Source organism: Mustela erminea, chromosome 7 (genome assembly GCF_009829155.1).
Source record: "Mustela erminea isolate mMusErm1 chromosome 7, mMusErm1.Pri, whole genome shotgun sequence".
NCBI lineage: Eukaryota > Metazoa > Chordata > Mammalia > Carnivora > Mustelidae > Mustela > Mustela erminea.
In genome coordinates, this window is record NC_045620.1 from 111,337,075 (window position 1) to 111,409,163 (window position 72,089).

The 72,089-nt window shown below is 45.7% G+C and overlaps 1 protein-coding gene across 2 annotated transcripts; it reads left to right on the forward strand.

Annotated features, from left to right (window-relative positions):
• The first annotated feature begins 17,950 nt into the window (after nt 1-17,950).
• CDC42EP3 (CDC42 effector protein 3) lies at nt 17,951-43,651 on the forward strand. 2 transcript variants are annotated; one of them, XM_032352951.1, is made up of 2 exons: nt 17,951-18,228; nt 39,840-43,651. In XM_032352951.1, the coding sequence occupies exon 2, from the start codon at nt 40,081-40,083 to the stop codon at nt 40,843-40,845; it is 765 nt and encodes a 254-aa protein (XP_032208842.1). In that variant the 5' UTR covers nt 17,951-18,228; nt 39,840-40,080; the 3' UTR covers nt 40,846-43,651. The 2 variants fall into 2 exon arrangements, with proteins under 2 accessions (XP_032208842.1, XP_032208841.1); XM_032352950.1 differs by lacking the exon at nt 17,951-18,228 and adding an exon at nt 18,788-18,895.
• Nucleotides 43,652-72,089: the final 28,438 nt, after the last annotated feature.

Genomic DNA, 72,089 nt, shown 5'->3' on the forward strand with positions numbered 1-72,089 from the left:
GATCTCAGTTTCTCCATTCATCTTCAACCCTTCTAGAATACATGTATAGTATACCTGGGAAATCCTCAGCTGCATATGCACTCTCCTATCTGAGATCCTGAGGAATCTGCTCTACCAACATCTTAATGGAAGGGAAGATGGAAAAGCCTCCATTCTTTGATTTATGTAATCCCAGGGGACACTGTCCCCATTAAAGGTCACTGCAATTCTTACCTGCTCGTAAAATGGCCCAGCATCATGGCTGCCTCTGCCAGCCGTACCCTGAGCCTCTGGATACTCACTGGTAGTTCACCACTTAGATCTCTGGGGCAATGTCCCTCCCACCCCCCCAAAACTCTGATGCCATCACACTGACCCCAGCAGAAAGTTACATTTCCCTCTATAATCACATTCCTTAATTCATGCCGTTCCATTAACAACACAAGGCTGTTGGACTTGATCAAGGGTTTGGAGATGGAGATAATTATTTATTTATTTATTTATTTATTTTTTCATTTGACGGAGAGAGAGAGATCACAAGTAGGCAGAGAGGCAGGCAGAGACAGAGGGGGTAGCAGGCTCCCCACTGAGCGGAGAGCCCAACATGGGGCTCAATCCCAGGACCCTGAGATCATGACCTGAGCCAAAAGCAGAGGCTTAACCCACTGAGGCACCCAGGTGCCCCAATTATTTTTTATATTAAAAACGACCATAAACATTATTGTCCCCAGGGACTATGAAAAAAAAATTAAAAACCAAGTTAAATGCTTCACACCCTTCTTGGGTTTCCTAGCCTTGGTCCTCTTTCATTCCCCAGAAACAGAGAGAGAATATTCTTAAATCCACAATGTCACAAACCTCTACTTTCCTCTACAAAATTTATCCCTCTGCTTTAGAAGGTCGGTCTCCTCCTCTGCTCCAGTAAGGGCAATCCATGAGACATCGTAGTCTCAGCAGTATTTGGCCCCAAAGGTCGAGTTGCTCAATGTGAAACAACACTTTGAACCTCCAGCCAAACAATGTACACACTCATCTCTGGTAGGACAAATGTTGCCAAAACTCATTTTAAAAGAGAGAAATATTTCCCTGAAGGCAACGTGATCTGAACAGTTTGCGCTGGGTCACAAAGGAGATGGCATTTTTACAGTATTGACAAAGAGATATCAATCCCCTGTTCCTGTTCTCCTGCTTCCAGACCTTTCCCAGGCTTTTCCCTTTGTAAACCAACCAACCACCCACCCACCCACCCCCCAACCAACCAACCAACCATGCATCCCATTACAGCATCTTTGAGAATAGTAGAGCCATCACCTTCATAGCTACTCCATAACTGTTCTTTATCTTGGACAAAATCCTATTCTAGTCAAGATCCCCTCCATGCTAGTATTGGAAATAGGAGAAAGACTAACATAGAGACATATTCCACCAAAGCCATCTGCTTTCTGTCTGCAGGATTGCTTTTCCCTATTTTATTGGTATGGAGTAACATTTAGCTTCTCTGCAAGGCTCTTTCCCATCAGTCTTCTGATCTCATGTCCTTCATGGGCTGTACCCTGTCCCCATCACTGACAATCCATGGCTAATCTGGCAGTCCATTAGTGTCGCTTTGTTAGAGTCGAGTTACACAAGCTTGGTCACTAAACTGAACTGGTGTTATCCGAAGCCATTCAGAACCATTGTCTGCCCAAGCTTCTTTTGTTTCTCTCCTCCTAAGTCCACATTCGGAGTCCTTTTATTAGTTCCCATTTCTGTGTCAGATTTTACTTCCCATCCCCACATAACTCTGATTTCTTCCAACTACTTTGCTCCCATCTCTTTTTGTTCCTAGAATTCCTCTGTTCCTGCCCCTTTTCTCTTCCACAGCTGCACATTTTTTTTTCAGGCCCCCTGACCTCTCTAGAATACCTTCTCACATCTCACCTGACACACCAGCTCTCTCAGCTATTAAAACTCGGGAAATTTCCCAACCCCTCCAGAGCCAACAGTGACAGAATCACCACTGCTGTCAGTAGACAGTTCTACAGGGATCCAGATAAACATGACTGGGTTAATCAGGGCTTTGTCAGTCATGTTGCAATGGCATAATATAGGCATTACTTCAGCTACTTTATGGACTAGAAATGTACCCCAGCTGCATTACTAATGAAACAGCCTTTGTGGGATAACCCAAGAATCTAACCACCATTTATAATATTATCTGTTTGGGAAAATGATGCCTCTATTCTAGGAGGAATTCCAAATAAATTTTTGGAACATGACTGATTCACACCTGGCCTCTGAAAACATTGTTGCAATTTCCCTTCCACTTGCACTGGATTATCTTATCTGGGAAGCAGCATATTTTCTGTCTTAAAGACCTAGATAGACCCACCCCACCCTTAATATGCATTGCTGCAATTGGAGGAAGCCCACTTGCTGATGAGAATAACAATAAAATATTTATTTCTGTATATTTTCACCTTTTGATCACGTCTTAAGATTTTCAGAGCAAATAGCATAGATTTGGGCAAAGAGCAAATTATTTAGAGATAGGGACCTAGGTTAAGGTCTGGCTTTACTATGTATTAGACATCTAGTTGGTCAAGTCACTTAATCCGTGGGAGCCTCAGTTTCCCTAGCAGTAAAGCAAGAGTAGTAACAACAATATCCTGCTTCTCAAATTTCATGATTCCTCAGAAGGTATGGCAGCAGGACAAGGGGTACTGGGACAGGTGGGGGTGAGGGTGAGTACAGAACTTCAAACAAGCTGGTAGGACACGGCAACCAATGGGATTAAGCAATGTCCAGACAAGATGCAGGCAAAGATCAGGTTAAAAGGAGGAAGTAGTAGGATGTCCTCACTCGTGGTTGAAGCCTGGTCAGCAAAATTGAGTGTGTGGTATTCACCCATCCCAGTATTTCATGGAGGTCCTTACCAAGGCCAGGTTAAATCTCTAAGGCAGAGAACAAGCATTCCAAAATTATAGGAAGATAGACTAGAAACCCAGAATGGGAATCCAAGGAAAGTCCAGTTCTATGAAATGAGGGGGAGCAGAGGACCCTTGGAAACAGGTGGCAAAATATCATGACACTCTAGAGTAGCTTAACCATGATTCAAGACAACTGGAGAATTCTAGTGGTCATCTCTGAGACCCCATGCCCAGCAACTGAAGGACCTTGGCATGGAAGCTCACACATTATCAGGGCAAGGTGTGGGTTATATGAATGTACATTGCATTGGCAGAGGAGAAACATTGCCCAGTAGAATTAAGGTTAATGTAGCAGGTAGCTGAGTCAGTTGAGGTTCTGTGTGCTCAGCTGGGCACTCGGTCCCAGAATGGTGAATCCATCTCACCTCCTTGTGACCGTCGGCCTCTTCTTTGCTCCTGTCAGTTACCCTGTAAATGCTGAGTGCGAGGGCACCACAGGGAGAGGCAAATTGGCACCACAGCCCATGCGCGACGAGAGTCGGATGAGTACCTGGGCAGAGGATGAATTCTGAATACAAGTTCAAGTCCACGCTAGACAAGTGGGGAGTCAGAGGCAGTAGCTTTTTGTACAAAGAAGAGAATATACTTTTCCTCTCATGCAAAGGAATTTTAAGGATGGTGTCTCATCCTTTGTAATCAAGCCTGCAGACATCCTTAGTCCTCTGCTCTTGGAACCTTGGGAAGAGAGAAGGCAGCCCTCTGCCTGCATTTTAAGAGCCGTGTAGAAGAAGACAGACATGATCCAAAGAATTCAGTAAAAGATGAGAAGTCAATGGTCAGCAAATTCAGAGTTCCTATTTGAGGTCAGCGGAAAGTAATAAACCAAAATAAATTTGTTAGGCAGCGAGAGTTAATCCTTAGTTAATACCTTAATATCCACTTGAAGGTGACTCACTTATGAGTCCTGATATATGTCCTTTGCAACATTTGAGGAGGAGTTTAACAGAGGACTCTGTTAAATCCAAGGTGTCACCCTCTCAGCTTACTGGCTATTATGTGAGGAACGTGGATGTCTGGGTGAGGTCGGCCCTTGAACCCTGCAGGATCAGAACCTGTGTGTGAGCCCTGAGGAGCCCCGTCTCGGGGAGAGGCATGTGGACCTGTGCTTCCCCAGCACTCATCCCCAGCAGAGGGACCTGCACATTTCCTAATTAGGTTATATTCAGCGTTCCTAGGCTGGTGATGGATGAGATACTGAAGTGTAATCACAACTGATATTATTCATGTCCCAGGAATGTGCAGCCGAGGCGAGCTCCAGCAGAAAACAATGTGATCGTTGACAAGTAGCCTTTTTACATTTCGGATTCTGGTTTGGATTTATTCCTGTTCGGTCACGATTGCGGAACAGGTATCTAGAGAAGACACAAAAACAGGCTGTAAATTCCATCCCCATGTTGCTGGAGCCTTATTAAGTCCTCTAAAGACTGGCAGAGCCTGCCTTTCAGAATGGCCAGAAATGGGGCCAAGTAGGGCCGCCTCTGCATCAGCCCCGAGATGCTTGCTTGCCTAGAGGCCCTAGGAACCACAGACAGGGTAATTAACTTAATCCACAGGTGTTGTGCCAGGTATTGTGCTAAAATAAAAGATGAGATAAGCTGGCTAGACTGAAATGGTTACAGCAGTCAGGGGGAGAAGCCAGACCAAAACGAACATGCTGGTGACTACAGTAGTTCCCCTTCTAAACCATGCTTTAGAAGCCAATGAACTTCCTCCTGACGTGTGGTCAGAAGGTCAGCAGTAGCTTGTTGCTACACCATTCCCTCCCTTCATCTCATCATGTGGGCATTTGAATATCTCACATCATCACAAGAAGAAGGGTAAGTACAGTATAATAAGATATTCTGAGAGAGACCACATTCACACAACTTCCATTATAGTACATTGTTGTAACTGTTCTATTATTAATTATTGTTGTTCTTCTCTTACTGTGCCTAATTTGTAAATTAAACTTAGGTATCGTAGGTATGTGTGGGCAGGAAAAAACAGTATATGTAGGGTTTAGTCCTATGCATGGTTTCAGGCATCCACTGGGGGTCTTGGAACATTGATACCCCACTGATAAGGATATGCCCACTGTAATGCATGTCAGTTCTATAATAGAGGAATCAAACCTGAATGAGTTATTGGAGCAGGGGAGATTAATTATGACTAAAGGGAGGAGGGCTATCTCCCAAACAGGAGTTTTGGAGAATGAGTATGAGTATATGGGCAGGGGAGGAATATTTCAGGAGATAAGAAATGAGACAGAGCCTTGGGCAAGGAGCTAGAGTAACACAGAGGAAGGACAACAGTCCAGACAACAGGACTTGAGAGGAAGTGAGTCTTGCAGGCTATGGAGGTAGTAGTCAGATGGAGGGCAGAGGGAAGGGCATTCCAGAAAGAAGCAACAGCACTGCCCAGAGAGGGGAAGGAATACAGCAGTTTTGAATACAAGTCAGTCAGTATGTTTGGAACCTGGAGATGGTTTAGAAGGTGAGGTTGGAGAAGAAGGCAAGGACCAAGGCATGACAGAAGGTTGTTGCTTGCTTGCTTGTTTGCTTGCCCTCTAAGTGTTTTGTATTTTATCCTTATGTCTTTGTGGTCTTTATGTCAGGTGGTCCAATCTATTTGACCTGGTGACCTTGACTCCTGGTGACCTGGAGAGAGGGTACTGATGAAAGCTTTCAGCGAGACATGATGAGGGCTTCACCCAGAAGTATAACAGAAATAAATAGTCTTAGGTGATCCCACAGGTTTTCTTATGGAAGGAGGAAAAAATTGGAATAATTCTGTCTATTCAGTAGTAATATTTCCCAATGCTCACTGTCTACCTTGTTTCATTATTTATGCAAATATTATCTCCTCTATTGGGTTATCTGTTCCTTGAGGGAAGACCAGAGAGATTCATGTCTGATTCAACTTTGTGCTATTCACACTTTCTGGCACTGACCTCACACAGGTTAACTATTCCCTACATGTGTGCCGAATGCACAGAAAACCCAGAATTTGTGTCTGGGAAGGCAGGGGAGAGAGATGGTGCCAGGGTTAGTACTCAAACAGGAGAAAATCCTTCAACTACTTGCTGCGGAGAGAGGTTAATTTCCCTGCCATTCTGCCCTTCTTTCAGACAGTAAGGGCCACCAGAGACCTTCAAAGACTTCAGAGGGTCTCTGCTGCCCATCTTCTTAGATGTGATGGGCACTAGAGTCAGTATAATTTCTAGAAGATTCCAAAGACTGGCAGATATACATTTGGCAGTGCAAGGCCAAAAGTGAGCAGGAGTTTCTTGTCAAAGTTTCAAGTTATTCACTCACCTATTTATTGATACCGAAAGATTCATGTTCACCAGGATTCTCTCAAGATAACCATTTCTAAGCTGTGTTCCAAAGCCAGCAGTATCTTGTGTACTGAAGTATAGAGTATAGCTGAATGTAAAGTCTACTTTTATATTTTCATTTCAGTAATGCAGATCAATAGTGCAATGATCAACTTCTCAACAGTACAGAAAAAATACAGTTTTATACTTTTCTACACCCATAAATTCCTGTTTTTTGCTGGTTTACTTCTTTACTTCTAATTTTCTGGAAGATGTTCAGCTCCTTCTAAGGAGTTAACATTTATTCATTTTATTATCTCAAAAGTTAAATTTCTAAGCTTTAAAAAACATGGAGTTAAAGGTGGAAACCAACTTTGAGCAAAATGGTTAAGCCCAGATCCTCTTCCTAGAACTGTTTAAAAAAATAAACCTTTTAATTTTAAAGTAGTTCTAGACTTACAGAGAAATTTGCAAAGATACAGCACTCCCATATACCATTTCCCTGTCAATGTCTTACATGAATATGGGACATTAGTGACAGTTGATGAACCAGTATCAATACATTATTTTTAACTCAAGTCTGAATAAAATACCAAATATCCCTTTTGTGTTCTAAGATGCCACTCAGCACAACACATTGCATTTAGTTGTGACATCTCCTCAGGCTCTTTTTACAGTTTCTAGGTTTTTCTTGGTTTTGACCTTGGCATTTTTGGGAAATACTGGTCAGGTATTTTGTAGAATATCCTTCAGTTAGGAATTACCTGATATGTTTCTCATTATTTGACTCTGACTATGAGTTTGGGGGAGGAAGACCACAGAGGTGAAGTACCGTTCTCATCTCATCTCAAGGCTATGTACTATCAACATGATTCTATGACTGTAGACATTGACCTTGATCTCCTGGCTAAGGTAGTGTTCATCAGGTTTTCGCCATTGTAGAGTTACTTTTCCCCAACTCTCATATACTGTATTCTTGGAAAGGAAGTCACTATGTGCCATCCACAATTAAGGAGTGGGGAGTTATCCTCTACCTCATTGACAGAAAGATATTTATACAAGTTATTTGGAATTCTGCAGAGGAGATCTGTCCTTTGTACCCCATTTATTTATTTATTCAATCATTTATTTATACCAATATGGATTCGTGGATTTTTCCCCCCCTTTGGGTTAAAACCTAATACTACTTTGTTTTGTTGCTCAAAGTCTTCCAGCTTTGGCCATTGAGAGCTCTTTCAATTGGTTTTCTGTCTCTGTGATCTTTGACCTACTTCCTTACTTTCTGGAATGACTAGACACTGTAGGCTTATCTTGTATATTTCCTCTTCCTAGAATCAGGCATGTGTCCAAGGAGCCCTGATTCTTTTACTGGAGAATGGTGTTGGAGATCATGATCTGGGAGGGCTAGGTGCTACTGGGGTGTCATTGCTTCTAGGCCCTCCTGGCTGACAGAAAGAATATATGTGTATGTGTAACACACGTATATACACAATTATCTATGAATATTTCTCTGTATCTCTATTAACCTAAATATGGGTCATAGTGATGTCTCCAACTGTAACCCATTACTACATGGATCATTCTAGACTTCTTCCCTTGCTTATCTACAACCTCTTCCTTACAATGAGAATCCCAGCTCCTATTATCGGCTATCCATGACCTAATCGCTTGGTCCCAGTGTACTGTATTTATATCATTCTTAGCCCACAACCTCAGCAGAACATAATTTTATAAGTTAGAGTGCTTATGTACAATTCCTTTTGGCTTTTTTATACAAACTCCATTCATTTCCAAAGTGACTTAGGTCAGCACTTTCTACACCCCTTCTTTGGTGACAGCTCAGGCATTTATAACATAGTTACATTCTTTTGTCTTATTTTGCATTCCATCCTGGAATCCTAGAACCTCCTAAATGATTTTTAAATTTGCATAATTAAGGTGCACTCTGTGTGCTGAAAAGTGTTGACAAGAGTAAAAAGGCATGCTTAATACACCCCATCTTGCAGATTCTTTATTGTTGGATCTATTTTCACTGGCACTGCCTGAGACTCCCTCCCCCTTGACCTCCCTTGTTCCCAAGGGCTGAATAGTGTAAGCCTCTCCGGATGCTTGGGGCAACCTTTCCCGCTTCAGATCCTAGTAAGATGAGGTTGCTTCTGGCACTGATGACCCGTGCACACCTGTTTTCTACTTCATGCTCTGCAAGCCATGTCAAGTGCACCTGTTGTGGGGTTTCGTGGGACACGGGAGGTGGGGGGCGATTCCTTGCTCCCTTTCACTGCCATTTAACATTTCTCAAATCTTTCCACTTGCCTGAGAATCTAAATATTTACAGATCTCCCTTACCCATCTATTCTGTGTTCCTTCTTCTTTTCCCAGTTTCTTGTGCTATTGTATCTCCTAGGCCATTCCTGATGCTTCATTCACTCAACATACACTTGGTGCACACAGACTCTGTGACAAGAATTGTGCCAGGTCCTAGGGACACAGGAACAATCCTCCTACCCGGTAGGAAAAACAGAACTGAATATATTTTTTGAGATTTGAGAATGTGAGAATTTGAGAATTTGAGAATGTGCCAGTCACATTCATAAAAATTCTTCCACTTAATCTCATATGTACTCTTAAGATATGTTCTTGGCCCCGAGGTCCCACGGCTAGCCAAGGGACAGCTGGGGTCTGCACCCAGATGTCTGACTCCAGAGCACATGCTTTTCTCACTTCATGCCATGGCCCTCCCAAAGATAAAATTCAGAGCACTTTCCCATTCTAACCCATCAAGGATGTGTGTCTTTTTTTTTTTTTTTTTCAAAAGAAGCAAAATTATTTAGAGACAAGCCAGCAAGCAAACAAAGAAGCAAAATCCATTCTAGACTAGGAGGCTCTGCCACTAACTAATTAGATTGACCTTGAGAAAATCACCAACTTTTTCTCAGCTTCCATTTCCTCTGCTATAAAATGAAAGGGCAGGACGGGTGACTTTGTGGTTTTTTTTTTTTTTTTTAAAGATTTTTATTTATTTATTTGACAGACAGAGATCACAAGTAGGCAGAGAGGCAGGCAGAGAGAGAGGAAGGGAAGCAGGCTCCCCACCAAGCAGAGAGCCCGATGTGAGGCTCGATCCCAGGACCCTGGGATCATGACCTGAGCTGAAGGCAGAGGCTTTTTTTTTTTTTTTTAAGATTTTATTTATTTATTTGACAGACAGAGATCACAAGTAGGCAGAGAAGCAGGCAGAGAGAGAGGAGGAAGCAGGCTCCCTGCTGAGCAGAGAGCCCGGTGTGGGGCTCGATCCAAGGACCCTGGGATCATGACCTGAGCGGAAGGCAGAGGCTTTAACCCACTGAGCCACCCAGGTGCCCTAGGACAGGTGACTTTCTAAGGTCCCACTGAGCTCTGATGTTTCTTTAATCAACGAGACACATCTGTAGCACCCTTTGGGAGAACTGTTCGATAGGAGGTGGAGACAAATGGAAGATGGAAAGCCTTTCCTGCTTATCTGGTGACAGGAAACATCTCAAAATTTTCTTAGTTGGTGTTTCTGTCGAAATGTGTCTTCCAGGGTTGTAGACTCGGTGTGTTGAAATCACTGTGTGCTCACACGGGGGGTGAAGCAGAAGCAAGGCAATGCATTTGTCCACACCCAGAGAATGTGCCACGCCAGGATGAACCCTGCTATAAACTATGAGCTTTGGGCGATAATGTTAAGTCATGCAGGCTCCTTGATTGTAACAGATGTAGCGCTCTGATGCAGGCTGTGTGTGTGGAGGCAGAGTGGATGGAAACTCTGTACTTTCTGCTCAGTTCTGCTGTGCCACTAAGACTTCTCTAGAAAATAAAGGAAATCACTCAACAAATACATGTTTTAATTGAACTGAATTTTCTATGCAACCCTCACACATTTGTAAATCTGAGTTTGAATTCCATCTTTGGGTTTTCCATAAACTCTGCTTTCCTTTACAACAAACTAGGTCATTTGCCTAACAAGAAATAATAAAGCAATTAAGGAAGAGAATGGGACCTCTGACTCGGTCATTCCTCCATGTTAATCCTAATTTTTAGGTATTTTAGGACAGCATGAATCTCAGAGTAGGCAGCTCACCTCCCAAGCAAGGTTGACTATACTCCAGGGTGGTATAAAACTTGGATCAGCCAGAAGGCTGTGCAAAAGGATTAGGATTCTAGCTCATTGGTTCTATGGTTCCTGAGAGAATCCTCCCTCCCAAGCCTGTCCTCCTTGCAAGAAAGCACAGCAGTCTCTAAAGAGGGCAGGTCATTGTTACAGTGACCTGGGCATGTCCTTCTGGGGTCCATTGCTAAAGGAAAAAATGTTAGAATCCACAGTCAGTGTTCTGCTGGTGAAGAACAAATATCGAGGAGAACTGGGGCTCCAAGCTGACAAAGTGACCACAGGAAGTCCCTGATAGTGGGTTAGAAAGAAGAAGAATGATAAGGAATGAGGAAGAAAAGGTCAGAGAAGGCCAGAGATAAAACCTTAGATCCTTCCTCACAAATCAAGTGTTGGAGCCTCACTGACATCCTTGTGGAGGCCATTGCCAGGGTCATAAAGACCTCTGCAGTACCAGGCCACTCAGACCAGGTGTCCCAGCCCCAACAGAAGGGAAAGTCCAGTGACCACCCTCTCCTAACACCTATTTCAAACGCTACCTCCTCCATCAGGCCATCCTCATCGCCCTATCCAGAAGCAAGCTCTGCACTTACCAATCCCCCTGCCATGATTTCATCTGTGTTTCCTGGAGCCCAGGAGAGTCAGGAAGGAATTTTGAGAAACTCCTTAATGAGAGAGTAGAAGGCCCAGAGAAGAAGGGTTCCAGAACAGCTGCACTTTCACCTGTCAGGAACATCGGGGTCCTGCTTACAATTCCATTTAAAAAGGGGAAAAACCTCAAAACCAAAAATGGACAATGAAATATCAGTATTACTCGGCCCTCTGTCCCCGATAACCCAGATGGTCTCCGTTGAGATACACGCTGGGCTGTTGTCAGATAACATATCAGAGCGCATGTCCTCATTTGGCATTTGGAAAATAACATGGAGTTGATGACATTTCTCATATCTTGTCTGTATTATAGTTACGTGTGTCCTTCTTTCATCATCTCTATACATCTTAAACTGCCTATGTGTAGGAAGCGTATTCTTCTCTGCGCCCTTTAGAGTACCTGTCCCGGGGCCTTTCGCTCTGATGTTTAACAAATATAAGCCAAATGACTGTAAGAATATCAGATCAGATTCACTAGCAAGCAGATGTATGGAATGAAGGTGCTAAATTCTTATCTTTGCTTTTTAGACAGACACATGACAGTCAGAAGCACCTTGCCGTAGAATTTTACAAACCCAAAAGGAAGTCTTAGGCCCCTGTAGGAACAGAGATGTTAATATTGTGCCACGAAGGAGACCCCGGCCTTCGGGATGTCCGTTTGTATAAATCTCAGTGTTTCCGGGCTAAGGTGCAAAGCCTGGCGTCACCAAGTGCTAGGTCTTACGTGGGTGCCTAATTCGTTTAACATGGTTTTCTGCTCACACAAGTGACCTGACCACAGACAGGTCCACCTAGATGTCCCCAGAGGATGATGATGAATGACTTTGGAATACAGGTTCCACATTAGTCAAGCAGGTTTGGAAAGATGAGAGAAATATAGGTCAGCCCGAGAGGAACACCAGCAGGACAGGCCTGGTTCCTTGGCACGGAGTGCTGCCCTAATAAATATGAGTTGAAGTGGCTCCCCTCCCCTCCTGTTCCAACCTGTTCAGTCAGGAGTCAGGCAACGCAAAGCACTCCCAAGGCCAGCGCCTGCCTATCTCTTATCTTTCTTGAGGAAAATACCAAGTACCTCAACTATCGTGTCCAGAGAGTCGACGTCACAGACTAGGGAGAGCATCCCCTCAGGAGGAGGAAGAGCTATCCTTGAGAGTCCTGTGAACCCCTCAGAAGGGTGGGCTTCAGGACAAGGTCTTCACCGGGAACTCACGTGACCTTAGGGACCTCATTAGGACACTATTGTCAGATTTGGTATTCGAACAGCCCTGTGGAACAGTGTCTGGGAAGAAAATGAAAGGACAGTCCCAGGTGTTACCCCCCCCCCACCCACTGCACATTGCCTGGTTTGCTTTGTGAGAGTCCAAATTCGGGGACCTGTAGTAAACCCCTCAGAAGATGGTCTGTCCATTGTGTTCAGGGACCCCTAACACTGGGTAATGCAGGACAAGGAGACACAGTGAGGACATTGTCAGGCAGGAGTGTGTTTTGGTCATGAGTTGGGGAGAGGTACATGGGTCCTGTGGTCCCATGTATGTGTATGAATCCCTTGGGGGAGCAGCAGAAACTGGGGGGATATCGTTGTGGACCTCTCTCTTCCCCCCTATGCTTTCATCTTGTTTATCACTAACCCAGAACATTGACTGAAAGGACCGATTGCGTTTCCTGCTCATTTTATAATCACTGAAATAGCTCTGTAATGTTCATCTGGGCAGGGAGAAATTGGACGAACAAAGAAACTCTGCCAATATCAGTGGGATAAGCCTCTGCTTCCAGCTCAGGTCATGATCCCAGGGTCCTGGAATCGAGCCCCACATCGGGCTCTCTGCTCAGTGGGGAGCCTGCTTCCCCCTCTCTCTGCCTGCCTCTGCCTACTTGTGATCTCTGTCTGTCAAATAAATAAATAAGTAAAATCTTTATTTTTTTTAAAGATTTTATTTATTTACTTATTTGACAGACAGAGATCACAAGTAGGCAGAGGCAGGCAGAGAGAGAGGAAGGGAAGTAGGCTCCCCACTGAGCAGTGAGCCCAACAGGAGGCTCCATCCCAGGACCCTGAGATCATGACATGAGCCGAAGGGAGAGGCTTAATCCACTGAGCCACCCAGGCACCCCAATAAATAAAATGTTTAAAAAAAAAAAAAAAGAAATTCTGCCAATAGTTAGGACTTGCTAGCAGGTATACAAATGAAGATGCTGCAGAGAAAGAAATAATAGAAATTGAAATCTTGATACATCCAGTTATCATTATCTGCATGACCTTGAATGAATCACAGGCTTTCCTCTAACTCATTCATGAAAATATTGTTTTATTCAACAAATATTCATCTTGTGCCATGTAGCTACACAAAGCACTGAGGAACCATTCCTTCATTTAACAAATCTTGAGTAAGTCCACTCTGTGCCAGGCACCCATCAGGTTGTTGGGGTGCAGCAAGGAATAAAATAGGCCAACTTTCTGCCCTCATGGAGCGGACAGTGGAGTGGTGCAGGGAGAGGGAGATAATCAACAAATAAATATACGGTATGTTGGGTGTGGGGTAGAGGAGACAACCCACAAATAAATACCCAGTATATTGGGTGATAAGCGCCATGAAGAATAAAGGCAGTGAAGAGGACCATGGGTGACCATGGGTGACATATAGAATGTCCTGGAAGGCCTCTTGGGTGCTGCCATTTGAGCGGAGGCCTGAAAAAACCTAAGGGGGGAGGCTACAGGTGTCTGGAGAAAGAGGACATCCCAAAGAGTACAATAGGAATGGCTCATTATACACACAAGGTTTTTAAATTGCCTTTAGTCCCTTCTGGGACCAGACGAAGCATCAATTAACCACAGGGGCCTTACCTACCAAAGGGGGACAAGCGACCTAAGAGGAGGAAGAAACCCGGTGAATGTAAACGGTTTCGTAAAGCAAGGAAAGCTCTACAGATGGAAGGTAAGGCTATTTTTTAGCCGCTGACTGGCTTCCAGGCAACAAACATGCATCTATATTTGAAGGCCTTATCCACAAAGAAAATTGGTGCTGTCTGAGATCAAAAACTAATTCAAATGCTAAGAGAGTCCCAGGATTTGGCTGTGTCTGTGAATGACGGTCTGACCTGCCCAGAGCTCCACACTAGGCCTGCCTTCTGCATGCTGATGTAGTCTCCCCTAAGCCATTTCCTGCTGCATCTGATTAGGCAAAGTAGATGTGACCCAACTTTATTTACAAGGAAATCCCTGGCTCACAAATACCTTAGCTTTCGCCAATGGTTCAACCAGATTCATTAGCACTGGTTAGCTTTACTTCCGGGACTGGTGACTTTCTAACAGGGGAATCCTCCAGCTACAAGGACGTCCTCGTTCAAAGTGTTCTAAACTTTCAGCTTCTCTTACGTTTTGCCTTAAATCTAACTTAGGGGGATAATCGAGAACATATACACACAAATTCAGTCTGAATGTGGCATTTTGGAGGAAAACCCCAGCTGAGTACACAAGAGTATGTTTCAGCTTTGCTAGAAGAGACATAGCTATGCATTATACATGGACTATAAAGACATTTTTTGTAAGCCTGACTTTTCAACGTTTGAATTTTAGAGCTTAAAATGTTCCATGTGTTTAGTATTTCTTGTTCAGCTACACTAAAGAAAAGTGGTCAAAAATTCAGTCCCCGCATATGTGTGGCATATTTCAGGAATGTTTAATATATCATTATTTCTGGAGCTATGAGGTTTGTGAACACGGCTTTTACATCCATTACTGGTTGTAGCTAAGAGGTCGTTTATTCCATACATATTCATCGAGTGCCTACTATGTGCCAGGTCGCCTTTTAGAAAGATACAAGATCCAAGTCCACACACAGACCAGAGGAAACAGGCCATAAATGAACCTGTAAGTAAATATAATGTAATGTCAGGTAATGAAGAAAGTCTTCTTGCTTTAAGCCCAGCAGAGGGGGGGTGTATGTGGGTGGGGCTGGTATTTTAGAGAGAAAGCCTCTCCCCTGAAGTCTCATTTGAATAAAGACCTTAATGGATCATTTGGTTATCTGGGGAAGAAGTGTCCAGCAGATGAGCGCCCCAGGCACGCTGGACTTCCTGGAAAAGCCTAGAGGCCATGTGGAGTGAGAGACAGGGATTACTCGTAATCGGAAATGAGGTCTTACAAGAAACCATATGTCCTAGGGCTCCTGGTGTCCCCAGAGAGAAAGGGCCACCGAACCCAGTTCCATTTTCTGGAGCTTCTAAACGATGATGATCAATAACAAGGCGAACCTGCTACCAAAAATGCAGTCTCCTCGTTAAGTTTCCCCTATTGCCTGTGAAAATGGATGTTTGGTGTCTCATCTCCTGGGCCCCCTTATCTCTGCATTTCTCCCTCCTGAAAAGCCCTCCCTGACTCCTCTCCCTATTTAATTTCTCCCCTATTCCAAAGATCATTTAAGCTCTGCCTCCTGAAGGATGCTCCCCTCCCTGGGGGTGTTGGGGCTGACCATGAGTGGCTCTTTTGGCTTGGCAACTGGAGGCTTTTACTGGGGACTACCTCACCGTTCATACATAGACTGGTGTTCAGGGCACCTCGGAAGCTGAAGGCGGAAACGTTGGTGGGTAGTTCCCTGTGTGAGTTCCTCAGTCCCATGAGATTTTAGAACGAATCCCTGATTTTAAAAGATTGAGAACTGGGCGCCTCCATGGCTTAGTTGATGTCATGATCCTGGAGTGGATGGATCGAGTCCCCACATCAGGTTTCCTACCCAGCGGGGAGTTTGCTTCTCCCTCTGACCTTCCCCCTCTCTTGCTCTCTCTCTCTCTCATTCTCAAATACATAAATAAAAAATCTAAAAAAAAAAAAAAAAAAAAAGATTGAGAACCACTACTCTTGCCAGTGCTTCTCCAACATCAAATGGGCACACAAACCATCGACGTTTCATTAAGATGAAGACTAAAATTCGGTAGCCCTGGCGTGAGGCTTGGTGCTGCTGGGTCTCATAGCCCCTTGCCCACACTGGGTGGCAAAAAGCTAGAATACTTCTAGCCAACACTTGCTTGCAGACACTGGCATGTTGCTCTGCCCTGTAAGTAGACTGCAGGTTTCTGGACAGCAAGGGAACCGCTGACACTTCTTGGCTCTTGTCCCACAGTTGGGACTAATAGACCCACCGTGGAGCCTGCCAGATGCTTGGCCTACCAATGTGAGTGTGCTAATTGAGCCTGATTAGAACATCTTTTCTATGTCCACTTTTTTAGTCTCACTTAGGCTTCTAAAGTTACCCCCAAGTGTTCAAGGCTAAACTTCTCCGTAATTCAGAGCAGAATCCCAGAACCCCTTAACAGTTCCTCATGCAACCCTTTTCTCTCCCCATAAATGAAATAAAAATCCACCAAGCCTAAAAGCCTAAAATGTACTCATTTGGAAGGATAATGCACGGTCTCTAGGAGGGCGCTCCCGGTCACTGAGGTTGATCAGTATCAAGAAGATGGCAGTACGAATCGATAATGTGTAGCAACAAGACCAGGATTCAGCAAACCGGTACCACCAGGCCTAGAAGGGACAGGTTCTGGACAAACTGTCTTGAGCCCAGAAGGGAAGTCTTACAAAGCACAGAGATGGAACGTTTCTAGAAGATGAGGAATGGTGTAGAAAAGTGAAAATGGGGTTTGGGAATAAAATAGCTACCCCAAGCAAGCTGCCACTCTATATTTGCACAAGCTGTAAAAGAAGCAATTTACTTAATGTGGAAAAATAAAAAAAAGTGTTTTTAACAGCGGCTAACTATAGAGCAAATGAAAAAAAATTTACACGTAAGACATATGTGTAAAGAATGTCTTTGTGTGAGCAAAAGGAATTTTTCATGTGGTATTTAATAAATATATACAGATATTATTTGTACTTATAAAAATACCACATGCAATGAAAGCTATGCATAAATATTTATAAAAATCCCTTTATCTAAGTAGGCCAGTAACATTTAATATTTTTCAATAAATCCATACATAAAATACATACGTTCGTGCCAAATGGAACATATATTTTGAAATATGAACCTCAAGTAAAACTCTGAGGAATCTGGAGTAAAATCCAGGTATCTGCCAAAGGAAACTTTGGAGCAGTTGTCATTTGAAGAAAAGAAACAACGCCGGGTCTCTTTATCTTCCCGGACTGTTTTGCTGGTCAGATTTCTAAGGTCTCTTCGGCTGAGTTTTGTACTTGACTTCCAGCCTGACGGCCATTTGACCTGCCTGCCAACTATTATTTTCTTTGAGGGTTTTACCACTCCACCCAAGTCTTTTGCTCTCCAGAGCTGTTGGGTGCGTTTCCTTTTTCCTTTTCACTTCACCTTAACGTCCGCCTCAGCCCTGGCTTACAACGCCGGCTTGTTGTGCATCCTCTAAGGTTTCAGACCCGGGGGCTTTGCGGTGAGGACCTGAAGCCCAGGGCGCTCGGCAAAGTCAAGGTCCTCTGCAGGGTATCTGCTTTGTGCCAGGATTTCCGTCCAACCCGAGAGTCCCTGGGCCCGAGCGAGGCCCGGAGCGCCGGACTGCACCCCCTACCCCACCCCCCTCCCGCGCCGGGTTCCAGCCACCTCCCCAGGCCGACCGTGCGGGCTGGGACCTCGCAGCCGGAAAACGCCGCCCTTTCCTGTCGCCTACTCATTAACCCAGGCCGACTACTCGAGAAGGAAGAGACGGAGACGGATTAAGAAAATTAATTAACTGGGTCCAAGCTGGGCCTCCGGGCGGAGGGGCGGGGCGTGCTGCGGCGGTGGCCGGAATGACCGGCGGGCGCAGGTGCCTCCACGGGCGGAATTTTAGGCTCCCGGGCCGACAGCTGCGCCACTTGCGCCTCGTCGCGCATCGGGGACAGCCGCCACCCGCCTGCCCCAGCTTCAGGCAAGTCTCTTTAGGGACCCCGCGGGAGAGGAAACACCTCCCTCTGGACTGGAAAAACCTGCAGCGTCGGCTGTTTGCGTGCCCACTCGCTCAGCCCACAGACCCGGGAGTCTCCAGTGCGCCAAATCCACTCTCCGGGTTTTGGCAGCAGCTCCAAAGGGAGCAAGCTGGAAACTGACAAAACACGACCTTTCCCCCGAGCGGGGGCCACGAGTGGCTGGGGCACCCGGGGGCCGGGCAGGGTCGGCGCGGTCAGGTGGCCCTCCCTTCCTTGAGAGTCACCCGCGCGCGGCGCCCGAGCCGCGCCGGGCAAGATCGGCTTGTTGGGACTAGGAGAGGTGGGCACAAGAGGTTTAGTGCAGGTGTCCAGGGTGCGGGTGGAGTCCCTTTGTCCTCGGGCACCCAGGTGCTAGCACCCCGGGGTCCCTCTTTGAACCGAGCTTCTCCCGCGACCTTTCTTTGTGCCGAGGGAGCTGAACGCTGCCGCTCGGAGCGTAGCCGCATCCCTCAAGGTGACGCCAGGGCGGTAACAATGGGTGCCCATTGTACTCCGGGGGCCCGCAGGCGCTGCAACGGCTGACCGCCCCCTCCTCCGCCCGGCCCAGGCGCAGGTACCGCGGCGGGGTGGGTCTAGGGGGCCGCGCGCGCCCTGCGGCCCGCCCCGGCCCGCCCCCTGCGCGGCCGGCCCCGCCCCGGCAGCCCCGCCCTTCACAGGTTCAGAATCCGCGTCCCGTCGCCCCGCGCTCAGTTGGCTCGCACCTTCCCTCGCGGCGGTGGTCGGAGCGGTCTAGGAGCCCAGCGGCGAGCTTGGAGCGTGGGCCGAGCCTAGAGACCCGCGGCCTCGGGCGCCTTCACGCCGACTCGGAGAGGACAGTGCTGTGAGGTGCCGCGCGGGCCGAGTGGGCTGGATCGGCGGGTAACGGGCCGGGACTGCGTGTGCCCTCGGGAGGCGTCCGTGCGGGGCGTCCCGCCCTGGGGCAGCGGCTGGGATCGTCGGGGTGGCTGGTGAGTCGCTGCCTGCCCAGGGCTCCTTCCTCTTTGCCTGTGAGTCTGTCCGATCCGCGGTCGTGGCCGCTTCCGGCGTGCGCGGGGTGCTAGGCTTGGAAACGCACAGGGAGCGGGGATACCGAGAGCATCTCCTTCTCAGCTGGTGTCCAAAGGACCAAAGCCAAAAAGCAAACCGGGAGGGGTTCGGGTGGCACGACCGGGACGCAGAGCTCCACCATTTGTGCCCACCACTTTTCAGGGTGGGGCTGCACGCCTCCGCTGCACCCTCCAAGCTATTGACAGCCATTCTGGGCGCGTATTGCATTTTTCCATCTGAGAACAAACCGCACATGGCTACCGCTCCCCTCCCATCGTAGGCTGGCACTGGGGCCACACTTGGGTGCACCGTGCAGATCTGCGGTGGCACTACCCCCCGGGTGCCCTCTCCTGCCTTGACAGCGAGCATTGTGGCTGGAGCTCCAACCTGCAGGTCTGGCAGTTTATAATTTTTTTTTTTTTTTTTTTTTTTTTTTTTTTTTTTTTTTTGACGGTGGTTTCTGAACAGCTGAAGCGTTTTCAAGATTTTTTTTTTTTTTTTTTCTCCTTGAAACTGCCTTGACACAGAAGAGTATCAGACATGTGAGGACGAATGGATCTGGGCAGTCAGTCATTTTTTTCGTTATGAATTATTGTACTCCATCCCCCTCTCGACTTTGGGAGGCATGTGTTTCATCTTATAAATAGAAAGTAGCATATTTTTTGGCAGGACCTCCTTTATACTGTACAGTCTAGGAGAGGTCAGTTTAAAAATAAATATGCACTTGAATGTTGAATTACCGAGAGCCAGGCTGTGGCTGGGACAAGCTGCGTGGACAGCAGCATCAAAGCCAGGAGCGCAGCTGTGTTGAAAAGAGTAAAAGCCCCAGAGTGCAGCCCAGGCTGACAGTCAAGTAATTACATTTTGTTAAAAAAAAAAAAAGTGAATTAAAATGAAGGCGGGAATAGGAATGTCAGGAGGGTATTGCAACATGAATCTTTCCAGCTCTGGTGTATTTGGGGGAGGCACTGGTTCTATTTACTGAGGGTGTTGGGGGTTCTGGGGAAGGAGGTGCTGGGAAGGAGGAGGGAATTGATGAATGTGTTAGGGAGACAAAGATTTTTCTCCCCACCCCCAACTTTTAGGCCTCACAATATTCAAGAGTTTCTTGGGGGTGCTGCCTTTTAGAACAAGAAATTAGGAGTGCAGCAGATGTCCCTATTTGAATAGCAGGGCCAGCCAGTCTTGGAGACTTCCCCTTCAAATCTCAGGGAGACAAAAGGCTCCCTGAAGTTGTGATCATGCCCCAGGGGTATCTCGAAGGCCATTTAAAAGACTCCTCAAACGTTCTTAGAAAAGATCTTGCGTCTCACAACCAGGAGCTTCTCTTTTTTCCGGAACAGTTCTAGAGGTCTTCTCCTTGACACCACCTGTAATTTGTATGAGCTCCGATTGGCAGTTAAAGAATCACCTAGACCCCTCTGTGTGTGACACAAACCCTTTTCAGAATGGATGTAAACACTCAGGAGATAAGTTGGGGCGGTTGTGAAATGTTCAGCATTGTCACGGGTGGAATCAGGGATTGCCTGTATTTGTATAGTAGAGGAATGGTGGAAAGTTCTTCATTAAGTCTCCCAAAGAATGTCGATTTCCTAAGGGGACCTCACTCACTGAATGCAACACTGAGTACCAGCCTCTGGGCTCGCAGATAAGAACTTTACAGAAATCTGGAAGGGTTTCTGGATCCATGGCAGTTTCTGTTTTCTAGTGGTATCATCTGCAAGAGATTTACATTGTGGATTCCATGATTGGAACATGGAGCTGTGGCTGTGGCAGCAGCTACAGACATGAAATCAGATGGGCTCCCCCTTCCCTCCAAATCTGAGCAAGGAAATTCTGTTTTCTATCTGTTTCTAACGTAACATATAAAGACAGCTAAAGTAATGAGTGTTGCACTTTTTCTTTTCTTTTCTTTTCTTTTTCTTTTTTTGCTTTCCACTGTAAATGTAAAATGTGCAAGAAGAGTAAATACAAAACCCTAAAATTTACCGCAGGAGTGCTCGCATGTGCTGGTTTGTCTTTCTGCTGTCCAGCTTTCCTTTTAGCATGGTGTTTTGTTTTATGTCCAACATACTCATAAAAGCTGCCCTTTTTTTGCTTCTAGAATTCATGGTATTCAACAGCAGTGGGGATAACGTTGTTTTAAACCATATCACCCGAAAATTTTTACCAGGCCATAATTTTTTCCCAAGCTCTGTGCCCAGCAGCCATCACATTTATCCAGTGGTGAAGTACAATTCATAACCTGAAGAGACCCTCCAGAAAGACTGCTCTAATGTTTTCTTTTTAATTATTAAAGTTCTTATTTTTGGTCTGATTTCGTTTTGGCCTGGCCTAATTCTTTTTAACCAGTATCCTGTGTACCTGATTATTCATTGATTGAATAAGATCCTCAGTCAATTTTTAAGTGCAGTATGTTTGCCAGAGAACAAGGATGGTCACTGGAGCCTAGTAGATTCAGCCAGATCCAAAATCTCCTTTACCAAGGACTGCAGCCCCAGAATTCTGCTAATACATCATGCTGTTCAGGACTTTGGGTGAGAAGGGTACTTCCTACGTGGAGCCTGTCCTGAATGCCAAGCAATCTTCTCAGCCCTTTACTTCCATTTAACCTGGTTATTTCTAGCAAGCATGCTGTGCTACAGATGTGAAAGCTGAGGACAGAACTGTTTTATACTTGCCCAAAATTACACTAAAAGGAAAAAATCTAAATATGCCTATATAATTTACTTGGCATGCAGGAGAGGCTAACCCTGCATGAATGTCATACCTCTTGAGGGTAAGGAAATGGGGGGAAAACCCTAAGGCTAAAAAGCCTCTCTGAGTCAGGCTCCCCAAGGCTCAGAGCCTGGCTCTGGCACTTGATACCTATGTGACTTTGAGCAAATTACTTAGCCTGCATACCTCAGCTTAGCAGTTATGAAATAAGGATAATAATATTAACTTTGAGAATGAAATGAGTTAAAAAAAAAAAAAAAGTAATGCACTCAGAACAGTGCCCAGTCCAGAGTAAGCGCAGGAAAAGATTGATGCTTTCATTGTTGCTTTTAGTTTTTTTCTTAGGTCTTTAAGGCTGGCTCTCTTGTTTAATATCCGTAACTACTCTTTAAGGTAGACAGTATTCTTCTTGTTTTCCGGATGAGAACACATCCTCAGAAAGGTTTAGTAACTTGGCCAAGGTCACACAGCTGAGTAAGTAGCAGAATCAGGTTTGAATTCAGGTCTAGTTGACCTTGTACTAAATACCACATCCCCACCCCTGGGGAGGAGGCGCAGGGAGGCTGTGAAATCTGACTCCTGTGAGGGTTTGGGGTTTCTGGCCGAGAACTCCTTTCGTAGTACTCCATATTCAAAGGAAGATGGCAGTCCCTGCCAGCCTTAGGGAAAACCATGTGAATGATTTCATTTTCGAAGATAGTTTAGTGTCCCAGCTGTGGCACCAGTCTTCTCCTGCAGTGGATCCAGCCTCAAAGGGCCAGAGTGAACCTGAGCACCTGATTTACTGCCATAAATGAAGAGATGTGCCCGTGGACCCAAAAGCAAAAAGGAGAAAGAAAAGCTTGGAACATCCAGAAGCGAGCCCAGGATAAGCGGGGGTGAGGGTGAGCCGCATGGTTGCCCTGATGTTCTGAGAGGCCGAGGTCCCAGTGTCCCATGAGCAAAGTGGACGGTCCCATCCTTCAGGCCGGTGACCACACCCACAGTGCCTGGCCCTTCAATCCCCTGGCAGCCAGTGGACCTTTAATACATGTTTCATAACGACACTGCCTTGGGAGGAGCTACGCAAGAGGCAGGAGCCACCAGTAAGCCGGGCAGGAAGGTTCTGTCCTTGGAGGAAGTCGGGCCTCATTAACAGTTCCAAGTTCTACACAGGCCCTGGGCCCTGCCAGATAAGTGTCTGCTGAGACAGATAGAGGAAGGGGGCCTGGGGAACCTACCAGAGGTGGCCTGGATAACCCGCAGGGGGCTGGCCTGGCCTCCGCTGCCTGGGACTTGTGGGAATGTGATTAGCGGGGGCGGGGAGCTGGGCTGCTTGGACCCAAGTCGGGGTTCTGGAAAGCATGGCTCGAAATAACTCCGGTTGCCTCAAAACTAGGAGCAGTAGCCTTCCAGCTTTCCGCCTCCATTTGGAATCTGTCCTTCTCCTGCCCCACCCTTTTAAAGGTTATGAAAAGAAACAGCACCCCACAAACCAGAATAAATAATATAAGTAGCCAAGTAGTTTTACAGCAATAGTTGGGTACATTTCTTTCCTTTTAAAAAAAAAAAAATGCCTTCCTTGGCCTTAATACATTTCTTCAAAGCCAAGTTCACCAGTGTCTCATGATGATGGGCTGAGTTCGACAGTACCCCTGGTGGAAAAGCCATTTTTAAAATGAAACCACAGTTTAATAATACGAATTGCAATATTGATATTTTAAAAGTTCTCTGTTTCTGAAGAGCCAAGCAAACGGATGGATTTGGAAACTGGTGACTTCTGAATTAGTATTTGTGGAATCCTTGTCGCTCGCCCAAGTCATGGATTAATAGTAGAATCCTCGAGTTTCAAGTTTGAAATTTAAAAAAGCTGGTTTTCAGTGATTTGGGCTTTGTTTGCATATTTGAAAAAGTCATTTGCCTTCTAGCCTTTGGTTCTTTGTTAAGCTATGTTGCAGTGATAACACATCTGCAGTTAGCTAGGACACCACCACCTACCTTGGACCCTGAGAGAGGAATAGCGTCCGGAAAGGATTCTTTGGGGAAGTAGCCTGATGAAGGTCCCTTTCTGCAGGACTTTGTAGAGCATTTAATCTGTCAGTGTGTTCCGTGAATCTCCACAGGGAGCTGGTGTCCAGAGTCTCAGATCATTAGCCCACAGAGCAGTTGGCAGGGCTAGTCTGGCAGGAAACACACTCTGGGAGCCACTGAGCCAGAGGCAGAAGCCACACCAGGCAGTCTGCCCTGGCGGAGCTGAAGAAACCCAAGGACTTGTTAGAGTACCACAGGGTGAGTCCCGGCCACAAGGACACACCGGAAGATGCGAGCACACCTGTCATTCTGCTGTTTGATCAAGATAAGCCAAGACTGATGGAAACAATCACAGAGGTACAGGACGTGAGACAGCAGGGTCCGGTCTTAGCCCTGATCCAGAGTAACAGACCTCAAGGTCTGTCTCTTTCGATGAGCTGTTTGGTGCTACAGCACCTCTAGCTGTAGACTCCAGTGAGCCCAGAGCACACGCCAATCAGCATAGCTCTGGTCCCGCTAATAATGTAAACCCCTGAGTTAAAAACAGAGCAGGGCAGATCTGCAGCGAGGAGCCCCGAGCCAGCGTGCAAGGCAGAGAACTTCAAAGCCAGGCCTCTATTTAGACAGCTTACACACTCGGGAATCTGTCATGTTCTGGTGACAACTTGAAGGTCGTATTTGTGGACACATCATGCCAGCGATAAATCACTGTGTGTTTAGTTGAAAAAGACCTGTTCTGTTCAAATTCATTCTAATCATTTAGGCTGCACACATTTTTAAACGAGCCATTTTTGGTTTAACATGGCTTTGCCATTTCAGAATGTATTTGATTTCTTTCCCTTTTAATTTATTTGTTTAACTTTCTTGACTTTTTTTTTTTTTTTTTTTTTTTTTTTTGCCAAGGGTCAGTTCAGACACATAACACTGATTTTAACACAGCAGGAGATGGGGCTCGACTGGCCAGCTGTGTCACAAGGCAAAGCTCAGGTCTTCTCTGGGCAGGCTCTGCCCCTGCCTCTGTGAAGCTGTGGAAGGGGAAGGTTGGGGAGGCAGGGGAAGCAGATGGATGCTTTCCAGGCTCTTTTCTGGCTCTAGGCTGCTGTCTTTCTCTGACTCTTTCTCCCCCTTGTATTCGAGGCATTTCCACAGTGTCTTCTACTTGGTAACACTTCCTGCATTTAAATGATCATTTATTGCCCCTCATGGTGACCTAGGTAGACTCCTGGCTCCTCAAAAGACAGGGAAGAACCTCATTTATATCCGTTTTCTTTCTTTCTTTCTTTCTTTTTTTGTTTTTTTACAACAAAACCTAGTGGAAAAGTAGATAGCCTAACCCTGGCCTGTGACATTACTCTGCCTCTGGCTCGGTCTTCTCTTAGTGTTGTCGGGCCAAAGTCACGTTCACTTAGCAGCTTACTCAAATCCTGGCCTCATAACGTTTCCTCATACTCTTTCCCAGGCGACACACGCACGTTCGAAGGGAGGCAGCACTGGTCCTTTGGTCCTGGTGGTAAGGGTCACACAGGGTGCTCCAAGAAGCAAGCCAGCCCCAGAACTTCCTTCTCGGCTGGGTAGCAGGTGGTGGATGTGAGTGACTAACCAGGAGCTGGATGGCGCCAGGTGAGCTCTCAGTGAGCCCATCGGCTGCAGCCACATGGCCCACCGTGTGCCTATCACAGCACCAAACTGCCAAGTGGTTTTCTTGCCTTCAGATGGCTTCAGAGTGAAATGTCTTCTGTGATGATGTTGATTTTTTTTTTGGCTTCCTGTAAATTTAGTATAAGTTTCTGTTCGTGAGTGGGTTTTGTTCTGTCCCATCTGCGAGCTGCCCTGAGGGGGCAGGTGGGGTAGAGCACTGCCGACCTGTCCCCAGGGCAGTGGGGTGAGGGAATTGGTGACTTCTTCCCAACTCCAGTTTTTTCTCAGAATGAGGAATTATGCTTGGAACCAGAACACCCCCAGGGGGTGGGGGGGGTCACACAATTTAAAACAATCAGTTTATGCACGTGGCTAGGTCCCGATATCTAAAAGAAATAAGGTTGGAGAAAAATCTAAACAGTGAACTTCTGGCCTGGCCTCTTCCTTACACAGCTCTGGTTTCTTGGAATGATTAGTAATCCTTGCTTCTTCCACTGATTTGTCAGCTCATTGCCTAACAGAACTTCGTCAAGCATGTGACATGTGTTACCTCTGCCTAAGAAGACATGGCTACTGTCCCCACTCTGCAGATGAGCAAACTGAGGCTCCCAGAGAAAATTACTGGCATTACTTTGTACCCTTAATTTGGTACCAGGAAAGATGGGAAAAGATGATGAACATTTTAGAAGCTGGTAAGCGGTATTTTGACTCTAAGGATGCTCTTAACTTCATTAAAAAATACTCTATTTTTTCCTTCAAATTCCCTGAAAACTAGGTGTTTCTGCAGACGTAGAATCCCAGACCCTAACATTTCACAGATGGAAGGGTCCTTTCTTTGGCCTTTGTCTCTCATTCTGACAAGATAAAACCAAGGCCCTAAGAGTTGAGTGACAGAAAACGAGTCCTTTTTCTTGGCCCAGTTCTCTTTCAAACTTTTTTTTCTAGCCAAAGCAAAGAAAGAAAATCTTAATATAAACCCAGTCTATTAACAGATTTTAGAATTTTTTTTTTTTAGTGCAAGATGGGGAAGAAATGGGTAGGGAAGTTGGCCCTACTTTTCTCAGTCTCCCTTCCTGTCACCCGTGACCCAGAGGTGACTTCCTTGAGCTCTAAGCATTCCAGGGAACACGGTGTGAAGAACACGGTCATAAAGTACTTCGCCATACTAAGGACAGATAAATCTTACACACAAATCTGTGATTATATCATCTCTGCATGTCTGTAGCTTGCAGACACTTGCCAGGGACTGCTCCTTTAAGTTAGGAGCGTGGCTTAGAGGATGTCTACTCTAACTTCCCCAGGCACAAATGCTTCCTCCATCCCTCCCCTCTGGAATCCGGACTTGGGAGGACTCAGCAGGAAAGCCTCTCCCTTTCTTCAGGCTGATTAACTCAAGTTGTTTTAGATTTCTTCTTCAGACACAGCCCCACCTGGCCTCGCCATGAACTTTCATCACATGCCTAGTTCTGTCCTTGGGACCATACAGATTCCCTCTCGCCTGACAGCTTACCACATATTTAAAGAAAATAACTATAGAGGCCCTTACGTTTTTCTTTTGTGACTAGTAACCATTGATTGTAATTTGCCCAACTCCAAGAAGTCCCATTGGTTCTCAAGGCTGGGAGAATTATACCTGGAGAGAAAGGATGCTTGTCCATTTCCATTTATAGGGGAAGATAATCTTGCCCCATGTCAGAGGAAGGAATTATCCTCTGAGCCAGCTGGAGGTGCGAATTCCTTCTAGTTGTAGAGACTGTTCACAGGATGGACACAAACCATTTTATTGATGACTGCTTTAAGAAAACATTCAGAGAAGAAATGAAGGTCATTATTTTGGTAATAGAATGCTTCCCCTCCTTCATGTTGGATCTAGTAGATGTTCTGGTCTTTCCTTCTATATAAAGATGATGCTGGGTGTCTGCACAGCACTCAGCTCTTATAAACACCTTTAAGAGAAGCAGGGTTGTGGTAATGATCTCCATTTATGCAGAAGGCAACTGGCCCCCACGTGTGTCTGGAGTTCTACAAGGAACCTATAAGCCTGGCTCCAAGGGTTAGCCCAGGTGCCTTCTCCCCTAAGGCCTAGAACCACAGTGAGAGCTCTGTCTGCTGTTGTGTTTGCCAATATGTTCATTCATTCAGTAGGTGTTTTTCTTAAGTACCTGCTCTGTGCTCGTCCCACATTGCTCTTCAAAGCAACCCTTTTCTGTAGAACGTCCATTATAGTCTCTTGAGGTTTCTTTGTACCTCTTGGGCCAGATAAATCCAAATTTCCCCTTAACCCGTTTCGTTTTGAAAGGAAAGGTCAGGAGAGCAAGGTCTTTGTTTCTCCAGGGCCTCATTCTTTAAGATTGGCTTAAATATAACTAGCGAATCTGCATTCAGGGGAAGGTATTGTCAATTTATTCTTGAGTCTTGCCTGTCTCTCTGAGACGCTATTTGCACATTGTAGTCAAAGATAGAAGCTCTTTCCCTTTCAAATAGCACGATGACAAATATTCTCTGCCTTAATCCCGAAGATCTGTAAGAGCCTATAGAATTACTGGAGCTTGCATTGATAGCCTCTAAGATTCTTACCCTGCGTGGATAGAGAAAGGCTAAAATGTCTTACACATGGATAAAGGGAAGAAAGCCTTTACCACAAGAGGCCACAACTCTGTTGTTAAGTGATTTTTTTTCTCCCCCATAGGAGTCCTATAAAGATTCCATCTTGGATTTTCAACAGGATGGGCGGGGAAGGAGGAAGTCAAGGCAGTCTCTTTCAAACTTTCTCATTGTTTATTCATTCAACAAACATTTGTTCAGTGCCAACTATGAATTAAATCCAGTTGTGTCTCCCCAGAAGCAGGTGGCCTAGTGGGAGACCCAGTAGTAATAGCAGCAAAGTGTGCTGGCTGATGGGTCTGAGGTATCAAGTAGGTATGGTAGAGGCTTGGTTTGAGAGCCCTTGGGGGACCTGGCAGGAAACACCAGCTGCAAGGCTGGGCAGGACCCTAACTGCTAAAGCGGGCCTCACACGAGTTGTTTTCTGTCCAGGCTGTAAGGGTGGGCTGGCCATCGAAGACGGAGAGTGACAAGGTCACTTGGGCACTGAGGCTGGCTCACTCAAGGAGATGAGGCTGGAGGCGGGAAGACAGGTGAGGTGACAAACGCCCTTTGCAGGAGAGCGGTCTGGAGGCCTAGAAAAGGCTGAGGCCCTGGGGTTGGTGAGGGGAGACCGCAGTGGGCCTTAAAGTGGAGAATGAGGCAGGGAAAGAAGTTGGGGATGACAGCTGGGCTTTGGATTTGGGTGCCTTCCTGCCATTTACCGAGGGGAAAGTGTCTTGTGCTAGGGAGGCAGGAGGAAAGATGGCACATTCGTGGAGTAAGTTGAACAGGAAGTGCCCCGGTGGGGGGTCTGGGGAAGCCAAGTGAAGTCTAAAAAGACCAGGGGCGAAAAGTCCAGCGCTGTCTGCGAAGGAGCGGTGTTTTCTTTGTGTTTGTTTTGTAATTTCTAGCTACTGATACTAGCGTGCACAACGAGTACCTTGGGCCCAAGGAGAAAAATCACTGATCCTGTCCTTGATGGTTATGGCAATGTCAAAGAGCTTCTGGTAGCTCTCTTTTGATTTCTTTACTCATCTTGTCATCAATGGGCCTTGGTCCACAGAACTACCTTTGGTAGTTAATGAGACTTGTTATATATGAACTAATGACTCTAACTGGGAAGCTACCATTAAGGGGGGATTGTTGAAGCCACGTGCACGGTTGTGACTGCAGAGGGATTGTTAAGGGTTGGGGGATGGACAGCAATTGTCCAGCCCTGTGGAAATGCTGTATCTGGGGCAGGGGCTCAAACTTCTTCTGTAAAGGGGCCAGTTCATAGTTTAGACCTAGAGGGCCACATAGCCTATCACTGACTACTCAACTCGGACCTTGTCCTGTGAAAGCATCTCTCCAGGGGTTTCCCAGCCCCAGCACTACTGAGAAGTGGAACAAGATAATTCCTTGTTGTGGGGGGGCTGTCCTGTGCATTGAAGAATGTTTAGCATCTCTCCTGTTCTCACCCGCTAAATGCCAGTAGCACCACCACCCCCAGTCACGAGAATCAAAAATGTCTCCGGATATTGCCAAATGTCACCTGGGTGGGGGTGTGGAGTCACCCTCAGCGAAGAACTACTGAGCTACAGACAACATATAAATGAATGGGCATACATGTGTGCTAATAAAACTTTATTTACACAGGGATGCCTGGGTGGCTCAGTTGGTTGAGCGGCTGCCTTCGGCTCAGGTCATGATCCCAGGGTCCTGCGAGTCCCACATCGGGCTCCTTGCTCGGCGGGGAGCCTGCTTCTCCCTCTGCCTCTGCCTGCCTCTCTGTCTGCCTGTGCTTGCTCACTCTCTCTCCCTCTGTCTCTGACAAATAAATAAATAAAATCTTTAAAAAAAAAAAAACAACTTTATTTACACAAACAGGCCAAGGTCTGGATTTGGCCCACGGACTATACTGGCAGACGCAGAGTCTAAGGGATGGATGAGGGGAAACTAAAAGGGTTTATTCAGTAACATGTGAGGGCCTCTGGTACTCTTTGCCCAGAGAAGGTTCTGTCAGAATCCATTGTAAGGAGGAGATTTTTATCAACAGTAGCTCTTACTCATAGCACCTTTGCCTTCCTCCATTTTATTGAGCTTAACACCTACCTGAAGGTACCAGACATAAAATCACAAAACCAGAAAACCAAAATAACAAATAACAGGCTCTTTAAGAGTCCTCAGAAAGCCTCCTGTCCGCGCAGTACCGAGCCTGGATTACGTGACGTGAGTTAGAGAATTTTCTCCGGGAAGGAAGTGACTAAAGCGGATCTTGAGGGATGTTATGAGTAGGGGTTGATGGTAAGAAGGTACGAGGACATTCCACATAAGGAACATAGGGTTTTTAGTTTCAGAAAGTTGCAGGGAAGTGAAGTGTCCCCCGTGAAGGAAGGGAGCCATTGTCCCCAGTGAAAGCCGCGTGGTGGTTGTGCGCCCCTGTGCACGTGCTTCCTCTGGGAAAAGAATTAACGGCGTTGAACGCTCTTTTCTAGAACAGGATGTTTGTTTTTCTCTTCAAGCCTCAGGGGGCTTTTGTCACTGCAAAATTTTAATCTTTTGGCTTTTCTTTTACATCAAGTCAAATTTCTTTTGACAAAATTCTTTTGGTTGGTGTCTAGGACCATTTTATTCATTCTTGGTTGCTGACAAGGTGCAGGTACTATCTCTGCCTCCCTTTGATGTTGAGATCATAGTGTATCGCTTCTTCTTTGTCCTGTCAGACCTGGAGGCAGGTAATCTGCGGTGGCCATTCCATCCTAAAGTCACTTGTGTGCCAGTTGTCCTGTTAGCCAACCAGGAGCAATTAAGAGCACAGACTGTGGAGTCCAGTGGTGGCTGAAGTCCTAGCTCCTCCACGGCTTTGGCTGATTGACCTGAGATATGGGCTTAATCTAAGATTGTTTCCTAACAGGTACATTCAGTACCCGCCTGGCCCATAGCAGACACTCACATGTTAGTCATTCATGTTTACCAGTGTAAATTCCTTAGAGAAACAGGCATTTCAATCTTGCCACTTCCTTGCAGATCCCCTATAGACTTGGACTGGGGGTTGGCACTTGGGAAGCAAACCAACTCATCCCTCATGATGGAAGGGTAGTAGGGGTTATGGGTTTAAAAACTTCTTGACTTGATGTTCACTGTGTACTCTGTGTAGTGGGAGGGAAAGAGAAGATCCAATTTGTGTCCATAGAAGAGCCTGGTTTGCCTGGTCTGAGAGGATGTTCATTCATTTTTGAACAAGTATTTGTGCATAGATATTTCTGTACAAATAACACAAGGGAGCCTGCCTTGAAAGTAGATGGAGAATGGGATGGCCACTGCCAGCTCCCAAAGATCACTAGTGCTGGTATGAGGTGGAGAAGCCATGTTTCAGCCCATCTGGTGAGAATGAATGATTTTCAAGGGCTAGGGTAGGTTGGGAGAATAACGTGGAGGATCCCATTATCTGTCCTTTCTCCCTAACAGAGAAGAAGAGTAATCAAGGGGCCTAAACTTTGGGGTCTAATTCTCTCTGTATTGATAGTTTCATTGCTGCTTCACAGATCAGGTGGGCTCCACGAGCCGTTCATAGTAATGGCATCAAGCTAGAGTGCCTGCCTTGGTCCTTCTAGCCCTGACAACGTGCCCCATGCAAAGCTAGTTGTGGTACATGAGTCAGGCATTTTGAGAGAACCTGTCCTCCTCCTGGCTTGCTCCAGCATCCGGGGATCGATGTCCATATTGAGTCCTCCCCAATAACCGATTTTAATAAGGAAAAAGGGTGTTTAATGGCCCATCTTCAAAAGTGCAGACTTTTCGAGGTGGAGGTGCCGTCTTCCAATTTTGCCTCTTAAAAAACCTTTCAACTAGTACAATTAGATCCTATAAAGATGAGGCTTGTACACGAATTAGCAGTGAGTCTCCCATATGGTATTTTGTGGGTTTCTACAAAGCAGGTCGTAAAAGAAAAATAAATACAAGCTGTTGCTGAATCATAGACGAGACGTCCATTTACAAATAAGCGAAGGTGAGCTGTGTCAGACTGAGTGGGTCCATAAAATTGAGTCCGCTTGGTCTGGCTGTGAGCTCATGGGCTTGAGGGCTAAGCGGCTAGGGGCGGAGCTCACTGAGTGTCACTGTCTTGGCACATATAGCGACGCCATGCTCAGCTTGGATGATACAGGAGAGGATAAGAATCTCAAAATAGAAATGGCATCTTCTTGTCTTCTCATGGGTGGAGTAAAATAGACTAAAAATACAAAAAGCATCCCTTCAGGATGATGTTTATTGGGCATTCTTCTGGTTCCTTTTTTTTTTTTTCTTTTCCTGTATTGGATTTTGACTGAAGTTCGGTGTGAAACATCTAACACCATGATTTTTTCCCCCATGAATTTCAAATTTTTTGATGCAGAGAAGCCCTCCTACAGAGGTTCTCAGAAGGACTCACGTGAGAGCCCACGCTGTGGTAACGTCTTAGCATTTCTGAGCTAGCCGCTGATCATCCCTATGTTAATAAAAACATGGCCATCTTCAAGTAGAAAGTCTAAGAGGTAAAGTCTGTGAGCGTTTTCACAGGCAAATGTGACAGGAGGCCATGAATGATAGTGTCCCTGGGTGGCAGACTGAATGAGCAGGAACCTGCTATGCACCACGGAGGAGGCCTAGGATCAGGGCTGCTCCCTGTAATGTCCCTCAGACCTCGGTCACACACCTGGCAGCCACCCACTCCATCTTTGAGAGAAGCCAAAATCTAGGTGCTTGGACCTTCTGCCCAGTAATCCTAGGGCCTCAGAGGACAAGTTAATTCCTTTTCTATTACAGTTTAATGAATCCTTCAGATGCCTAAAGATTAGTTTTCCCTCAGTCTGAGTTTTTGTTCAGCTGCTCCCCTCCTTCAGCTTCTCACATGTCATGACCAAGTTCTTTGTCTCCCTGTGGGACTCCACAGAACATGTAGGAACATGTTTCAGGTAACCTTTATCCCTTCTGAAGTGTGGAGTCCAGGGGCGCCTGGGTGGTTCAGTCGGCTGAGCTTCCACCTCTTGATTTCAGCTCAGGTCATGATCTTAGTCATGAGCTCCAGGGCCGTGCTGGGCACCACGCTTAACTCAGAGTCTGCCGGGGACCCTCTCTTCCTCTGGCCCTCCCCCGGCTCGCTCTCTCTTTGTCTCTCTCTCACTCTCAAATAAATATTTTTAAAAACCCAATAAATTGGGACGTCTAGGGCCAAATACAGTTTTCCAGGTCTTATCACAGTAGCGTTATTTTCCTGTTGGCGACAGAGAGAACTACCCCAAAGATGGCTGGGAGTAGAGAGGTTCTTCATCCGTCCCTGGGCTAATGGTTCAGACTTGAAGGAGGACCCGTTTCATTTTTCTGCTTGGGGCCCAGGTGGTGCGGCAGTGCTGGGTCTGGGTGCTAAAGAGGGGAGGCGAAGTGAAAAGTGATCAGAAGCTACGATGTCCTTGAAGGATGTGACAGCGAAGCAAGCAAGGGGAAGTCCGCACACACTCACTTCCCGAAAGTAGAAGGAAGGAAAAAGCCCGAAGGTCCCTTGGGATGGTTTCTCCACCCGCCCCCCAGCCTGCCCCTGTTTTTATGCATGTGTGTTTCAAATTAACATTGCAACCTGTTTCATAAGATCTTAGAACTTTTTTTATCCTCTGTCCACTGAGAGTTACTCTAAAAATAATTAGTGGACCAACCAAACATTCCTATCATAAATGGGGTTTTTAAAATCTAAACCTCTTTCTTTCAGATGAGTTGCCAGTCCAGTCAACTCTTAAGTGATGCAGGAACTGATTTTGTGTGTGTGTCACTTCTTAACGAATCCCGTTTCTCTCCAGCTCCTGGCCACTACGCTGCTTTGGTCTTTCTGGCATCATTCTATTTGCCAAAAGGATGTAAGGAAGTGAATCAAAGGGCTTGCTTCAGGGTTTTTTGTTTTTTGATTTTTTTTTTCATTGAATTATTCCTGCTGTGATGATTTCTCTCGCTAACAAACACCGTCACTTGGGCTTCATTCTGTCACCAGAAAATGGAGTGGGTTAGCGTCGTGCCGGAAGGACGGCCCAACACGCTGCCATTCTTATCAAAACTGTCACTTCCCCTCGGGTCCTTTTGTATCCTGGAACCCTTGGATGTCTCATAAATTCCTGTAAGCGGGGCCTGTGCATTTGCAGCGGGACTCTGGGTCCCCACATCTGCCGGACGTTCTCTCTCACCTTGATGAAGGGTGACAGACCACTGGCCAGGGAGTTGACCCCTTTTGTTGGCAAATCTGTCCTCTTCCAGTGCCCAGGGACTGGGACCTTTGTTTTCTAAGGTATCTAACTTCCCAGATGAGTATTATCTCAAGTATCATCGAAGGGGGAAAGAGGGAAAGAGAGTGATCCAAGAACACAGAGAAAGGGATTAGCAATCATGGAGAGTTCCAATTTCAGGGTCAAGAGGCCGGTTTTTGAGGAAAGGCTACACATGGGAAGATTTCTTCCTGGTTTCCTGTTTCTTTCTTGCCTTCTTACCTTCCTTCTCTCTGACTTTCTGTCTTTGGATCTGAGGAAGACAGTGGGAGTCGAGAAATGATGGCAACACAAGAAAGCGAGAGCTGGGGGAGCCCCCAGTGTAGGCGGGCAGTATCCTGCGGGTGTTTCTGTACCAAGTGGTCGCAGTAGTCCTGCCCGGTAGAAAAAGGCCCGCAGTTCTCTTCATCTGGTCTGTGGAACCGCCGGAGGGCCTGCTCACCAGTTGTGGGAGAGTAGTTCACACCTAGCCTGTGAGCCCCTCCTTCCTCACTCCCACCCCATCCTACAGCAAGCAAGCCCCCTTCCTTCTGCGCAGAGGTGTCCGCCTGACTCAGGATCCCCCACTGGGATTGGATTCATCCTTGCTCTGTCCACTGCCACATCTGTCAGCTGCCAGCGGCCTCCTGGAGCCCAGGTCTCATTTTGTGAAAATGATGAGCAGGGACAGGATTTTGTGCTGGACATTTAGGACCATCCCATCGCAGAGTGTCGTCTGGGTCACTAGCCGCGGTCTGGACGGGAGCTGTCTGCCCCAGCCCAGCGCCTCTTCCTGCCCACGCTTCCTTCCACCTGGACACTTGCTGCATCCTTATGTCTCTTGCCTCTTGCCTTTTCTCATTACTTTCTGACCACAAACCCTTCTCTTGGGAGATCTTCATTCTGCCAGGTCCCGCTGCTGCCTCTTAAACGTGACTGCCTGGTCCCCACAGGAAGAGGTGATTTTGTCCCTTGGCCATGCTCTGGTGAGACAAGCTCACCTTTCTTGGGGGGGCAGGGGGAGGTCTCACCCACACACTGCCACCCTAGGTTTCAGCTTTTGAACACAGTTGCCCCCAAAATGTTTGTGTTACGATCCTGTGAGTCAGATTCAGTAGGCTTTTCTGGGACCTTTATATAAAATTTACTCCAAGCTGCAGCCTGAGCCCTAAGCCACCTATTTTGGTTTTTTGAGTGTTTGTTTGTTTGTTTATTTGTCAGAGAGAGAGAGCATGCGCACAAGCAGGCAGAGGCAGAGAGAGAAGCAGGCTCCCCAACCAAGCAAGGAGCCCAATGCGGGACTCGATCCCAGGACCCTGGGATCATGACCTGAGCCAAAGGCAGCCGCCTAACTGACTGAGTCACCCAGGCATCCCTATTTATTTGTTTTTTAAATAGCTAATTGCTCATTCAGTCAGATGTTTCAAAAACCCCCAAACCCTAAAAGGATATACAGTGAGAAGTTTCTTGCCTGCCTGCGTCTGTCATATTCCATCCACTCCTCCCTGTGGGCAGCGCCGTTATGAGTTTCCTGTGTGTGTTTCCAGCGAGACTTCATAGACCTACAAGCTAGGACAAGGAGGGCTGTGTACTTTGGCACAAGTAGATCTGTATACTTCAAAGACCGATATCTCTGAGCTCTTTCTCTATCAGCATACAAAGACCTGCTTCATCCTTTTTAAGGCCTATATGGTACACATTTGTATTAGATGCACCTTAATTCAATTTAACCAGTCTTCCATCAGTGGACAGTTAGGCTGTTTCCAGTTCCAGACTGTTGTAAGTTCCTGGGTTGATAATCTTGTACATGAATTATTTCCCATATATGTAAGTCGGCACATCTCTGTAAGTGGGATCCTGGTGTCCAAGGCATGGGATTTGCAGTTGTGACAGATGCTGCCAAACCGGCTGCTACCCGGGGAGCATCTGTTGGGGCTCCCACCATCGGTGTATGCAAGGCCTGACCCCCCCACCTCAGTTCAGTGTGTCATCACACATCTGTATCTTGAACAGGCTTGGCAGTGCAGTGCCCCCCTTCCTCACGGGGGAGCTGACTGAACTCCTGGCGAGTGTGCTTGTTCAGCGTCGGGACCTTCAACTCGAGCCTGGCCACTTGGCGTCGAGCCTTATAGCCAGGTAGCCTTGGCAAAGGGACTCAAGACTCATCGTCTGCCCTTCAGTGCCTCATTTGTAAAATGGGGCTGGTAACAGCAGCCTCATGGTTTCATATGCAGGAGCCACTATGTTGGAACAGTGCCCAGAACACAGGGCTGCTTGCAGTAGTACTCAGGGTTGGTGGTTCCCAGGAGTGAGTGTGCGCATAACCCCCCCTACCCCGCCCCCGCCCAGGACCAGCCACTTTGTTGCCACTGAAGAAACTGCCCGTTAGTTTCCTGTACTGGCAATGGCAGAGAAGATGCGGGAAAAACAGTCAGGCCAGGAAGGGAAAGGGGGCAGTGATGTACATTGGCTGAGAAGCCCGGGAGCCCAGAATATCCAGAAAGGAGGGGAGGAAGCAGCCAGTGTAAGACGTGCTCACTATTAGATTGTGATCTGTGGGATGGAGCATGGTTGCCCCTGAGTGGAGGAGAAGGACAGGTAAGATGGGCGGGCGGGGCGGGGGGGGGCGGGCTCCATTTCCCCAGCTTTACATCGCGAATCGCTACTCATCTAAAGTTGTAAAACTGACATTTTTGTTCAAAATTCCTTAAAAAAGCAAAACAAAACAAAAAACTCCCATGTATCTGGGAGCTCATAGCACCAGCGCATAGTAGAAATTCAGTACAAATTATTGTTTGCAAAGTCCTAGAAGGCACATCCCCGTCAGGCAATAAACACTATGTAAATGTTTATAGAAAGAAAAATGCTTTTTACAGTATCTTCTCTCTTCTGCCCCTCCATTCTCAATGCCTGCTGCGTATGTGGCCTTCACTCACCAACCCTTTCCTTTCTTTGTGTGGCTTCCTTCCCACCTTTGTGTCCATGCCACTGACCTAAAACCAGCTTCGACCAGGCTGAGCCAGGCTCTGATGAAAGGCTTGCGGTACCCATGGCGGTGGCCGTGGTCATGGCCGTGGCCAGGAGGGGAGGGAGAGCTGTGCGTTCCTGCCCTGAGCCCCTTCCGGGTCAAGTGTTTCCTCTCCCCTTCTCCCCAGCTCACCCAGTCCTTGTTCAGGTGCAGGGCAGTGGCACGGGATCCCATCAGCAGGGCAGAGAACCATTCACTGGCTGCATCCCCATGGTACTTTTCTGCATAGTTTGAAGTACGCTCCCTTGGTTTCTGGCCTCGCATAACCTTGACTCCATGGACGGCCCTCACTTGCTCCTGCGTTGTGGACACACTGTATCTTTCCATGGCAGCTGTCCTCCTGGCTGTGTGTGTGCTGAGGACACCACTCCAGTGGGCAGCTGTCCTTCGGGATGGCCTCCCACCTTCTGTGGGCTCGGTGTCCCCAGCAGCCCCTGCAAGCTGTCATCCACCGTGCGGTGCCCAGAGGCGCCGGGAGGCAATACCAGCTACCTGGGGTGGTGGGGCCCGGGCTGTTACACGCTTAACCAGGAAGTTCTGAGGTTGGGATCCAAGGCTTTGGATTTGTAACATTTGTGACAGCCACTAGACTCAAATTCGAGGAAAAACAGAGAACGTCTGGACCCGCTGGCCTGGCTTCTTACACACGCATGTCCCCTTCTCCAGTAGCAGTCATCTCTGTTAGTGACACAGTGTTTCCTTGGGACCCTAACCTCAAATGGGAAGTGGCACGTTGGGGAGCTTGTTGGAGCCAGGGCCTTTGTCAGGACTAAAGAGAATGAGAAATGGCAAGTGTGTGGTCCCAGGTGACAGCTGGGTTAGCGAACTCCGGGTTCAGACCCCCTCGCGCTGCCGGGGCCGCCTCCCCGCACACAAAGGCAGGGATGGTGGGCCTCTCCCGCTCATCGTTCTCTGCCTTGTTGAGCTTGGGTGCAAGCCAGTTCCCAAACAGAGCTAGTTGGTCCCTTGCCCATGGGTACCAGGGCACAGTTCTTTCCACCTGCCACAGGGAAATGAATGTGAAGCTCTCGCCGAAAGGAAAGAAGTATGCAGTGGATACAGACGGCCTCTGGCTGCTACAAAGCAAATGTGTCTGGCTCTCTTCAAGCCACCACCTGACTCAGCCCTCCAAGTATTTATTTATTTATTTGTTCCACTGCCCGTGGGAGAGGAGCCCGATGGGAGAGGTCTCAGCTGAGCCATTTCAGGAATTCTCACAGTGGGAAAGGTTTTAGCTTCCCCATGTCAGTTGATGTGACTGAAGAGTTAGATTATTTTTAAGAGATGAACCGTTTCTCCTCTGTAAGATGAGAACGTGGAGCCCCACACTGCCCAGCTTAGCATTTCTGATTGTGCTGAGTGGCGTGTGCAAGAGGGGGTGTGAGCCTTCCACGTTGGTAATGCGTGACCACAAGCTTGGTGGCTTACATCACTCTCTAGTGATTGTCCCACAGTTTCTGTGGGTTGGGAGTCCAGGCAGGGCTTCGCTTCGGGGTCTTACCAGGCGGTGAGCCAGTTGTCAGGGCTATGGTCTCATCAGACGCTCAACTGGGGAAAGAATGCACTTCAGGTTTCCTCAGGTTGTTGGCGAAATTCATCTCTGTCGGCCCTCCCTCTCCATGGCAGCTTATCCTTTCAAGGCTAGTGAAGGGAGACTTTCTCAGTCTGCTAAGATGAATATAACCTAACCAAGGGGGGAGCATTCCATCCCCTTTGCCATATTCTTTAGGTTAGAAGCAAGTCCCAGGTTGTGTCCACAAAGGCATTAATGCTAGGAGCCACATCACGGAGGTTTCCTTGGGGTTCTGCCCATCCCAGGGAGAGGATACATGCTGTATCAGTCAATGTTCCAAAAGTATTCCCAAGGGAAGACCCAGCCTGTTATAGATGATCACACTGGTTTTTTTCTGTGAAAAGAAGCCGTTTGAATCTTTTCCTTCCATCTCAGAATGCCCCACGTCCTGAAACCCTTGGCAGCCCAGTTCTCTGCACTGTGACCTGATCCCAGCTGTAGTTGGCTGTAGGTGACTGAGAAAGGGTGATTTTTTTTTTTTCTGACTCCTGAATCCCTGTTTTCTCATGTGTAAGAATGCAGTTTGCTCCCTCTAATAACCACTGTCACTTAGTAAATATTTCCAGTCCCTTTGCTGATAGGACTGTTCGCTGTAGTGCATTAATTTTATTTAGACATGGAGCTCAATGACAAAATACGATCAGTCTTGCTAGCGTGAACACCAAACAAAAGAGAAAACACATTTGAAAGCAAATCTGCTTGTATCTCGGAAGCTGAAATCACTCTGGTCATGTGCTGACAGCAGTACTTAGAACAGAGGAAAAATCTAAAATCTTAGACACATGTAGAAAATTGTGTCCATAGCCATGTTTGGAAAGTGCTGATGTCATAGGTGTGAGGTTTTTCGATATCTTTCTTTTTTTTTCCTTTTCTCCCCCTAAAAGAAGACTGTGGTTAGTGGACCCTTAGTAGAAAACCCGAAGATAGAGAGAGAAGACAAAATCAAGTGTGGCTCTTGACAGAACTGTTCCTGCCATTATGCACAGGCTCTGGTGAAAAAGGCGGGCCCTGGTGAACCCCAAAGGGCAACGTGCTAACTAAAACCTGCTTTGGTTTCCTTTTTCCAGGTTTCTCCCCACCGTGGAAGGGGTTGGATGATGTACCTCGCTCTCTGGGACGCCCCACTTGGCTGTAATCTCAGGAAGGCCTCTTAAACCCCGGCTCATCCCGCAGCCACTTCTGGAAGCTACTTGAGAAAAAAAAAAATGATGTGACAGATCCTCTCAGGAAGGATTTTCAGAAACCTAGCATCCGCAGAAGAAAGTGGCCCATTTCCCTTTTGCAAAGTAGACATTCTCGGATCCCAAAATGCCAGCCAAGACACCGATTTACCTAAAAGCTGCCAATAACAAGAAAGGCAAGAAATTTAAACTGAGGGACATCTTGTCCCCCGATATGATCAGCCCTCCCCTCGGAGACTTCCGCCACACCATTCACATTGGCAAAGAGGGCCAGCACGATGTCTTCGGTGACATCTCCTTCCTGCAAGGGAACTATGAGCTGCTCCCAGGGAACCAGGAGAAAGCGCGCCTGGGCCCCTTCCCCGGGCACAGTGAGTTCCTGCGGGCCAACAGCACCTCCGACTCCGTGTTCACAGACACGCCCTCCCCAGTGCTCAAAAATGCCATCTCTCTCCCGACCATCGGAGGGTCCCAGGCACTCATGTTGCCCTTGCTGTCACCGGTGACATTTAGTTCCAAACAGGAGTCCTTTGGGCCGGCCAAGCTGCCCCGGCTCAGCTGTGAGCCGGTCGTGGAGGAGAAGGCCCCAGAGAAGAGCGGTCTGCTGGAGAACGGGACAGGCCACCAGGGAGACGTCTCATGGGGCTCCAGCGGCTCCGCGTCACAGTCCAGCCAGGGCAGGGACAGCCACTCCTCCAGCCTCTCCGAACAGTACTCTGACTGGCCGGCCGAGGACATGTTTGATCATCCCGCCTCGTGCCAGCTCGTCAAGGAGAAGACGAAGTCAGAGGAGTCCCTCTCTGACCTCACGGGTTCCCTCCTCTCCCTGCAGCTCGATCTGGGGCCTTCCTTTTTGGATGAGGTGCTGAATGTCATGGATAAAAATAAGTAATGGACACCATGGACTCTTGTCCTTTGGGGGAAAAGGTATCAGAAAATAAAAACTGAACTAACCACAGTCAAAGAGAAGAGCTTCACTGGCTATGTGTGCAGTTGTGTGTGATGGGTTTTCTAAAATCATGTTCCTACGAAATATTTTTTGTACCTGTGATGCCCTGTTTGCAAAAACAATTAGGAAAAACAAAAACAAACAAACAAACAAACAAACAAAAACCCGTCCTGGCAGAAAGGAAGTGAGTCAGTCAGAACCCGTTTTCGGCAGGCATTGCTAATGTTCAGCTCACATTTTTTTGTTTCCAGAAACGTAGAACTCTGGCTCGGCCAGGATTGGCACTAGCTACGAAGGGCTGCACACGTCACGTTAAAGAACTTGACAATACTCCAGCATTTTCTGAGCAAGAAGAAGTCAAAATTTAATACCTAAGCCTTTTTTTCTAGACTCTTTTCTATATTACCTTATTTGGGCTCACCATAGCGAATTCTTCAGTGTTAAAACTGTTCTCTGTTTTCACATTTGAACAACTCTATGGGTTCGGGGGATTTTCTCGTAGCTCTTATATATCCCGATATATTATATCTATATCGCGCAATTTTGACCGTCAGCTACATGTTGGTAAGACACAAGCGAAGTATTACTGTAACTAAGTTATTTTTAAAGTTAAAATATATTTTTATGTGCCTTTGGCTTTTTATTGCAGAGTCTACATTTTATAGCTCCTACATCAGATGTTGTCATTTGACTTATTTCCATTGGGGTTCCATTGTAAGCTGCGTATGTATATGTTTGGAAAAGTGTATTCATACTTAGCTTTATTTCTTTCTCTTCATCTGTTAGCGTACTTTTCACAGCATCCAGCAATGGATTGTTAAGTTTAAAGGCATAGGTTACTCATGATGCTTCTGCAGAGACTGTGGGCTACACCGTATAATGTTATTTGGAAATATAGGTATTTTAGTACAGTACATACTTGCATTATGTAGGTACTTCATGCGACACAATAAAGAGTAAATGTTAAAATGAAATTGCTTGTTTATAGTAATAACAGGGCTAGAAAAATGGCTTCTCTAAAGTGTACGTGAGCCTTTAAAATAAGAGGCAATTTTCATCCACTCTACAGTTTTGGTTTTTTATCCAAAGGTTTGAGATTCCAGAAACAGGACCCTTCAGTTTTAGGAAAAATGAACATGTGAGATCAGAATTTTTAAGTCAACACTTAGGCCAGCCTTTTAGGACTCATTTCTGTGAATCTCCTAACCTTACATTAACACACTTTGTAGCAAGCTCTTGTAACCCCAGTCCCATCCCTGTTGGACAGATGTTTCCTTGCTGCAGGTGCCATATAAACAAGATTAAGGAGGCTAAAAAGAAGGCAGTAGAGAACATCCTCCTCCCATAAGGAGAAATGCCCGAGGACGTCAGTTAAGGAAACAGGAAGAGGAAATGTACACAGTTCCTGCCCTGCTGTCAACCACCCTTCTTGTCCCTTCAAAGTCCAACACTTGCACATAATAACTTTCATTTCTCCTAGAACTATATCCCTGAAGTGACTTCCTCTCTCAAATACGTCAATGATTGTCCCACCTGGTTTGGAGTTGTTGCAGTTCTAACATCTGATGGCCTGAAACAACCTCTGAACTTAGCAGGGACACACAAGACAACTCACCAACTAGAAGAGGAAACCAGTTTCCCTGGAGCACAGAGTACCTGCCTTAACTTCCCAGCTGCATTTCTATTCCACAATTTTCTAGCATTCTTTTTCTGTTCCAGAGCTTTTGAACACTCTTCATCTTTACTCATGGTCACATTTATTCTTTTACTCTTCATCTGCAGCATGACCTCAAGGAAAAGATAAACTACTAGGTGAAACAGTAATGTTTGCGTATTTCCTCTGTTTGGGTTTGTTTGATAGAATCTAAGTAATAATGCATCCTTGCTGGTATTTAGCTATATTACACTTTCTCTGCCCCCTCTCACAGACAGGCTCCCATTAAGTTCGCTATAATTGAGAGGGCACAAACATGTCCCTGTCACAGAGGAAACAGAGCCACATCCTGCTTATGATTTTGTTAAGTCATTTCTCTGTGGCAGCCCTTCTAATACCTGGTTCTTTCTCCAAGGAGCAGGTGCAGAGCTGGTGGTGGCTTTCTGCAAAAAGGCACTTTGAACTTAGCACCTGCTGAGAGCTGAATTGATGTTCTCAGTCTGTGAACATCCTCCCACTTTAAACCTCATGTATCAAGATGCACGTTATTTGCCAACTCAGAATGATAAGCCACCTGTAACCCAACAACCAGAAAAGACACCATGCAATTTGTGTGAAATAGAGACTCTGTGTTGTAGGCAAGGTTCTTGGAGGTGATCTTTTCCTTGGGCGATGAGACCTAACAGAGGACGTGCTCTATTACTTCTGCCTCAAATTATTTGCTTAAAAAAAATCAAAACATCAGGGTACTTAGCTCTTCCCAAATACAAAGCCATAACTTAACACATTTCATTGAGTCAGGCCCCTGGCAACAAATGCAGAAGACTAAACTGGTTGAACAGAAACCCAGGTCTCCAGAGTCATGGTCTCCATTATGTTATTCATACTTAGAGTTTTTTAAGTCTCTGCACAAAAATGCTTGAAGTCATGGAATGGAGAAAGTCATGAATCCATTAACTTGATAAATGTTTTTAAACAGACAAAAGAAAAGTATACATTCCATGATGGCTTTGCTCCTCCTAATACGAAACCTGGTGAGACTGAATCGTTTCGTTGTGAAACATACAAACAATAAAGCAAGTTGATGTGATGGTTTCTCTCCAATAAGAGTTTCTTTTTTGGAAACTCTTACCAACCTATTTCTTAATTTAGCAGTTCTAATAAAGTCCTCAGACTTTAGAATGAGTCTACCAAACTAAAATGAATGATCGACTTATTTTTTTTAAGATTTCATTTATTTATTTGACAGAGATCACAAGTAGGCAGAGAGTCAGGTAGAGAGAGAGGGGGAAACAGGCTACCCACTGAGCAGAGAGCCCAATGCAGGCCTGGATCCCTGGACCCTGAGATCATGACCTGAGCCAAAGGCAGAGACTTAAACCCACTGAGCTACCCAGGCACCCTATTTTTTTTTTTTTGACAAGTCAATAAGCCACATACAGAATTAGGTTACTGGCTGCCCCCCTGTGTCACCACCCATACTTTTCGACCAGATCCAGCAACATAAGAGAAGTTTCCAGATGCTAAATGATAAGCTAGCATTGACCCAGACAGGTAGGTCACCTTCTGGTTTATTTGGCTGTATAAGGCTTGAGAATGTCACAATACCCAAAACAATATTCCCACATTAACTTAATGTGTGACTAAGCAATACAGTTATTTTCTAAAGAAGATGCTGTCCCTGGTTGGTTGCTTGATGGCCATGTTTGTTTCATCTGATGATAACCTGGAGAGATGCGTGCTTAGTTGGGTTAGATAGCACAAGATGTCATCCAGCCTGTCTTCCATCTGAGAATGTTGAATTCTCCTTATGCTTAGGGCACGTGATTAAGAAGTTGGCCTAAACATTTCTTACTTGAGTAATCCCCGTTATCTGCCATTTCAGTTATTTGTGGCCATCCACTCCTAGTAGATGGTCCCCCTGACCAATGGCCAAAAGGTCAGCAGTAGCCTAACGCTATGTCATGATGCCTACTTGCCTTACGTCATCTCATTCTGCCAGCATTTGATCATCAAACATCGCAAGAAAGGTGACTACAATAAGACATTTTGAGAGAGACTGACCACATTCACATAACTTTTATTACAATCAATTGTTATAATTGTTCTATTTTATTATTAGTTATTGTTAATCTTACTGGGCTTAATTTAGAAACTAAACTTTATGGATGTATAGGAGAACATAATATACATAGGATTTGGTATTATCTGTGGTTTTAGGTGTCCTCTGGGGGTCTTGAAACATATCCCCTGTGGATAAGGGGGGAACCAATTGTAATATACTACATTTAATTGTCCTCCATTTGTACTTAAAAAGAAAAAATCTATAGTGAATTCACTTCCATTGGCTTCCAAGAGAGGTCAATAATCTTTATTCTTTGAAGTTCAGGCAAATTCCCAACAGATCAGCACTGGGGATAGATAGGTAACAACATCTACCCAATTCAGGGTCACTTTGCCAAATACAGTTAATGTCCCAGAGTCTCCTTGTGCAGAGATGCCTGCCACACATTGGAATTAGGGAGGCTGAACTGGTAAAGTGGGTGTTGTGCTTGCCATAAAACAATTATTGGAGTGAGTCATAAGACATGTGTGATTTGTTGCCAAAAGATCATTAGGGAAAAAAAAGACCTTTGAGTTCTGGGGAGGGAAAGTCCTGGATGGCTTCATGGGAGAGGAGGACCCAAATAGTGAGATTTGCTTTTCAGGAGAGGGAGAATATTCAGGAGGAAGAAGCTTATGAGCAAACAAAGGATATACTGCCTCCTAGAAGGCTTTATACTCCAGATAGTCCAAGAACAGGGATCAAAGTAGAAAATGCTCAGGTTCAAGCCTGGAAGAGTTGGGCCCATGCCTTACTCCACTCCCGGTGGAGTAAGAAGACTCTGGAACCTGAGATTGCTGGACAGGTAGCTCCCAAAGTTAGAAATTTATGTGCAATAAGCACATTGCATGAAACTAAACTAGACATGAGCATGTCCAGTTAACAGTGCCTACACTATGACCCAAAGGCCGATCTAGGGACACCTCAACTGTGAGGCCAGTTAGCGTTCAGGGAAAGTCCTTCATGATGATGGAAGAAGCAAGAGGGACAACGTATCTTTTGAAACAGCACAAGATGAAAGTTATTACAGTCCCTGGACTGAACCTACTTGGGTCATTGTCCTGCCAACAGAACCTCCAGGTTGCTTCTTCAAGCTCCCTCTCAACCATCATTTCCCAGTTGGGTTGCAATTCCTGCAAGATTAAGGGATAAAACTCCTCAAGAAATAAAAAAAAATTAAATGTTGTTGAAAAGTCTCAGCTGAGAGGAAAACCAGCCCAATGGAGCAGAAACAAATAGCCCCTGGCATTCTCGCCAATGCCTTGACGTCCACAGTCACAGAACGAAGTCCCGGAAAGAGACAGAAGTCCTAGATGCCTGTCAGTACTTGCCTCTTCTCAGCAGTGACTTCTGGGCTGCCCACCCCTCAGGGAAGACCACATTCACCCATTGGATTAGCCCTTCCCCTACAAGGTACATCAGGAAACCAACATCTCAGCACAGCACGAAGTCCCCCACGTTTACAACACAAATAAACACCAGTGAGAAATGGGAAGATCTTTCCATTACATTGTGGTCTTGAACAAAGACGCCCTTGAGGTACTACTTCCATGGAAAAAAATTCCAGCTTTGAGTCACAAGAAATGTGGATTCAACCCCCCCAAAGGATGTGTTGTCCTCTCACCCATGACCAGAGTTGTTTGTAAGTGAAATAGGCAGAACTTGAGTGACCCCAAAAAGACAATCCCACTCAAAACAATTTCTCCTTTATGTAGCTATTCCCAGGGCCAGAAAACCCACCATTAGAGATGGTTCTTTTGGGTGAGGCATGCTAGGCAAGGAGTCCCCTTAGAATACTCCCAGAGTATCAAAATCTTAAAGCCTTTAGCAATGGGATGGGAACTTGTTTATCAGACATCTACTCTAGGAACACAAGCGTCTAGCAAATGGACCAGGGCAAGGGACACACAGAGTTAAGAGACAACAGGAAAAGTGTGAAGAGTGAGTTCACTTAACGCAGAACTTTGCCTGGAACCCAATAAAAGAGGGGGTGGGGAGACAGGCTTTTCCAGGATACTTACCTGTCACCAAGGGTAGCCTTCACCAGAAGAGATAATAAGGGTTATAGTTGGCTGGTCTCCCTTGTGCAACCACTGCAATCAAATCTAATTTTGAATCAACACCAGTCAGATAACACAGGAAGAGACTAAAGTGAAGCTCTCAGCCATGGGCATGGTTCCCCTCACCCTACAGGCTACAGGGTATTCAGGCCTTCATGCCAACCGTTGATATTTCTGAATCACTGTTGGATCTTCTCTCTGCCTTTCTTCCTCTTGACCCTAAACAATGACCTTTTAGTGATAGGGCTTCTTTAAGGAGATGATGATTTTCTTCTAGAGTCTCCTTTACAATACTTTCCCTGCATTCTGAGGTAAACCCTTCGCAATTCTCCAAAACACACGAAACTTTGCAAAGCCTGAAACAATCTTTAAAATGACACTCTGCATTTATCAGAGTAAGCAGTAGTGTCCAAACATCTCTTTGTAAAGTAAGCAGAGGCGTTGTTGAAAGCAGGATAAGAAAATTGCTAACTATCTTCTAACCCTACTCTCACCGCATGAAGATGAAATTGGGATAGGACTAGACACAAGAAGGAAAACATTTACAGTGTTCTGTCCTCTGATTTTTTTTTTTTAACCATAAATGGCCAGTAGGGAGAGCAGACAAACACAAGCTTAGATATTAGATTGCAACCAATAAAGTTCTCCCATCCTGGTAGCAGACCGTGGGTCCTGTGACCAAATAAAACACTGTTTGTGAAGATTTGTTCCACAGTAACCCCCTTCTATAAAAAAAAAAAAAAAAAATGGTGGCTTCACTGTTATTAAAATGGCCAATTTTCAACACAGTTGGCTCTCCAGACTTCATAAGCACAGTGAAAATTGATCAGGTGTTTTCGATAATGGAGAGGGGAAATTGTGTCCTGATAGATCAGAGAGGAGGGGAACCAGGATCTTCCTCGTGGAGACCCCAGTCTCAGAGATTGCTTGAACCAGAAGTAAAAGAATACAAGTGAAATAGCCCCCTCTTCTAAGCAGCGGTGAAATGGGGTTGCAAAGATGACACTTTCCTTCTTTCCTTCCTACCCCTGACCATCTGAGGGTTTCCTCTCCAGGGAGACACCCCCCACCCCCCCGCCCAGCCCCTAGTGCCCAGCCCTCCTTTTAGATCATGTGAAGGCCATGGGAGAGGACAGAGCCAATGGTTTGGAGGATGCTTTGCAGGGCGTGATTTCACCTAGACATGCCCAAGAAAGACATGTGTGGGTTTCTTGCCTTTCCAGCAAGGGCTCCTCTCATAGACTGACTCTCCTCTGAAAACAAAAAATGATAGTATATGAACAGTATACATGAGGTAGGCTGAATAATGAATGGCCCACGAAGATATCGGGTCCTCATCCCTAGAACCTGAAAATGTTACATTATCTGGAAAAGGGATCTTTACCCATATGATGAAGTTAAGAGCCTTAAGAGGGGGAGTTATCCTGGATTATCCAGGTGGTCCCTAAGTCCAATCACAATTGTCCTTACAAGAGGGAGATGAAAATGTAACACACAGAAGAGGAGGAAACCATGTGACTACAGAGGGAGAGACTGGGGTGATGTGGCCACAGGTCAAGGAATGCTGGTGGGCAGAGCTGGAAGAAGCAAGGAACGGAGCCGCCTTAGAGCCTCGAGCTTCTGGAGGGAGCGTGATCCTGTCAACAGCTTGACTTCAGCCCAGGGATACTGGTTTCAGACTTCCAGTCTTTAGAACTGTGAGAGAATAAGTCTCCATTGTGTAAGCCACCAAGGTGATGATAATTTGTTAGAGCAGCATAGGCAGTGAATGTAATAACCCAAGCACTAGACAGAAGACAGGACAATGGGGTATATTAAAGCACAGAGCATGCTGTGGACAGAACTGGGTTTCCCCCTAAACGCCATATGCTGAAGGCTTAACCCCCAAGTGGCTGCATTTTAGAAATAGGGCATTTTATTTTTTTTTAATATTTTATTTATTTATTTGACAGAGACTTCAGAAGTATGCAGAGAGGCAGGCAGAGAGAGAGGGGGGAATCAGGCTCCCTGCTGAGCAGAGAGCTCCATGCAGGGCTTGATCCCAGGGCCCTGAGATCATGACCTGAGCAGAGAAAGCAGAGACTTAACCCACTGAGCCACCCAGGTGCCCTGAAATAGGGCCTTTTAGAGATACTTAAGGTTAAATGAGACCATAAGGGTGGGCCCTAGCCTGCTAGGATTGGTGAATTTACAAGGAGAGGAGGAGAGAAAGATCTCCACCCTCCTCACTACCCTTCTCCACTCACTACACAGGTCAAAGGCCATGTGAAGATTCAACAAGAGGGAGTGATCTGCAAGGCAAGGAGAGAGGCCTTCGGAGAAAACAGTCCGACCGGTACCCTGATCTTGGACTTTCAGACTCCAGAACAGAAAATTAATCCCTATTGTGTAAGCCGCCCATGTGTGGTGTTTGTTGTGGTGGTCCAAGCAGCCCAATGGAGAGTTAACAAAGAAAACCCTTCAAGAGGGCTTCTTTGAGAGGTTAAGGCCAAGCATGACCCTATCTCCCTGGACCTCAGTCTCCACTGTGAGGTGAGGATTTTACCCTGATTTAGTGGCGCTCTGGCTGGTGTTGAACAAGGGAGAACATTCCAGGCAGGAGAATCAGCAGGAGCAAAACTTTAGTCCTGTGTTATGATTTCCAGAAAGCATCCCCCTATAAGTGCACGAGAGAAAGCTGCTTTCATGTGTAGATGGGTAACACAGTGTCTAATCAGACCCAGGTGTGATGCCTCGGCCCATGGGGGCCATGGTGGCTACCTTCGGGAGGGTCACTGTCACTCCCAATTGAGTGTTGCCGTGTGATGTTAAGTCAAGTGTGTTCTTGGAGATGGAGATGGAGAGAAATAAAGGATTTAAAACGTGTTTTGAGGTTTGTTTCCAGCACCAGACAGTGTTTGATGTGGGCAGGGGCCAGATTATCCCTGTCATCCAGATAACAACAGAAGGGAAGCAGAGAAGACCTTGGAGGGGCCCTCGGTTGTTGATAGGGACATATCCTTCAGTAGCTCTTTGCCTAAGATGTGTTCCGTCCCACACAAATGCAAGCAAATGCAAATAGGCTTTCCTCGTCTGCAGAGGGCAAATCTAGGAAGAGGCCAGAGAACTCATGGAAACCCAGGGGTGCTGTGAGGACATTGTAGATACCCCCAGGAAGCTGACTGCCAAAGAGCCAGACTGAGTACTGGAGGTGGAGCCCCTTGGGCCAGTGCTTCCCACAACATGGTGCACAAAGGAAACGGAACCATTGGAAGAACACCCTGGGGAATGAAAGGACTATTACAACTGAGGCAGGCCCCACCTACCACCACAGGTGCTGCAGGTTCAATGCCTCAGCACCCTGTTAATGCCTGAACACCCAACAGTGGCACTGTGGGAAGTCCCACCCCAGAGAAGTTATCATCTCACTGGCCCCTCTGACTATGCACCCCCCGCCCCCCGCCCCAAGCTCTTCATTAGACTCCAAGACCTGGGACCCATGTGTGGCACAAGCAGATGAAAGAGAAAGGTGACCCTTAAGAGATATCAAACATGGTGCCAGGTGAGCCCTGACTGCCATGTGGTGATATACCCTTCAAACCCTTCACCTGTAACAGGGAACGGGGAGCCAAGCCAGGACAGGGAACTTAGGAGTTGAGCCCAGTGAGTTGAAGAAAAGATCTAAAGAACAAAAAGCCTTCCATCTGATGATGGAAGAAGCGGTCCTGGGTCTGCTTATGACTGCCCATGGCTGAAATAGCTCATCCATGTCATTGACCACTGGAGAACATGAGGTGGAGAGCGTGCTCAGTTCTCACTCTGAAAACCAAACGGCACCACTTCAAAACTGTGATCCCTTTCCACAGCCTCAAGATGGTCGTTTACACCCTTGACCCCATTCCTCACCTCAGGTTCAGTGAAGCCGCTGTCCTCTGGCTTCCACCACCACGCTCCACCCAAGCTGCCTCAACCTCGTCGCCAGTGATCTCTGTTCCTAAAGTCACAGCCGTTTCCTATCCCACCTTCCTTCCTTCTCTGCAGCATTTGACTCAACTGGTCCCTGCTTGTTTTCTCCCCTTCTCCCTCCACTCCTTTCTGGATCCTTTCTGGTCCCTCTTCCTTGACCTGCTCTGGTGTCAGAGCCAGCTCTCTCGCTCCACTACAGATCTCAACGGTCAAAACCAGAGATAGACAAGACTGCTTGTGCTCTAAAATCCAGGGTGCTTGTTTGTTATTGCACTGTGTTAAGACATTGACACAATGACTGGAACATTCTGACCCGATAGAAAAGCCCCAATAGCAACAGAATGCCTAGAAACCCACACTCCACATGTCCCTTTGTCTGCTCGAGATCATTAATTGAACATCTCCTGACATTCCCCCCCACCCACCGAGCGGTCTCAGCCTGCTCTATTGCCATTACCCCCCTGAACCTCTCCTGTAAAATTCTAGTGTCTATCTTGTGGGGGGGAGAGGTCAGTGGTTAAACGTTGCACCTACCACCTCCCAGGGCTCCTGGCACCTGAAATAAATCTCTCCCTTTCTCTGCTCCAGACCTTCATCTCCTGTGTTATTGGCTTCTCTTGCAACAAGTTTATCTGAGTTTGTTTGGTAACAGCATTGGTGGCTCCATCCAGGAGCTCTGCTTCTGATTTGTCCAGCCCCCTTAGGATTCCCCAGGAGGAGCAGGCATATGTACCAGGGCCACCCAGGGCTCACCATTCCATCCCTGAGTTAGTGGCTGTGACAGATCGATTACACTGTCACTACTGTTCGCCCCGGGGCCGTCCTTGTGCTTCCCTTTATCCCTCTGTTTGGGGCATAGCTTCAGCTCCCAGCCACTTCCTGATGACTCCCAGATCTGCATCTCCTGCCCAGACTCACCTCTTGGGCACATTCTTGTCTTGAGCAGCTGGATGGCTGGTAGTGTCATTTCCTAGCATGGGAGAAGGCACCATATTGTTGGTGATGGTGAGCTCGGTTTGGAAGACAGTAAATTCAGGGCTCCTGCAGGACAAACAAGTGGAGGTGTGCAGTGTTCAGTTGGTATTCAGGTATGAGTCCCAAGACAAGAATGTGGATGTTGACTCCTTCCTACAACCCTCTTCTTCCACTCCCTTCCTATTTCTCACGTCCAACCTCTTTTTGCCATTCCTACGGCCACTAACTTTGTTCAGTTCCTCGTCATCCCTTGCTTCTGTTAGAGCAACAGCTCCTATTTCCCTGTCTTCATACTGACCCCCGCTAATGGTTTTGTGTTATTTTGCTGGAGATGAGTTTTCAAAATATTTTTTAATATTAAACAAATCTTTTAGATTTCTCCAAATGAATATCTAAACCCCTGAAGTTCTAAGTTAACAACCTTCAGAGACTCCTTCTTACCACACAGAACCCAAACTCCTAAGCAGGCATATAAGGCCCTCCATGAACTCACTATATTAGTGGCAGAACCTGAACATAAAAAAGCATAGATTTGTGAGCAAATTACGCTAATGCTTACCCCCCCACACAACACTTTAATCCAAATATCCAAGGGGGTAAAAATTGGATCTATGCTGCCAACGGTTAGGTTTAGAACTTAAACATCCTTGCTTCTGGGTGGCTTCCTCAGTCAGGACGTCTTCCTTTAAAGTTCAACTTTCTTGGGACACCTGGATGATTCAGTCAGTTAAGCATCTAACTTTTGGTTTCAGCTCAGGTCATGCTCTCAGAGTCATAAGATCAAACCCCCTGTCAGGCTCTGTGCTCAGCGTGGGGTCTACTTGCAATTCTTTCCCTGCCCCTCTCCCTTCTCATGTGCACTCTCTCTTTATCTCTTAAATAAATAAATAAATAAATAAATAAATAAATAAATGAATAAATTTATAGAGTTCAACTTTCTTAAAATTTAGATCACTTCTCTTTCCTTCCTAGCTTTTGTTGGGATAAATGGGTCTGGGGTCTCCTTATGATTATAGAGAAGCCTCATCTTTCTTCCCTCTCTTAGAAAGTCAAGCCGGAACCAGGTCATGTCCAGGAGACTGCTCTCTTCCTGAGGCCCATCACACTTTGCATAGGCTCTTTCTGCAAGGTTTCCACTGTTTCACAGCTGAGTCCTTCCTTGTAAAAGGATGAGACTGTCCTCACATCCGACCCCTAGTCAGGTGTGGGAGTTGTGGTTCCATGAAGGAAACGATGAAAGAAGGAGTAAATAGATAAGAAGTAGACAACAAAAAATTCATGCTCGCCAAAGAATTTTTTAAATAAAATGTAAGATGTAAAATCCACAAGAAGCTCAGACTTTTTAGGAGCCTTAGCTAGATGAGAGCCGTGCCATAAATTCTGAAAAATAATTTTTGATAAAAAGAGAACAAGGTATGATGCGTGTCTAATGTATTAAAATGAGATACCGACTAACAGGACTGAGCCTTTTAAAAGAATATATATACATGCAAGTGTTTCCACGGATCTGGATTGTTTTTCCATATTTACACGTTTTTGTTATCTACCTTATAAAAGAATATAGCCCTACAGAAATTTATTATTGTTTGCTACAAGAAGACAGAACCATTACAGCAAGCTTTTAAAATGGTGTTGGTTTAAAGAAGGGTAAGAAATGTGATTTGGAGCCCGTGGGCACTTACAGTCCTGAACAAGCCTAAACAAACCTTTTTAATCAGCGTTAGTGCTTTATGAAATTTTTAATCTGCCACTTAAGAGACACTAATGCGCAAGTTGACAAAAAAGAAAAAAAAAAAAGCTGTCACCTTTACCACACATTATCGAAATGTGCTGAAGCAAATGCATTTCAAGTGCCCTTCCCTGCTGATGCATGAACACATAACAGGACAGGGAGGCAGCAGCAACTGATTTTATTTCCTAATTGGTGGCATCGGCTGTTTCTAGGACAGCCAGATAGTGCCAGGAATAAAGACATATAAATTATAGTAACGTAAAATAAATATAAATAATATTAATATAGTAACATATAATAAATAAAATATAATATTATACTAATGTATAATAAAGACAAATAAATTATAACAACAAAGAGAAACAACAGGTTAAAATTAATTGTATTGTCTCCTGGTAGAAAGCAAAATTGGATCTTGGGCTATCCAAGTATTTTTAAGTGCCATGAAATGTGATTTTAGTTCAATAGCTTTCTATCATGAAAAGGTGGACACACAACTATGAATTACACATAGCACCCCTTATCTCCCCCAACGCTGCAGCTGTCACGAGTCACAGGACACTTGATCCACAGGCCAGGAAAGATTTACAGAGCTGAGTTCTAACCACAGACTGGAGCACACAACAGGGCATCAGAAAGAATTCCCACTTGTGCCATCCTGACATCTTGGCATTCTTGGCATGCTACATATGACCTCACTGTCCTAATGCTAGACCCGAGAATGAGGGAACGTAGCCCTGGACTCTCTTCCCTGTATCAAATAGAAGCCCTTTATTTAATGAGTCTCATAGTTCTGAAAGCAAGAACAAACCCCACAGGAACATGCTGCCTACACATCAAAGCCTTACGTTCATTCATTGTGTGTGCCCACATGACGTGGTGTGTACGGGTAGAGTGTGTGTGAGTGCGTGCATGTGTATGTGTGTGTGAGAGAGAGAGAGAGAGAATGGCTGACGAGCTAAGGCATATGATCAAAGAGACACTGAGAAAGGATGGCAAATTGCTTGCAAAGAATTCAAAGGATATGTAATATTACAAAGCCCAAGTTGATTTTTGCAAGGGAGACAAGAAAGAGCAACTGAAATGAGCAGAAAACATACAGGGAAACACAAAAGATGTAGGAGAAACTACAAATGAAAATCAAAAGTGACTTCATTGGAAAGAAAATAAGGTGACCCCAAGCAGGACTGTCCCTAGACTGTGTGCCCCCAGGCAATATATATATATATTTTTTTGTGGGGCTCTTGTCTATGCCAACAATTTGATTTTTAAAGTATTGACAAATTGGGGGCGCCTGGGTGGCTCAGTGGGCTAAAGCCTCTGCCTTCAGCTCAGGTCATGATCCCAGGGGTCCTGGGATGGAGCCCCGCATCGGGTTCTCTGCTCAATGGGGAGCCTTCTTCCCTTCCTCTCTCTCTGCCTGCCTTTTTGTCTACTTGTGATCTCTATCTGTCAAATAAATAAATAAAAATCTTTAATTAAAAAAAAAGTATTGACAAATTGATGGATCTTTGTGAGGCATAAGGATTTATCACTGGAGATTCAGGATAATGGGTAGCTTATTATTAATATTTGCTTCTTGTCCCATCAGCGTGTGTGGAGAGTACTCACAGCGCCTGAGCACCTGTGCTTTCCGTGCGGGTACCAGAAGTGTCTATTTGCGTTCTTTATCATTAAATATGCTCATTTCACCTTCCCCACTCCCCGAGGAAAGGGTAATGACATTGTCATCGTACACACCATGGTTCTTCAGAATATGTATGCACTGAAACAGCCTAGGTTTTCTTGTTTCTGCATTTCCTTCACCCCCTTTATTTCATGCTGATCTACCCACACTCAGGACACCCCTTTCATCCTGCCACCCATGAATCCCAGTTTCTAGAAACTCTCAACAGTTCCTTCTGGCTTCGTGGGTGAGGACTATACCCTGGTGGTCTCACCCAGAATATGAAGGGAAACGGGAATGTTAATTTACTTTGTCATCAGGTGAAATTCACTGTTTGAAACTGTATGGAAAGAACATAGAACAGCATGCATTTTTCTAACCTTGTCTTCTCTTGAACTCCTTTGGGTATTCATTGAATTCCTAGAATGTGATTTCTTTCAATGCTGACAGCACCTCCACCTTCCACCTCCGGTTGGGGAGAAGGGGAGGGAAGGGGCTGTGAGTAGACAAAGAAGCGTGGTCCCATTGGTGCAAGGAATGTCTGTGTCTCACCAAAATGGCTTAAACTGGATTTCCTGGTCAACACGTCGATTGGCACATAGAGAGGGCACCAATCAGAAAGTTCTGCTGCGGGACGCCTGGGTGGCTCAGTTGGTTAAACGGCTGCCTTCAACTCAGGTCATGATCCCAGCATCCTGGGATCGAGTCCCACATCGGGCTCCTTGCTCAGCAGGAAGCCTGCTTCTGCCTCTGCCTGCCACTCTGTCTGCCTGTGCTCACTCTCTCTGACAAAAGAAAAAAAAAATGTAAACTCATTCAATGTAAAACTATTAATATCTTCCTTCATCAACCAGCTTCTCCTATAGCATCTAATATTAAGGAAAAGAAAAAAAAAAAAAAAAGAAAGTTCTGCTGCCGTTGCAGAGCAATAGCTTGAAAGCTGTCAGAAGAGAACGACAGAGCCACCTCTGGAGGACAGCTCAAGGAGGGGTTTGACCATCCTGGTGCCTGTGATGAGAGGTAAGCAGGATAAAGCATGTAAACTGCCCCATCTACTGTCCTGGGGTGCTATAGACCAGAGGCCGCCATATATAGGAACGTGGAGGAGTGAGAGCTGCTCATGGTCCCAACATGTGGCTGCTCAAGGGTTGGCAGTGTGCCATGGTACCCCAGAGCCCTGAACTTGTGTCTCCTACCTAAGAGTCATCAAAATCAGTGTGTCTGCACTTGTATGGTGGCTCAATCTTATGAAATTTCAATGAAGAAAAGCTGGGCTATCCTGGTAGCAATTGCTTGTCAGGCCACCCTCTTGGAATCAGGGCCAGGCCAGAGGCCCCAGAATGATCTTATAGAGAGGAGTTCTGGAGCTCTTTGGGGCATCTGGTTGATTCCACATGGTGTGTGGGGAGTAAAGATCAAAGAACATGCCAAAAGGGAGAAATGGGGATCAGAATTCACAAAGATATTGATCCTAAGATCTTGCCTGGATAATACAGTCATCCCAGTTATTCCCAGGTACCTAAAGGGAACTTTGAAAATGTTGAGGAAGGCATTCCAGAGCATGAGGGGCCCAGAGGTATCAGTCCTGGGACAAACATGCTGGGATTCAAGGGCTGTGCTGATGTCAATGATGACCAGTGACATCTATTAACAACCTGAAGTGTGGAAAAATCTAAGACACAGGGCAATTAAACAAAATGTCTAATAAATCGCTTCTAAGTGGTGGAGTCTCATTTGAACCCAAACAGTCTGGTTCTAGGACCTGTGTTCTTTGCTATAGAAATATCTAAAAAGACTATAGACTTAACATTAAGACAGACCTGGATTTGACGTGCCACAAGGACAATACCAGTATGGGACCTTGGGGACGAATGGGGATAATAGGACTTCCTTCACAGGATTGTTTTGCAAGAATCAGCTAACCCGGTCTGTGAAAGACCAGATTATAAATTCCTTCAGCAGTCCATATTATCTCTGTTGAAACTGCTTGTTCTCCAGCATGAAAGTAGCCATGGTGGATGCGTAAGTGAATGGACTGTTGCTGTGTCTCAGTAGAACTCAATACAAACATGGTGGGCTGACTTTGGCCCACACAGGGCTTTCTTTGTCAACTACTTGCTCTGAGTATTAATTGAGATGGTGCCAGTGAACTTTCATAAAAGTTACCTACATTTAATATTAACATTCAATAAATATGAACTTATTATTATACCAACAAAATGATACATTGTAAACTTGTTACCCTAAGATTCTAGTATGCCTGCCACTTTTTTGTCTCCTTATTTTAGTTATATTGTATATATATAGTATATATATTGTATACATATTGTGTGTATATATATATACATCTGCCTGCCTCTCTGCCTATTTATGATTTCTCTCTCTCTGCAAAGAAAAAAAAAGAAACCTACAATTTACAAGCACATGTAATGCATCAAAAAAACAATATATCTGATATATCTGATAAGGGGTTAATATCCAAAATATATAAAGAACTTCTACAACTGAACACCAAAAAAATTAAATAAATAAAGAATCCAATTAAAATATAGGCAGAGGACCCACATAGACATTTTTTCAAAGAAGACCTACAGTTGGCCAACAGACATATGAAAAGATGCTCCGCATCAATAGTTATCAGGGGAATGCAAACCGAAACCACAATGAGACATCACATTATGCCTGTTAGAATGACTAGAATCAAAAAGAAAAAAAATAACAAGTGTTGGTGAGGATGTGGAGTAAAAGGAAGTCCTGTGCACCATTGGGAATGTGAATTGGTACAGCCACTGTGGAAAACAGTATGGAAGTTTCTCAAGAAATTAAAAATAGAAATACATTGATCCAGTTATTCCGTTATTGGGTATTTATTCAAAGAAAACAAAAACACCAATTCAAAAAGATATAGGCAGCCCTACGTTCCTTTCAACATTATTTACAATAGCCAAGATATGGACGCAAACTAAGTGTCTATTGATAGACAAGTGGATGAGGAAAATGTAGTATATACACACAATAGAATATTATGCAACCACAAAAAAGGGATGAGATCATGCATTTGAGACAACATGGATAGACCTAGAAGCTATTATGCTAGGTAAAACAAGTCAAAGACAAATACATATGATTTCATGCACAAGTGGAATCTAAAACAGCAACAAAAAAATGAATAAACAAACAGAAGCACAATCAGACCTATAAATACAGAGAAAAAACTGATGGTTGCCAGATGGGAGGAGGTGGGGGTTGGGCAAAATGGGTGAAGGGGAGTTAGAGATACAGGCTTCCAGTTATTGAATAAATAAGTTACAGGAATGAAAGGCACAGCATAGGGAATATGGTTAATGATATTGCAGTAATGTCATATGGTGACAGATGGTGAACACAGCATCATGTATTAGCTGTTTTATATATGTTGTACACCTGAAACTAATGTAACCCTGTATGTCAATTATTCTCAAATAATTATAAAAAGAAATATATTTCTTATATATTTGATCTTTCCATGGTTCCTGGCTCTGGGTTTCTAAACCCCTTGTAATTTCTTAAGTGGTAAGAGCAATAAAGATGTCTTTATATGTTAATGAAGTGACTTTGGGATCCCACCTAAGGATGGAGGCTGGGAGTCAGAAGAAACAACCAAGTGAGTAGAAGTTTGGAACTTTCAGTCCGACCCAGATCTCCAGGGAGAAGACAGGGGCTGGGGAGGAGATCTGGTTCAATCACTAATGGTCAATGGAGGAAGGGATGAAGGGAGACAGACATGTGATGAATGCATAATCCGCTTCATCATCATTTATTTGTGATTTCCGTGGTCATTTATAGGATCATCTATTTGGAATCTACACAGCCCCTTCCTGCACTTCTTTAATGAACATTAACTTCGGGAGATGATCCCTCCCTCCATTCTGTTCGTGTGGTTTACAATAGCTACCATCAGTACCAGCTGGTTTTGGAGGTCAGCTCTGGATCCAAGCAAGCTGGATCCAAGCTGCTTCTGCTGGTCTTATTTCCAGCTGCCAGGAGGACATTTGTCAGAAAGAGTGGAATCACTGAGTAGTGAATAGCACAGGCCAGGGTTGGAAGGACTGAGTCTTCATCCAGTCACCCCCAAAGCCTAGCCACAACCCCATCCTCTCCTAATTTGTTTATGAGAGACAATGAATTCCCCCTTTGCTTAAGCAAGTTTCAGCTGATCTTGGACTGTGATGACATCACCCTTGGGTGATGTGAATCCTCCCCATCTGGTTTATCCCAAGGGAAACTTTCCCATCTGCCATTCCCCAGATGTGTGGCTTTCATATCATCAAAAGTAACTTCCAAAGAATGAAGCTCATTTGAGGGCACTTCCTTCATCTGGAGGACCAGATGGAACCAACTAGGTCAAGAAGAGAATTACTTTAAATGACTGGGCATGGTTTTTGCATTTTTTTTTAAATAACTGATACAATTGAGAACACTGTGCCCAGTTAGGGAAAATTTTTCTAAAGGAAAACTCCAAGCTCATATCACTGGGCTAAGAGGAATTATGGATTATTTTATAACAAGTGGCCTGTACTCAGGGTTTTGTAGCAAAACACAATAAAACTAGTAAACACAAAACCTAGTAAAAAAAAGAATTCTCAGGTTTTTTTCATTTTTTGCTTTTTGTTTTCTTCCTAGTTCTTCCCTGGGTTCTTGGGTTTATCACATGGACATTTGCTAAACAAACAGCAGATGTGGGTACATGGCTTCTGGTTGGCCCAATGGTCCCAGTGTCTGTGTGGACAGCCTTATCAAAATACCAATGACCAGGTGACTTAAACAGAAATGTATTTTTCATAGTTCTGGAGCCTAGAAGTTTGAGATCAGGGTGCCAGCAACCTTGGGTTCTGATGAGACTCTCTTCCTGGTTTGCCTTCTCACTGTGCTCTCACATGGCCAGGAAAGAGAAAGAGACCAAGCTCTCTGATAGCTTTTTCTAAAAGGGCACTAATCCTGTGATAAGCACCCCAGCCTCATGACAGCATCTACACTGGTTATCTCCTGATGGTCCCACCTCTAAGTACCAACACTTGGAGGTTGGGCTTTAACATATGAATCTAATAGAGATACAATTCAACCCATTGTGCCCCCTTAGACCGCTGATTTTTAGAGATTAATCTATTGGTCATTTTAAAAGTTAAGAATTAACTATCAAAATATATTTTCATCTATTGTACAGACAACAGAATGAGAGGGAATGAACAGGCCTCTTGGAGCCAGAGACCTGGGTTCAAGCCTTGCCTAGACTATATATTTAATTAGGTAACTTGAGTTTTTTGAGCCTCAGTTTTCCCTTCTATAAAACTGAGGTTATAAGATGAGATATGAAATATTCTTAACCACCTGGGCCTAAAAGATCTTCTATTGTGAATATCTCTTTAATTTAATTTAATTTAATCCCCCCCCCCCCCCCCCCCCCCCCCCGCCGCCCCACTCAGGGCATCAGTCATTCACATCTTAGTGTGAACTAATCAATCTGTTTGCTTCCTCTGGGATTAGCCCTGAAGAAATAGACATTCTGAAGAGATGGGGCTGGGGATCATTTTGGAAGATGAGGTACATATAGTAAAAGACGAGACCTTGATGGTGTTGCAAAAGAAGATGAAACTGGACATTTAGGAAATAGGGCAAATTATCTGTCAGTAGTGAGGATAGGCTGGTCAGGAAGAAAGGGTCCCAAAAGGATGCAGGAGAAAAACAAGCAGTCAGCTTCATGGGTTTCTAAAAATCTGCTGTAGAGACCGGGCTCCTGGCTTCCAAAAGCTCCTTATGCTCCCTTCCTTTCCCCTGTGGCACAAATGCAGGCAGGAATCCCTGTCAAGCCTTCTAATAATCAATACACCTGGGGCAGGAGAAGGGAAGCAGAGGGTAGAGGGTACTGTTTGGCTGAGGCCCATCGTCCCCCTGTGACTCCTGATCCAGAAAGTAAGGAAGCCATGCTCAGGGCCAGCTGGAGTCTGCCAAGCTCCAAAGCAGATACAGCTGGTCTGGGCTTTTCTGTGAGGCACGATGGTAACTCTCTGCCAGGAAGTCTCTCTGGAAGGCAAAGAAACAGAGACCAGACACCTAACTTCATAAAAACCAACAAGTGTCTAACCCTCCCAGCGGCTTGCTTGTACAGCTGTACCCGTTGCTTGTGACATCTCCTTTAGCTGCCTGCTCGCCAACCCTAATACTCAAGAACACTTTCTCACAAAGGGACAGAGGAAACCCAACACCACCAGGGATTCTTTCCAAAAGGGACTGGAGAGTCCCCTTCCTCTCAAGATTACTTGATCCAACTACATTCGTCTTAGGAATATTCTTCTGTCAGAAACTGTGAATTTCAAACGACAAAACTCTATTTTCTGGAATCTTCCACAGTTGTAACTGCCTATTAATTACGTCTGCTTGTCAGCTGGCCCCCCACACAGGGATAAAATGTTTAGTCTGCAGTTTGTACAATCATTCTCCTGCTTCATAATTACTCGCTAGAATTACTTAGCTCTGAAAACGTCTCCACAAAATCTGTGCTTTTCACTATCTTATAGTAATGCATTATCAGGTCTGCATGCATAAGCCTTGCTCAGGGATTGTGCTGAATCTTTAGGCAATACCTGTCCTTTGAGCAAATTCCCAGTTTTACACCTATTTCTCAGCCTCTTCTGTTGGGGGCTATCTGAATGGGTTTTAAGGGCAGTGAGGAGAAGCCTTCTCTGTGTCTACTGCATACACAGAAGAAGTTTCCACACCTGCTGATGCTCCAAAAATACTCACTCCATTTTCTAAACCAGGCCTGTCCAAGTTGGAATAGTCATGAGGTTTGTGGGTTTTGTTTGTTTGTTTTGTTTTTTTGACACAGAGAGAGAGAGATCACAAGTAGGCGGGGTGGGGGAAGCAGGCTCTCTGCTAGAGAGCCTGATGTGGGGCTCGACCCCAGGACCCTGAGATCATGACCTGAGCTGAAGGCAGAGGCTTAACCCACTGAGCCACCCAGGTACCCCTGGAATAGCCATGAGTTTTAAGGAGCTCCCACATGGCCTTCCACACTCACCTGCCGTGCCTAGATTTGTGTCAGACTCAGACCAATGGAGTCAGGAGGGACAGGCCTAGCCCATGAGAATAGACTCTTGGCTTCAAGATAAAACTAGAAAAGGAAAGAAGGCCTGCCCCAATGGCTTAAGGAAAATGTGGATCCAAGAGATGGTTACCATTTCAGAGCAAGGCTTTCATGGTGCATCGTGAGTCTCCTACCTCAAAGTCAGCTACCTCAAGGCCTTCTACAGTCCAACACATGGGCTACTTCCAGTGCTCTAATTACTCACCATCGGAAACTCCATTTCAGCCAGACTGGCTTATTTGTCCTACTCTCCTGGACCTGGATCTTTTGTCACCTTTGTGATTCTGCTCATGCTTTCTGCTGCCTGGAATGTCCCTTTTCAATACTCAGCTCAAATCTTCCTCCTCCATGGAGGCTTTCCTTTCCTGCCAAACCCGAATAATCTCTTGTCTCTCCAGGACAACTCCATACGTTCCATTTATAAAGTAATCATCCCCGCCTCTCTTGGGTTGTTATCTTTGAGTGTCATTCACATCTTTTAGGGTCACCTAACTTTGCATTACTGGTGTGTTCTCTTTACAAATATAGTTTCCTTGAATGCAAAGATCTTGTCATATTCCCTCACATCTCTCAGAGCATCAACAGCAATACACAGTAAGTGTCTTTACTGGACTTATTTCATTGGCTTCATCACTCTCAGAGTTTACAGATTCTTTGCTTTCCTAGTGAAAGCCAAGTAAAAATCAGCAGAACAGTGATTCACCCCTGTAGCAACAGTGCTTCCTCAGTTCCTTTATTGATTGGTACTATGATATTAGGAGTTGCCTTTGTTTTCTCACTCCTGCATTCTGTGTGCTGGCTACCAGAATGTGCATAATAAATTGTTTGGGGGGTGTGTGTCTAGAACGAGAGCTAACTTACTTTCTACTCCCTGGGAAAGTGGGAATTAGTCATGGTTACTGAAAAGAAGAGAACACATTCAAAGTAAGTATAAGTGCAAAAGATTGCTTTTCACTAAAATTCTGAACACCCACATGAGCCTGAATTTGTAAATATTTACTGTAAGTTATGGTAAAAAATATTGGCTTCCCAAGCCCTATTGCTGCCAAAGCTTTTCTGCACTTCTTCCCAGTGTTCTGGCCTGTGGCTGGCAACATGTCCTCTATCTTATGTTAACATCATAGCAACGGTAAAGCTGTAAGTGTACTTTTGTGTAGTATGGAGGAATACAGAGATAGAGAATAAAAGAAAGAAATTGAAAAAGAATTAAAGCAGCAACATAGTGAATGACAAACTATTTCTAATGATGTCTGGCATCTACTATATGAGTTATATGAAACATTTTATCTTTAAACACAAAAATCTTATGAAGAGCCCAGGCAAAGACAATTAATCCCCAAAGGTAACAGATTCACATTTGGGCTTCCCTCTGCTCATAAGTGCAGAAAAAGCCCTCTGTTCTCCTACCCCCCCAAATTCAGGGCCACATACACTCACTCTCATGACCTCACCAGGAAGATCATGGCAGAACTGAAATTCTCATAGAGGCCACCCACCCAGAAGCTAGTTGCCTACTGTCTTTCTGTCTTCTGGTTCCTGAGCCCACATGAACAGTCTTAATTTTCATGTTGAATCAACTTGTCTTCAGAACTTGACCATTTTTTGAGTTCTCCAAAGAAATTCACCAACACAAAACCATAATTGCCAATGTCACCTCTACTGAAGGTGTTATAGAAGAATCGGGGGAACCCAGATAGTTTAGATATCCCACAGCTACAACTGACCCCACTAAATCCTTTTGTGGAGTCCTTGAGCGCTGTTAATTACCCTCTCTATTCCTCTCCCAGTGGAGCCCACCTCCAGCACAAGGGTTACACCAGAGCAGGCACAGAAGGGCTCCCCACCTACCCCTTAACTCTTCCAGAGGGATTGGTCTGCATTGACCTCAATGGTCTCTATCATATGGGATTTTAGACCACAGGGAGATATTTAGGGCATAGTATATTTCTGCAATGATAATATTTCTGCAACAAACCAGACTATTTGGATTGTTGTACCCATCCCTCTACTAGGTATAGACTCAATAAGACTTAAAGCCCACTGAGCTTGGCATCAAGAATAAGGCAGAGGCCAGGGCCAAAGGTCTCTATAATTTGCATGTCAGTGTAAAGGGAAAACGTGGGGCCCCTTGTTCAGAAATTATTAGTAATTTTGAGACAGTGCCCTCAGATCATTAAATCAAGAGCAAGCCTTGGCTCAGGAAGGGTCCTGTGGAACTGCACAAGCTGCATACCCATGAAGTTGGATCTGTTCTGAAAGTCACATGAATTACAGCCATGTACATGAAATGTGTACCATTTGTGGTTAATTACCATGCAGCATAATAACAGTTGTGCATTTCATAATTATGTGAGTAAAAATATGTAATCATTACATAAACACTGCTTTGTAATAATACAATGCCAGGTCTTGTTTGCACTAGGTGTGAGATTTACTTCATTGAATGGCATATTAATTGGAGAACAAAGCCCTGTTCATAATCAGGCAGTTTTCAGAGGAGCCTCGTGGCAATTCCTCCACTTACACATTTTACTTTGAAGGGTGCCTGGATGTTGTGACTCAAAAAGCCATCATCTTAAACAGCACCAACCAAGACCAGGAATGGTGGAATTAGGAAATGAAAATCAGTCTCCTTCCGAACATTTCATTCACGACGCACTAATGAATCAAAATTATACCAAGAGTCAGTCATGTTAAGAGAGGTAGTTCCTACAATTTTGGATTTTCTCTACCAGTGAATTTTCCAAGTGAGTTAGGAGATGGACATAAAGTTGACACATTTTAATTTTACTATGTCAGGACATCCAAAAATAACCACTAATTTATAAAAGAAAGAATATTTATAACAAAAAATACATATATTCAAGAACAGGATTTCCAAAAAAGGTTCTTGAAATTAAATGACTTTAGTATTACAAATGACTCATTCCCATTGCCATTTTTCCTCCCATGGCCAGAGACAGGCAGGTGAAAATTTTTCCTCTATCATCAGCCAGGTTGGAAGACTCACATTTACAGACTATGGGTCTAAGGGTCCGTAGCTGCAGAAATGTCTATAAGGAGGACTGAAGTCTCATTTCGCTTTAACATGCATGATTCCTTACAACACTTCCTGGCCAATTCTTTGCTTTGGAGGAACAATTCATTTGGATGTTGTCATCAGGATGTCAGCTTTCTCCTCCCTCTGCACACTTCCTCCAGCTCCATTCCTTAGAGATTTGGTTAAACCCGGCCCAAACCCCAAATCTACATCATCGGACCCTCAGAAGTCCTTGTCATGCAGGTTTCTAGTAACGCCTATGTCTTGCTTTTCTCTCTGTCTGCCTGTTCTAGTATTCACGTGGAATGTCTCTTGTTCAAATCCACCTATCACTTCCATGAAAAGAAGCATCTGTTCGGTTCCAGCTTCCCAGGATTTAGGCAATCTCACTGAGACTTATTAGCATGGGGTCTTCAGCTGTCATCCTCCGTTCACCTCCACCCTTCCCTTTGTCATCCCTGCCTCATCCCTGATCTCCCTGGGACTTCAGGAACACCCCTTCCCTCTTGAAGAACAGTTCTGCCCACAGGCAGAGCCCTTGAGTCCCCAGACTAGGGGTCTTACGGTGGTGGACCCTTAGTGTCCACCATAGCTTGACTTCCAAACCAACTCCCTCCGTACAGGAATTCTGGTGAATTTAGTGTTTCTCCACTCATTTCATACCATTAACTAATTCTGCACACTACTGAAACTTGCCCTGCTTCCCTTAGCTCTCAATAATTTCCTGTTCATCTGGATTTATGCACCTCTAAGGGCTGTATGTACCGTATCGTATAATCCACTGTCCAGCCTGCTTTCTTCATGTTTCTCGTGTATTTGTCTTGTCCCTCAGTTAGGCTGGAATGTATCTGCAGGTTAGGGCAGTAATTCTTACGTCTCTAACCATTCATCCAGCAAGCAAGCCTTTGGGTGTCTCCAATGTGCCAGGTAGCACCTGCCCCTGAGGAGCTCGTGGCTTAGGAAGGGGCAGAAGCAGGCATGTAAATAGACAAATTACAACATGCTGCAGGATGTGATTTAATAGAGATGTGAGCACAGTGTATGGGAACCCAGAAGAGGAAGAATGAACTCTACCCAGGGAAGTTGGAAAGGGCCTCTGCAGGATGCGTAGGAGTTCCTAGAGGAAGGGCTATGGAAGATTAAAACATGCAAAAGCATGCAGAACATAAGTTACAAGTGAAAACCTAAAAAGCTCGATTTGACTAGGGCATGGAGCTTCTAGAATGGATGGGAAAGAGGTAAGGAAGGAGCAGATGTCAGACAGACTACAAAAAAGTCTTCTGAATTTCTCATAGCTCCTAGCCCATTATCAGATATAGAGTCTGTGCCTAATTAATAACAGTGGTGTATCTGTGCAGAGCACTTTACCATCTTCCAAGAACTTTTACATTCTTGATCCTTGTTCTCACCACAGTCCTGTAGATAGAGATCTCCCCACAATTTATAGATGATCAAACTGAGCCTTAGAAGACTTTTAGTGATGTGCTTCAAGTCGCTTAGCCCAAGTCCTATCTGGTGAGACTCTAACCTAGCTCTTAATTCTGTGTCCAAAACTCTTTCCACCCCCCAGATAGCAGGTGAGCAGGCCCATGGTTGCTGTTGCTACAAAGCCTTATAGAACACGATTCAGAGCAATTTAATAGGAAATTTAATTTAATTTACAATTTAATTTACAGCCACAGTATCCAAGTTCAAGTCCTGGCTCTATCACTTACAACCCACGTGACCTGAGGAGAGTGACAAAATCTCTCAGCTTCTGTTTTGTTGTCTGTCAACAAGATTACGCGAAAACCTTTCTTCACAGAACCAAGTATGAGATCAGAGCATCCAGCCCTTACAGAAATTGGAAGTTACTACATCAATGCCTCAAAGCTATTTTTACGCAGTTACTCAATAGACAGAGGGAACTTTAATTGCACATTATGTTTCAAAAAATAAATACAGACCTATTTTAAGATATACCGAATATTTTTATTTTGGCCCAAGTATCTGATGCGTCCTTAAGGCTATTCATTCTCCCTATTTTTCCTGGACTGTACTTTACGGGGCTCAGCTTTATTTCTAAAATGAATTGCAAACTCACTGACGTATGAATCATTTTGCTGTCCTCATGTCACACCACAAGGTCTATTTTTGGGGACTCGAGGGGGAGAATTGATAGCAATTACAAGCTTCTGTAAGAATTTGTTATTTGCGCAGTTAAAATGAGTCCTTTCTCTATGGGCTCCCCTTTGAAAGAAATTGATGAAGAAATGCCATTTTCCAGGATTTTTGTACCAGTGAAGTACTGCCACTAAGAAGCAGGGTGTGGGGAGAGGACAGAAGGAAATGCCACGCAAATGTCAGTCAGATCTGTCAACACCCACCCCAGGGACTTGGCAGAACCTTAGTCAGCTTTTCCTCCAGGTGCCAACATGCAGGAAAAACCAAGCAATCTACTTAAAATTTAAAAATTACCTCTAATGGGGCAACTGGGTGGCTCAGTGGGTTAAAGCCTCTGCCTTCAGCTCAGGTCATGATCCCAGGGTCCTGGGATCGAGCCCTGCATGGGGCTCTCTGCTCAGCAGGGAGCCTGCTTCCTCCTCTCTCTCTCCCTGCCTCTCTGCCTACTTGTGATCTCTGTCTGTCAAATTAATAAATAAAAGATTTTTTAAAAAATTCAAAAAAAATAAAAATTACCCCTAAGATCAAAACAAAAGCTAACTAATAAGACTTCGGGTTGAAAATAAAATAAAGACACCCCCTCCCAACAATATATCAAAAATCACATGGTCTAATTTTATCCCTTCCCCTCAGGGCACCCCACCTCCCTCCAAACAACCAAGCCCTTCAATCAATTAGTGCCATCTAGCATGGAAAAGAAAAAAAAAAAATCACAGGCGATATTTTCCACTGAGCTGGCCACCCCCCCCCTTTTTTTTTCTTCCCTGAGGTTAATAGTGAAAGTTCTGTTTGTTTCACAATGCATTAATTCTTACTGCTTGCAAGAAATTACTTTTGGAGGTATCATATTTTAATATAAGTTTCCATTAATCTTTCCACATGATTCCCTTGCTTTTAAGGAAGGCCCTTCCAACCAGGCTCCCCCAACAATGCCCACGCTTCATACCCTCTTAGCCCTGAGACAGGCCAAACACTGTGTTCATCGCCTGGAACACGGCCCTGGGCGCTGGTGGCGAAGAAGAGAACATTTGCCACCACAGTCAAGTGTCATGGTGGTTTTCTGCTGGCAGGAGCAACCGAACATGAGTCGTTGCACTTTTCATGCTCATGAAGGGATTTTCCAAAAATCTAAGCTATGTTTTGAAATCGGCATTCTTACAGGGCATAGCTCCCTACGCTCCTCATTCTTTCTCCAGCTCTCTGCTTCCCAAAGTGTTCCGGGGAGAAGTTTTGGAAAACACAGCCAGAGGAAAGGCAGACCCTTTTTGCCAAGGACTAAAACAAGAGGCTGATGAAAAGAAAAGTTGCATTATGTTCTTTAACATTTTGATTAGCCGAATGATACCCGCTCTTGCTCACGGACTGTGTTCTCCATTCCAAATGCCAGAATGAAAGAGGGTGATTGCCAACGGTACAATGGCCGTCGGGGGACAGAAAGGCCCCATCCACAGGAGAGCACCGGGCATGGAAGACCACTGACTCATAATTTGCTTTTTTCCTTCCAAATTCCAAGGCCCATCGTTATGTTCAGTACTATTATCACTGGTGTGGTAGAAAGTCACGTTGTGGTGTTCCCAATAAAGGACATCCAACCCCCTGCAAAATCCCCCTCCCATATGGAAAAACAAACAAACAAACCAAAACAAAAAAACTTAGCTTGATCATGTGACTTGATTTGACCAATGAGGCCTCAACACGTGCGCTAGAGGCTTGATAAGCACTTAGAGGTTGAGGCTTGTTTTCCTGAAAAGCTCCTTGGGATCCCAGAGGCCAGATCGGGAGAAGTCTAGGCTGGCCCGCTGGAGAGAGGCCCACGTGCAGGGAGGGACCATGTAGAGCAGAATGGAGGTGTCCCTGCTGAGCACCCGCTGAGTATGGCCAGTGCCACAGAGAGCAGAAGGAGTGAGAGAATTTAGGATTGTGGAAAGAGTAAATCATTGCGGGAATCCCTGGGGGCTCAGCTGGTTAAATGTCTGCCTTGGCTTGGGTCATGGCCTCGGGTCCCCCAGGCTCAGAAGAGAGTCTGCTTGTCCCTCTGCTCCTCTCTGCATTCACGCTAGCGCGTGCTCTCTCTCTCAAATCTTTAAAACAAACAAACTATCGATAAATAACTGAAACACCCAGGAAGGAAAAAGAAAACAAATTTAGGAGCTGAGTTTTACTCCACTGATGAGGGTGGCACGGCGCGCGGTGACCTTGGTTGGCATCCGAACAGCCAGAGGTTGAATCAATTACGAACTATAGGACTGGGCAAATGAATTCTCTCTAAGCCTGTGCCCTTATCTCTGCATGAAATTGAGAGGGGTTCTTTCATGGGCCTGTCGTGAGGGTCAAACAAAATACTTAGCTCAGTGGGAGGAGCTGGTAACATTTAAAAAAGTGTTGGGAATAGCCTCGTTGTTTTCCTTGAGATGGAAATAGAAGACTAGCAATTCTGTTAGAAATATAGGGACGTCTTGTTACAAGTTGGCCAAAGGCATTGCCCCACTCTGTGACCCTAAGGACACAGCGTGGCTGCAGAACTCAGCCCTTGCTGTCTGGGGCCTCTTGGCTGCGCCCACAGCCAGATGACCTGCACCTGTGTGCCCTCTTCTCCTTTAAAGAAAATACTGGCATTGAGTTTTCACAGGTGCTTAAGATTTACTCACAGGGCCCAGACACAACCACCTGTCCTTGTTTTCCTTTTGGGGTGGGGGCGGGGAGGAAGAGGTAAAGCTCAGCCCTGCAAACCTGATTTAGCTCCAGGAATCCAGCCCATCAGAGGGAAAGCACAGCATTGCCTTCTAACCAGAAACAGGGTGTTCCAAACAGGCACAACAAGAGCGGGCTTGGGGGGAGGTCACCCTCCACCCAACACACCCCATGAGCACAGCTGGCCTAGTTTTGTCTCCAACCAAAGACCTGGACTTCATAAAAATCCAAGTGTTCCTGGAACCACCTAGCTGACAGGAAGGGGTTTGAGTCTGTGTTAGAGGCCTCCAACAAATGCAACCCGTGCATGTTAGAAGGTGCTTAAAAGATGTTTTAAAAGAAATTGGGCTTGACCAGCGGCAGCCATAAACCTCAGACACCTGTGCCACCACCTATAACCTCACACAATTTTAGAGGAAAACCTAGTGTTACCTTCGACGGCAGCATGGGCCTGCTGATAAGGAAAGATGGAATGTATTTCAGGCGGGTACTGTTTTCTGAGCAATTTAGAAACTTCGTACAGGCCGTTGGTGGAAACGGGTGCCAGGGCAGGGAGGGAGTATGGAGCCCGTATCCACAGCCCTGCATTCTTGTTCAGAATCTTCTAGTGCATTAGAACTTGCTGGTAGGCAGGTCCTCCCTCTGTGTAACTGCCTCACCTGAAAGCAATCTTACCTCCCAGCACCTGGGCTGGAGCCCGTGGACTCCTAGCCGGCCTGCTGCCTTTCTCCAGATCATAGCCTCCCTCCCTCTGTCATCTTGGTGGCTTCTGGCCTCCTGGCCTTGCTCACTCCTCCGGGAAGACCCCCTTATTGTGTCTGCAGATTGGCTCGGGCAAACTTTCCAAAGCCCCCCCAGATGCAGATTTTGCCTTGAGATCCTCTGCTCCATTTTGCAAGGTTGCCCAGGCACTTGGAACGTAGCAAGTGTGAACGGTGGGAGGTGGAGTTGGACCAGGAAGCCTGGTGCTACCAAGAAGCCAAGATTCTATGAAAAGGGAACTGATGACCTTAGACCCTACAAGGACAGGGCAATGGCCTAAGAGAAGCAAAGGAAGAGTGATGAGCTGATGACAAGACAACAGGGATAGGGAGGAGAGGCTGCTGAATGGGGAAAGGTTTCTACCCCCACCCCACCTCCCCTAAACCGCTGGCAGCAAAATCCCTGCCAGCCCCACTCCCTGCTCCCACACTGAGGCCACTGTGCCTCTGCGACCACCTGGAAGAAGTTAGCTGAAGCCTCCTCAGATTAAAATCCCAGACGACAGGAAAAGGATTCCTCAATGTGGAACTCATGGTGGGAATGTCCGTTTGGATCACTCAAAGAATCTGACCCAGGCATGCTTTCAAGAAGGGACAGGGTGACCACTGTGGAAAAACCTAGAAGCTGTAGTTAGAGGGGAACCCACAGGAGAATCTCTTGAACACTGGCTGGAGGAGAGCATAGGAGACCAGTGCCAGATCATACGTGGGCCACCAACCAAGAAGTTTTCCCTGTTTCTCCTCTTCCTCTTCCCTACCATCCAGGGCAGCCCAGTGACTTGGGGTGGGGGTGGGGAATCATGGCGGCAGGCATGCCACCCCTCCCCATTTCGTGCATGTTTCCAGGCTAAAGCCCACCTGGGCAGAGGATGGTGGAGCCCCTGTCCCAGCTGTGACTATTCTAGGTCCTGGACACGCTCGTATTACAAATAAGATGTGTTTGACAGGTTTTCATTACTATCTAAGAAAAACCAAAAAGATGATGGCCCCTATGTGAGATTCCACCCAAAGGTGGGAGTCAGGAGAATGGACCCAACAGGTTTGCCTGAGCAGTCATGAAAACATATCCCTTGGTGATCACGCCAGCGTGGTGGTGATCACGCCAGCTCGAACTCCATGTGTTCCCTATATCGGTTCCATGTTCATTTCAAACAGGGGCACCTGGGCGGGGGGCTCAGTCAGTTAAACGTCTGCCTTTGGCTCAGGTCATGATCTCAGGGTCCTGGGATCGAGCCCGGCGATGGGCTCGTGCTCGGTAGGGAGTCTGCTTCTC

Excerpts from the sequence above, each read along its gene's own strand:
- CDC42EP3 (XM_032352951.1), top strand. The coding sequence starts at position 40,081 with ATGCCAGCCAAGACACCGATTTACCTAAAAGCTGCCAATAACAAGAAA.